At 40.5% G+C, this 72,089-nt stretch overlaps 1 long non-coding RNA gene across 1 annotated transcript; it reads right to left on the minus strand.

The window, feature by feature from the left end:
* Window positions 1-5,992: 5,992 nt before the first annotated feature.
* Window positions 5,993-51,218, minus strand: LOC126249679 (uncharacterized). Its single transcript, XR_007545639.1, has 3 exons — window positions 50,870-51,218; window positions 45,849-45,908; window positions 5,993-6,129 (listed from the first exon to the last, which is right to left on the minus strand). It is a non-coding gene; the product is annotated as an uncharacterized LOC126249679 (long non-coding RNA).
* Between the last annotated feature and the right edge of the window lie 20,871 nt (window positions 51,219-72,089).

Raw genomic sequence — 72,089 nt, forward strand, 5'->3', positions numbered from 1 at the left:
TTTAAAAGAAAAAAAATACAGAACATCAAATCTTTAATTCTCCAATTAGATAAGGCTCTGCTACATATATGTGAAATGAAAACAAACTAAATTCTGCAAGTAACAGTTATACAGACTCGTTCAGCTTGTGTAACATGCAAAAACTAATCCTTAAGAAATTTTTTCTTTTCTTGAAAAACATGTTTGAAATAATGAAATCTTCAATAGTTAAGTTGGAACAGGTGCTAATTAACTTCCTTACAATATAATCTTAAATTAATTAACAGCTATTAATAGTTAATGACTTATCTTTATGAGCTCAATATTCCAGTCTCTGCCATTTGGGTCAGGGCTGCCCACCTTACATGAGCTACTGTCTAATCTTTAGCATTCTTCTGTAGCACCACATTTCAAAAGCTTGTATTCTCTTCCTGTCTGACCTGTTCACCATCTACATTTCACTTCTGTACAAGGCTGCACTCTAGACAAATACCTTCATAAAAGACTTCCTAAGACCTAAATCTTTATTTGATGTTAACAAATGTCTGTTATTTAGAAATGCTTTTCTTGCCATTATCAGCCTCCATTTTATTTTCTCCCTTTCTAAGCTATCATCATCAGTTAGTTTACTGCCCGAATAGTGAAAGTCATCTACTACTTCTAATGTCTCATTTCCTAATATATGGAGGCTGCCCAGAAAGTAATACAAAGCATTTTTTCCAACAGTTCTATATTGAACATAATGAGAATTACACACACAAAAGAATGGTGTTTTATCTACACACCCTATTTTTCTATGTAATCTCCACCCCATCATTTGGCCTTCCCCCAGTGCGAAACAAGGACATGTATGCCCTGTACGTACCAATCCTCGTCCTGGTAGTGAAGCCAGTGCTTCACAATCTGAATCACCACCTCATCGTCCTCAAAATGTCTTCCATGAATGGCATCCTTTAATGGCCCAAACAAGTGGAAGCCCGAAGTGGGTAGGTCAGGGCTGTCAAGTGTGACAGTCGTGGATGATCTCCCTGAGCACCGCAAATTGTGGAACTCTACCGAATCATCTTTTGATGACCTCACCCTCCCTGGTCAGGGACTAACTGCACTTCTGTCAACAGCAGATACTCCATAGACTTTGCACAAGCTTCTGTGAATATTCCCACAGTTTCTTTCTCTGCAGTGAGAAATTCAATGATGACAAGTTGTTTGTAATGTACATCACCTACACACACCATTTTGAAACTGTCCTGCAGCTACACTATCTGTCGGATGTGATGGAAACTTAGCACGCTCACTCAGATTTCAAATAATACATATGTAACATTTTGCATTTGTAGTATTGTTTTTTACTGAGAAAAAAAAAAGTGGTGAATTACTTTCAGGGCAACCCTTGTAATTCCCTCAATGTTCCCTAATTTAGCACACACCTATGTTCTATTATCCTTGTTCTGCTTTGTTGATGTTCATCTTATATCTTACTTTCAAGACTCTTACCAATTCTGTTCAATTGCTCTTTGAAGTCCTTTGCTGCTCTGGCACAATTACAATGTCATCCCTAACCTCCAAGTTTTTTGTTTCTTCTCCCTGAACTGTAATTCTTTCTGCAAATTTTTCTTTGGTTTCCTTTACTGCTTGCTCAATGCACACATTGAAAAACATTGTTGATAGGCTACAACCATGTCTCACTCACTTCTCAACCAGTGTCACCCTTTCATGCACCTCTACTCTTACAACTGCCATCTGGCTTCTGCAGAAGTTGTAAATAACCTGTTGCTTCCTGTATTTTACTCCTGCTACCTTTAGAATTTCAAAAAGAGTATTCCATTCATCTTATATCAAGTCAAAAGCTTTCTCTAAGTCTACAATTGCTATGAATGCAGGTTTGTCTTTCCTTAACCTATGTTATAAGACAGGGCCATTCATGGTACCATTTTACGGAGCAGCATGATTCTGTTCTTTGCTCTGGCTCTATCAGTACACTGCAAGTGGGAGCACAGAGGACTTGACTGTTCCTTTGGCAGTGGCAGCCAAGTGGCATTGTGCAAAGCTGGCTTATTATTCTTTTGTGGAGTACTGTGGTGTTGTAAACAGAAGACAGCATTTGGAATTATTTAGTCACAAGTAAATCAATACTCTGGTGAGCAATTGGGGATATGCTTACTAAAGGAACTGTAAAAAGATACAGCAATTCTGACTAAACATTTTGAACATTTAATGAAGACACTAATTACTATAGTCTTAATGCCAAACAGATTGCCAGTAAATAAAGAAGGGCAAAATGAATGTAATTACATACTAAGTACAACATTTAATGGATGGTGGCAAACTGTAAGGCAAAACTAGGAAACTGAATAGCAAAAGAAAATACAGAAAATTAATCCACCTCAGTTTTCTATTGCTGATTTCTGCATTTATTTAGGTTTTTTTGTGTATGAGCTTCAATGCTGGGACTGACTGATTCAGCACAGTTCAGCCTCAAAAGACATTTCAGATGATAATCTGATATGGAACAGCTCAGTCATGTTTTACACAGTTTCATTAGTGAAAAGAACTTTTCACAATTGTGCATTGATCTGAACAGACTAAGCAACTATGCTGTATGTCTATGAAGTTTCGGGTAATGCTTCTGTGACAAAGGTTTGTAAAAGTCACTTGAAGTCCACAAAGTATGGAGTATCAAAGGTTCCTAAATCTGTTTACAAGTCCGAAATACCAGTTAATCTTGTTTCAAATAAAGTACATAATTTTCTTAAAAGATCTGCATACTCTTCAAAATCTGCAGTAATGGTAACATTTGTTAATGCTGACCATTTCGGACAGTAACAGATGTTTCCTCCAGCTGCCAGCTGCCTTGCCCAGAATAGTAGTTTCATCTTGAATGCCTTTATTTCGGCACAGAAATGGACAATGAGAATATCCTTCCCTTGAAGCAACAAACACAAGTCACGAAGACGCACTTTCTCCCTTCTTTTCCATGAACAACAATATTTATTGGTGCCATTCCATGAAGCATTCCAGAACTTTAGCACGACTGTGCCAGCAAACCTAACAGTGATGGGGTAAATCTCCATATTCACAGTCAACATCATACAGAAATGCTTTGAACAAGAGATTATTGAATCCTTTTGCTTCAAGAGACTTAGTGATTTTCACAACCAAGCTCATTAGATTATTCAGTTTTATGCTTTTGCAATACAAATGTTGTTGATGAATCAAGCAATGTATAGGGATAACCAGAAGATCATGAATCCTGATTTTTCTCTGGAAGCAGCCTTCTAAACCACTGCTTTTGCCAGTCATAGCTGGAGCACCGTCTGTTGATACGGAAGTTAGTAATTCCCACAGCAGACCAAACTCCTACACAATCTTTTCAAGTGCATCGGACATGTCTTTATCTGTTGTTGTGTCCTTCAATGGGGTAAGATCTAACATCTCCTCATGACCTTCCTGCATTTTGTTTACGGTCCTGATGAAAATTACCACCTACGCTGTGTCTGACAAGTTAAGAGAGTCATAAGAAAGCAACACTGTCATTAATATTCATTTTCAGGTGAGCCTCCACATCATCTGCTAATTCTTCAATTTGGCCTGTATTAAAGTGCCTCACTATTACAAAGCATTCTTAATAAATTCACCTTCAGCAAATGGCTTCAAGTTCACAGCTATCTGATGAGAAATTCTGTAGCTTATTTTCACAGAAGAGCCTCTTCCAGGAAGATCAACACCCTACAAATAATATAAAATATTTTTATCAAATAATATCAGTAGCATGAGCTCTCCAAACTGGCATGGTGATTGTTGAAACAAAGCAATTTTGTTTTATTTCTTCCACTGTCACCATATTACAAAATAAAGTTATTAAGAGGTGACTTACTTTGTATGAAAAACTGGCTTTCAGTACAAGGATTATTGTGTTTCGTTTGTTGTTGATATATTTGTCATATCTGCCACATGATGTACTGCATAATGACATCAAACTGAATTTCCTGATGTGGTTTAATACTGTGTGACACACTATACATTTTACACAGCCATCATATCCAGTAAAAAGATATAGATCCTCTCATGCAAGATTAAAAGAAGGTGGTTCTGAGGGCCTGCTGTTTGGAGCTGCTTCCTGCTTCTGCCACATCTAATTGTGCTGACAGCTGGAACTGGCGGCCAACGTGGCTCACACTCTTTCAGTTGCTCTTGCCTGTTGCTCTGTTTATTTCCAGATGCTCCATGGTCCTGACCAGCACTGCTGAATGGTCTTGTTCTAAGCGATGTTTTAGGATCAGTATTGCCTCATGTGTTCCTACATTTCTCTGAAGTCCACACTCATCTCCCCAAGGTAGGCTTCTACCAATTTCTCCTTTTTCTGGAAATAATTCATGTCAATATTTTTCAATTACGACTTATTAGACTCATAGTTCAGTGATATCCACACCTGTCTGCAACTGCTTTCTTTGAAATTGGTATTATTACATTCTTCTTGAAGCATGAGATTATTTCACCTATCTCACACATCTTGCACACCAGATGGAAAAGTTTTGTCATGGCTGGCTCTCCCAATCAGTAGTTCTAACAGAATGTTGTCTACTCCAGGGGCCTTGTTTCCAGTCAGATCTTTGAGTGTTCTATCAAATTCTTCTTGCAGTGTCATGTTTCCCATCTTGCCTTCATGTACGTCATCTCCCCTATCAATAATAGTGCCTCCTAGTTCATTCCCCTTGCACAGCCTCTCTATACACTCCCACCCCTGAGCTTTCTCTTGTTTGAACTTTATAATTCATACAGCTGCTTCTATTCTCCCCAAAGAATGCTTTAATTTTTCTATAGGCTGTGTCTAACGTTCCACTACTTGTATATGCTTATATAGCCTTGCATCTGTCCTCTAAGCCATTTCTGCTTAACCATTCTGTACTTACAGTCAATCTCATTTCTGGGAAATCTATATTCCTTTTTGCCTGCTTCATATGCTCCACTTTTGTTTTTTTCTCCTTTCATCAATAAAATTCAGTATCATCTGTGATATCCAAGGATTACTGAAAGGCTTTGTTTGTTTACCTATTTCATCCTTTGCTGCCTTCACTATTTCATCTTTCAGGTTACCCATTCATTATCTTCTGTATTTTTGTGGTAAGTTCCTATGGGACCAAGCCTTCTGTATTCCTTTCTTGTTTCTATCCATTCATTATCTTCTGTATTCCTTTCTTGTTTCTACACATTCACTGTCTTCTGTATTCCAACTGTTGCCTAATGCTGCCTCCTGAACTCTCAAACAATTTCTGGTTTATTCAACTTACCTGGGTCCCATAGTCTTAATTTCCTACCTTTTTGCAATTTTTTCAGTTTTACTCTACAGTTTGTAACTCGTAAATTATGGTCAGAGTGAACATCTGCACCTGGAGGAGGAGGAGGAGGAGTAGATGATTAGTGTTTGATGTCCCTTTCGACAATGGTGTCATTAGAAATGGAGCACAAGTTCCAATTGTGGAAGAATGGGTATGAAAGTCAGCTGTGCCTTTTCAAAGGACCCATCCCAGCATTTGCCTGAAGTGATTTAGGGAAATCACAAAGGACCTAAATCAGGAGGGTTGTACGCGGATTTGAACCGTCGGCCTCCCAAAGATCTGTCCCTGGAAATGTCTTACAGATTAAAATCTGCTTCCTAAATCTGTATCTTACCACTATATAGCAATCAGAAACCATCCTGTGTCTCTGAGCATCTTCCATGTATACAACCTTCTTTCAGGATTCTTCAGCCAAGTGTTAGCAATGATTAAATTATGTTCCATGTAAAATTCAACCAGACAGCTTCCTCTTATTCCATTTCCCAAGTCCACATCCTACTATTTTTACTTCTCTTCCTTGTCCTACTATTTAATTCCAGTCCCTCATCACAATTACATTTTCCCCTTTCTTAACTACCTGAATATCTGTCCCTTACTATAAAATTTGAAGTTGGAATAACCACAGTGCAACAATACCATTACAATATTAGTAATATGACTTTATTCTTTTTACCTTCAAAACTGCATTAGAATTTTCAGGTAATTCTGCTGCTGGCATTTTTTTCCGTGGCTGTTGAGGATTTTTCACTCCCCTTGACTCCTGTTCCTTTTGTCGCCTTTCTGCTGCCTCAGCCATCTGTTTCCGTTTTGTTTCCTGAAATAAAAAAATAAAAAGAAAAGGTTCAATGGTTGCTATACATTATCACCAATGTACAAGGTGTGTTAAAAAAAATATTAGGATTGTTGTAATTTCATGAGCTGTATTAGTCCAGTTCACACAATTTTGATTTGTTGTGTTGGTAAACATGTCTGCACACTGGTAGCCACATTGGACGTTTGGTCTATTATCAGTTGTCATGAAGGTTACGTCTCTCTGCTTACAACTGAGGATTACTGATTTGTTTTAAAAATTCATCACAGAATTTACAATAATTTTGCTATAAATATGGAATAAAATTTAAGAGAGTTTTAGAAATGTTTACTACTGCTTTTGGTGAAACTTCTATGAGTAAAACTGGGATTTATGAGAGGTATAAGCATTTCCAGGATGTCCGTGAAGAGGCTGATGATGACCAACATTCTTGATGCCCCAGAACAATAACCACCAAAGGAAAGTTGGAAAAAGTTAGAGAAATGATTATGAACCATCACTGAATCACTATCAGAGAAGTTGCTGATGGTGTTGGTATATCAATCAGCTCCTGCCATGAAATTCTTTCAGAAGTTTTGGGTATGACACATGTAACAGTAAAATCTGTGCTGGAGGTGTCAAATTGCGAGCAAATCCAGCGGGGAATGGAAATTGCTAGGGAGTTACCAAATGATGTCAACAATGCAAAACTACTGAAACGTGTCTCAACAGGTAACGAAACATGAATGTATGGGTACGACATCAAACCTAAGGCTCAATGGTCTGAGTGGAGGCATTCTGGATCGCCAAGATAAAAAAAACCCTCAGCAAGTGTGGTTGAATGTCAAGACTATGCTCACCGTTTTCTTTCATTTTAACAGCATAGTGCTTCACAAGTTGTTGCCAAAAGGTTAAATCATCGCCAGCAAGTACTGTCTACAAGTTCAGTGCCATTTGTGGGAAGCAATCGGAAAAAAAGGAACCCTGATCTTTGGCAAAAAAAAATTTGTGGCTTTTGCACCACAATAATGCATTTGCTCACACTTCATTGCTTGTTCATGAATTTTGGGTGGAAACCGACACCATAATGATGCCCTAGCCTCCCTATTTGCCAGATATTTTTCTGTATCCAAAAACAAAGAAAACCTTCCAAGATTAGACAAGATTAAAAGATATCGCTGAACGAGCTAAGTGCTAACCCAAAGATCAAATTCCAAAAGTGTTTTGTGGATTGGAAGAAATGCTGGCACAAGTACATAATATCTAATTGAGTCTACTTTGGAGGAGATAGCATTAATATAAATAAATAAATATACTTATTTCTGGAAAATGAAAATTCCCAAGATTTTTTTAACATTCCTCGTATAAACTGAATTTTGCAGGAAAGTCTGCACAGTGCAACTTGCAAACCATAAAAAGGATTAATAGTCAATCAGCACGCTGTAGCTGTACACAAGAAAGAGGGGCGGGTGGGAGTGGGGGGTGGGGGGGGGGGCACTGGGGCAACCTTGGGGGGGGGGGGGGCGGCTGTAGGGCGAGAACTGGGTGGCGGGGGCTGTGGGGCAAAACCAGGTGGAGGGGGGGGGGGGGAAGTGGGTTAGGCTGGTGAGGGGGTGGGAGGGAGAGAGGGGGACAGAGAAGGGAGAAGAGAGGTGTTGGTTGGTTGGATTAAAAGAGGGGGAAAGGGACCAAACTATAAGGTCATCAGTCCATTGTTCCAAATAAAACAATGCAACAAGTGTGAGAATAAAACAAATGAGACTGACAACACAAAACGAAATGAAAGGAAAAATCCCAAGAATGATGAAGGGCAACAAACATGTAAGTGGACAAAATGGGACAAGAAAAACACAGGAACGCAAGAAATGGGATGAAGAGATTAAAATAACAAAGCAGATTACCATGGCTGGCTGACCATGAGAATAAAAAAGGAGAAGCCAGCCACTCTGCAACACATTAAAACATCCACCTTAGAAGCACTAGGTTTGCAGACAAAGAACACATGCTAAAACTTAGGTCAAATGACAAAACCCACCATCACAAATAAAACGTGAAACTAAATCAGCCAATGAGGCGTTGTCAGATAAAATCAGCGGCAATGAGTCCAGTAACCCAACATTTCGTCGCTGGGCTGCCAAAGTGGGACAGTGCACCAGAATACGGACCACTGTCAACCAGGCACTGTACCAACACTTAGGTGGGTCTTCACGGCACAGGAGGTAACAGTGGGTCACCCAAGCGTGGCCAATGCGGGGCCAGTAGAGGACAACTGATTCCCTGCGAGAGGCCCTCATGGAAGTCTTCCACACATTCCTAGTCTCTTTAATGACACGTAGTTTGTTGTGTGTACTGTTATGCCATTCCACCTCCCAAAGCCGAAAAACCCTGCAGCGTAAGACAGAATGCAGGTCAGGTTCAGAGATGCCCATCTCCAGAAGTGGTTTCCGCGTAGCCTGTTTGGCCAGCCTGTCGGCAAGTTCATTGCCTGGGATGCCGACGTTTCCTGGGGTCCACACAAACACCACTGAATGATGGGACCGATCCAGGACATAGATGGACTCTTGGAGGGACACTACCAAAGGATGGCAAGGGTAGCACTGGTCGATAGCTTGTACGCTGCTCAAGGCGTCAGTACACAGAAGACACAATTCCCCGGGGCATGAACAGAAATACTGAAGTGCATGAGAGAGGGTCACCAGCTCTGCAGTGAATACACTGCAGCCATCAGGCAAGGAATGTTGTCCAAAAAGTCCCCTGGGGATGCAGGTGAAGCCAACATGACCATCAGCCATTCAGCCGTCAGTATAAACCACTTCAGAGGCCCAGAACACGTCAAGAATCGAGAGGAAGTGACAGCAGAGAGCTGCAGGAGTAACCGAGTCCTTAGGGTTATGTGAAAGGTCCAGACGAATCTGTGGCCCAGGTGTACACCATGGAGGTGTATGCCGACAGACCCTTTAGGGGAGGATCCAGTTCAGACAGAAGGGATCACAAACGAACCACAATCGTTAGCCTTGACCTGGGACGCCGATGCGGGAGATGAACTGCCATGGTTGGGAAAAGAAGATGGTAATTCAGATGTGCAGGAGAACTATGAATGAATGCAACATATCTGGCAAGCAGTTGTGCACATCGGATCTGCAATTGAGGGACTCGGGCCTCCACCAGGACAATGGTCACCGGATTCGTTCTAAAAGCTCCTGTCACTAGGCGAACACCACAGTGGTGCACTGGGTCAAGTACATGCAACGCTAAGGGCACTGCCGAACCGTAAACCAGACTCCCATAGTCATGGCGGGATTGAACAAGGGCTTTGTAGAGCTGCAGCAGAGTAAAGCAATCAGCACTCCAGTTGGTGCTGCTCAGGCAGCGGAGGGCATTGAGGTGCTGCCAGCACTTCCACTCAAGCTGATGAAGGTGAGGTAGCCAATTCAATGGTGCATTGAATACCAGTCATAAGAATTGATATGTCTCCACTACAGTGAGTGGATCGTCATTAAGGTAAAGTTCTGGTTCTGGATGATTGGTACGGTGCCGACAGACATGCATGACACATGACTTTGCGGCTCAAAACTAGAAGCCGTGGGCTAGAGCCCATGACTGCACCTTGTGAATGGCTCCCTGTAGGTGCCACTCAGCAACACCACTACTGGAGGAGCAGTACGAAATGCGGAAGTCGTCTGCAGAGACTCAATACGGAGCCCTGCTGAATGACATTCTCATTAGTGGGGGGGTGGGGCGGGTGGGGGGGGGGGGGGACTATGGGAGGCACGGATTTGGCCACGGAAAGTATGGAGCAACATAAAGATTTGGATAAAAATCAGAAGCAGGCCTCGGAGACCCCACTCATACAATGTGGCAAGGATATGATGTCACCGGGTCATGTCATATGCTGTATGCAAGTCAAAAAAGACGGCAACCAGATGTTGGCGTCTGGAAAACACTATTTGGATGGCAGACTCGAGAGACACAAGATTATTAGTGGTAGAGCACCCCTGGCGGATGCTGCCCTGACATGGAGGCAGTAGACCACGTGACTCCAGGACTCAACCCAACCCCGGCCACATCATATATTCCAGCAGCTTACAAATAACATCGGCGAGGCTGATGGGCCGATAGCTATCCACATCAAGCGAGTTTTTACTGCGTTTGAGCACCAGAACGATTTTGCTCTCCTGCCATTGCGATCGAAAGACACCATTGCACCAGATCCAGTTGAAGATAACAAGGAGATGTCACTTGTAGACAGAGGAGAGATGTTTAATCATCTGGCTGTGGATCCGATCTGGCCCAGGAGCTGTGTTGCAGCAATGTGCAAGTGCACTGAGGAGCCTCCACTCCGTAAATGGGGTGATACTAGCTTCACTGTGGCGGGTAGTGAATGAGAGGACTTTGCTTTCCATCCGCCATTTGAGGGTGCGAAAGGCTGGGGGGTAGTCCTCCGATGCAGAGGATCAAGCATAGTGCTCAAGCCAAGTGCTCAGCAATCGTGTTTGCATCGGTACACAGCACGCCATTGATGGTAACGCCAGGGACACCTGTAGGGGTCTGGTACCCAAAAAGACATCTGATCATCTAAACATGGGAAGGTGACGTATGGCACCCATTGGTCGAGACTTATCTCGGTCAACACTCATGCTTCCGTCGATGATAAGTTGGCGAATGTGGGCACAGAGCAACTTAAAGGCTATCAGTTGCTCTAGGGAAGGGTGCTATTTATGTCACGGTAGAGATCAACACACTGTAATTGCTTCAGCGACTTCCAGCGACCACCAAGGGACTGTCTTTCGCCGGAGGCACCCTAAAGAGCAAGGTATCGCATTTTCTGCAGGAGAAACAATTGTGGTAGTGACCTGCTCAACCATCAAATCGATGTTGCCATGTGGGGGAGAGTCAAAGGTGACATCAGAGGTGGTAGTTTCCGAGTCCGCCTTGTTTAAAGCCCATCTGGGCAGGCGTCCGTGGGCCTGACTCCAAGGCAGTGACAGGAAGATGGAGAAGTGGTCACTACCACACAGGTCATCATGCGCTGTCCAGTGGATAGATGGGAGAAGTTCTGGGCTGCAAATTGACGAATCAACGGCTGAGTAACTCCCTCGAGCCACACTGAAATGTGTGGTGGCCCCAGTATTTAAGAGGCAGAAGTCGAACTGAGACAGTAAAGTTTTGATATCTCAGCCTCGGTCATTTAAGCATGGTGTCACCCCACAAGAGGTTATGCACGTTAAAATCTCCCCAAAGTAGGAACAGTTTAGGGAGTTGATCAATCAGTGCAGCTAATACATTCAGGGGTACTGCACCATCTGGAGGAAGATATACATTGCAGACAGTTATTTCCTGAGTTGTCCGTATTCGACAGCCACAGCTTCAAGAGGGGTTGAAAGGGCACAGTTTCACTACAGACTGAGTTGAGGACATAAACGCAAACTCCACCTGACACTCGATTATAGTCACTATGGTTCCTGTAATATCCCTTACAGCCATGGAGGGCAGGAGTCCACATTGCCGGGAACCAGGTTTCCTGGAGAGCAATGTAGAGAGCAGCTGTAAAGCTTAACAGTTGCTGCAGCTCAGCCAGGCAGTGGAAAAAAGCCGCCACAATTCCACTGGAGGATGACATCATGGTGAGACTGGGAAAGCATGGAGAATTCAATGAGGCAGTTTACGCCACAGGGTCACTTGCTGCCACCGACTTTTTGCCTGAGCAATCTATATCCATTGTGTCTGAGGCTCCGGCGAGATCCAGGTCCTCAGCGGACACCAGAATCTCCACCCCATCTTCAGACACAGAGCTTGTAGGTAGTGGCGGTGTGGGTGCCACCACAAGTTCCTTGTTCTTGGGGGTCTTGTTTTTCGATTTCTCACACTGTTCCTTGGGTTTCCCTGGCTGAGAGGACTTCACTGAATCAGTCTCCTGGACTGAAGATGAGCGTGAAGCCCTACAATCTGCTGCTTTTGGGCTATTCAGCCACTGGCTGGTGTCATCTTTCCCACTGGCAGAAATTTAGGAAGGGAATGACCCAAGGGATCCCTTCCTAGCGAGAGGGGCCGAAGAAGCCTCTCTGACTCAGAATTGGGGACTGAAATCCCCAATGGTTGGGAGGTGGGGGGGGGGGGGGGTTGCTCCCGAAGTAGGTGGTGCAGGAGCAACAGGGAACGAAGTGACCCCCACCATCAAGCCATCAAGGGGGCAGGTGTAGTCTCCCGGTTCTGAGAGGCGACATGAATTTGAGCCACTGATGGAGCGACAACTGTTCTCATAGCGGCGGCATGTGACGAAGTCATAGCCACAGGATGTAGGCACTCAAATTTCCTCTTAGCCTCAGTGTAGGTCAGTCGGTCCAGGGTCTTATATTCTATGATTTTCCTCTCTTTGTGTAAAGTCTGGCAAGCAAGGTGAGAGATGCTCTCCGCAGTTGACACAGATGGGAGGTGGGGCACATGGGGTATTGGGATGCGATGGATGTCCACAATCTCAAGAGGTGGGGCTTGAAGTACAGTGGGAAGACATATGGCCAAACTTCGAACACTTAAAGCACTGCAGGGGGAGGGATATATGGCTTGACATCACAGTGGTAGATCATCACCTTGACCACCTCAGGCAATGTGTCACCCTCGAAGGCCAAGATGTAGGCACTGGTGGCAACCTGGTTATCCCTCGGACCCCGATGGATGCACCGGACAAAATGAACACCTCACTGTTCTAAATTGGCATGCAGCACGTTGTCAGACTGCAAAGGAGGTCCATGTGGAATATAATACCCTGGACCATATTTAAGCTCTTGTAAGACATGATGGTAACAGCAATATCCCCCAACTTGCCCCTAGCGAGTAATGCTCATGACCAGGCAGAGGATGCTGTTTTTTATCAAAACTGATCCAGAGTGCATTTTGGACAAGCCCTCCACCTCCCCAAACTTTTCCTCCAAATGCTCCACAAAAAACTGAGGCTTGATGGACATGAAAGATTCCCTATCAACTCTCGTACAAATAAGGTACCGGGGCAAATAAGCTTCACTGCCATCCTTAGCCTGGTGTTCCTCCCATGGTGTGGTCAGGGAGGGGAATGACTTGCAGTCATACTTCTTAGCACTGAAATTAGATTTTGCCCGCTTAGAGACTGCTGGTGTTTGACCACCAGCACACTTCATGGCATGTCATCCGCCCTGATGCCACCCACTCCGAGCAGGGGCCCTCCCCACGGGCACCACCCAGCCGCAGAAAAGGCCACCTGGCAGGATGGCCATTGCTGGGAGTCCCGATGCCCCATGGTGACGGGCTTCTACTCCTTGGCATACATGGGGATTCAAAGGTGCAGGCATCAGCAGAGTTGTCAGGGGGCTACAACCAACAGGGTACATGGCGGCCCCGCCACAACACACTAGCTACCATACTGAATATGAGGTGCAAAGAAGTCCATGGTCATCATCAGCACAGAAAGTGACACTGCATAGTGCATGGCGGAAAATGCGTGCAGAAAGGTGTCTTCTCCCAAGAGATGGAGAACGAACGGGACTGCAATGCAACAACGAGAAAGTGGGCTTAAGGTCTCAATGCACAATGGACACGATTGCACCATGTAAGGTGCCCTTCCCCAATTGGCTCTGTCTTCAGGAAAATTTTGAAAAATTGACTTCAAACCCTACAGGGGACCATCAGATAAAGGCCAAAATGTGAGAGACTCCTTTTAGTCACCTCTTATGATAGGCAGGCATACCTCTGGCCTATTCTAACCCCTAAACCCGCAGGGGGGTGGTGGGGGGAACAAGCGAGCACAAAACTGTGCGAGCACAAGCGCACTTGTGTGAGTGTGCCCATGCACACACTAGTTCAAAAAAGTGTGTATTTACCTTCACTAAAACACATTCACTGTAGTTGCTGTTTAGGAGCCATTTACGTATCTTCATCTTCATACTGACTTTTTAAATTAATCCTCATCGCCGATGGATTTCAGCATGAAAATACAGGCACTCTTCCACACAACATAAAAGCAGCAATTTCTTAGTATTGTATCAATGACCATAAGGAACACATACTATGAAAGGGTGAGAGAAATCTAGAACCAGATGCGAAAAGAGAAGATTTAAAAATCTGAGAACTTAGAAGAGGCAGAGGGGGTGATCACTACCCAGAGATACGAGAAGCAATGAGAATGTATGCAGCACTGCAGTGAGAATGTTTAGCAATATATAAGATCGAAACAAGATACAAACAAAGAGCAAGACAGTAACTACCTGAGACCACAAAACAAATTCAAAAACCACAGCATCAGTGGAGAAGATAGAAGGAGTAAAAACCGATAGGGGCAATACAGGTGTAAGAGATGAGTGGTGGGACAAGAACACCTGTAGTTGAATGAGTTAACCTACTAAGTTCTGAACAGTAAATGTGATGAAGCCGTAACAGAGGTCAGGGTTACTTTGTCACAGACCATGCTCTACAGAAGGTATTGCATGACACCACAAACCTAATCCGTGTCCGCACATCTTCACTGACAGCTTTGTGCTCACATGTTGATATGAAAGGACAAATAACAGTTGTACATAATGTGATGTATACTACAGGTTGTGTTAAAAATGGGTGTCTTTATGATTGAGCAGTTCTTACCAGTGACACAGCAGAAGAAGATTTTAGTAAGAGAGTGCACTAGCCCCAGTCTCGTAACCGAAGTGGCCATGTGGAAATGAACCATTAAGATGTGAAGAGTGTGATCTAGATATTGCAGAGTTTGGAAAGGGTGGTGTGAGGTTGCCCAAAGTTACTCAGGGTTGTATGGAGAAAAAGAATGGCTAAGTTGGATTTAATTTCAGAATAAGATGTCCTACAATGGTGAACACTGGTTAAGACATTCCACTTGTATTTGGGAGAAGTAGATTCCAGATCTCTCTCTGGCCATTCAAATTTCCTTTGGAAAGGACATAAGCCGATTTCTTGCTCCTATCCTTGTCGATCCCTATTGACTTCACTGCAATCGGGTGTTCAACTTATCTTCCTTCCTTGCTGTAAGCAAGCTTGACATAGTTTAATGTACTCCAGCAGCACTGTTTTCTGAGGAGCAAGTAGTACTACAGTCACTGGTGGTGCAACATGCCTGAGGACCAGGCTGGTGAGAGAGTGAGCTTTCATGCAGCAAATCAGCATCTACACCAATATATTTGTCAAATTCCAAGGATGTAGGAGGAAAATTTCACATGAAGAGGATGACATTTAACATACTGCAAATACTACTATTTGTTAGTGGGTTAGATGTCTTTGTCGATAGATAATAATACAGAAGAGTCCATGGAATCTGCACAATTCGGGAGGACACTGTTCTGAGATGCCCTTCATCACCAACAGGCTGCTGCCAGCTGATCATGCAGCCTACTTCCCATAAAGGACACAACACAGACTGGCCACAGTGATGAGGCCTATAATATATTCAATGCTTTGCTGTTGGAACACTAAACAGTGGACCTCACCATCTGCATACTTTGTCTGGACTTACTCTTCAGAACACTACTAACCTTGCTCCGATGAAAAAACTTCTAAGCAGTCATTGTTGTGCATCAATCACTTCACTTCATGAATTTAACATGTTCTGTAATACTATTCATGATTGTTAAGAAAGCATATGTTGACGTAGATGTAAATCTGGTGAGGAGAATTCTTGTACTCTCGAGTGCAATACGAAGAAATGGATTCAGTGTTACCAAAAATTTTAGAATATCAGCAGCAACCACTGTTACAACATTAGCAATATGTGGAATAGCAGTACAGGCATCAGATATAATAAGAAGCATGTCATCAGGTATGTTTAAACAGCAGCTGCTCCTGCTGGACCGGTTGCTCCAGCAATTAAAAAAAAAAAAAAAAAAAAAAAAAAAAAAAAAAAAAAAATCACGAGCATCTGTTTCATCAGCATTACATCCTCTGTCTTCATTCCTCCCCACAACATCTGCACATTTCAGTAAGTCGAAGGAAGCTCTGTACTCATTGAACTAATCTGACAACACTTCCACACTTTCCATGTGACTGATCAACAGGTTCAAATATTTTTTTCTCTCTTACTGAATGCAGATTATCCTTTCCCTTGTACAGATATATGTGAACTTTCAAGTTATCAATTTGTAACCATTCCCAGCTTGTGATAACTTAAGTTGCATCAGAGTGAATCGTAGTGTTTTCATTACTGCTAGGTTTCATGCTTTCCTAGGTTAAGCTGCAATTGTTGTTATGCCTGGCACAAATGTTAGTCATATGCAAACTCCTTGGAACGTGATATAGTGTGAAGATCTACTAATGCAACAGGAGGCATTAAAACTGTAAGATCCCTCTGTTGACTAATTATCACAGCATTCAGTGTGCCACAAGCTATTGGCAAAGCAGTTGCAATAAAAGCTGGACATTTCCGAAGTATAATATTCACCTCATCACCACTTATCAGATCTTTCCAAGTAAATATTGTGTTGCACAGTTGTGCTTGGCCATAGAAAATCAAACAGGAAACAAAGAACTTTGCTGGCACAGTGTCACCCCAACCAGTTGTATACAATAAGAGGTGATTCTTGCCTGGAAATAAAATTCTCACCACAATGTAATTTATGGTTAAAATCAAAACCATCACAGCAATGTTATGCATATCCATCTTTTCTAATGTTTTGTTCTTCATGACTGATCAATGTGCCAAATGCAGCAGGAAACTTGCAGCTACTGTAACAAATGTGGATACGCATCTCACTGTGTCAAAATTGAACAACAGCAAAAAAAAAAAAAAAAATGGCTCTGAGCACTATGGGACTCAACTGCTGAGGTCATTAGTCCCCTAGAACTTAGAACTAGTTAAACCTAACTAACCTAAGGACATCACACACATCCATGCCCGAGGCAGGATTCGAACCTGCGACTGAAGCGGTCTCACGGTTCCAGACTGCAGCGCCAGAACTGCGCGGCCACTTCGGCCGGCGAACAACAGCAAAAACTGAACCCCTATTTCAAGTAAGTACCAATATCAACAGTACTACGCAGGCTCTGAAACATCACGTCAGCTTTCACTTTAACTCCATCCAAAGAATTGGAAAATTAATTTTCAAGGAGCTACAAGGTCATCTGCTACATTAATTAACAAGGCTACACGTTAACTTAAGTACTTGGTATAACCCTGTTGTTATCCTAACAAACAAACATCTTCAAATCGCTGTAGATCATCCAACCCTCTAACTGGGACCACTCTAAAAGAGAAAATGATAGAAGCAAGCCGAAAGGGGAAAACATGCACTAAAAGGGAAAAAAGAAGTAGAAGGTATTAAAATAATATAGCAGATGGCCTGGGCAGGCTGATCACAAGAATAAAAAAGGATGACCCAGCCACTCCGCAACACACTAAAATGTCCAGACTAAAAATACATGGCTAAAGATACACAGCTAGGGAAAAGACGAACACTAAGGCAAACAAACAGCAAAGAAAGAGCAAGGAAGAGTTGAAATGGAGGGAGGGTGAAGGTCTAGGAGAGAAGGCCAGACGCCCACCCTTAGATTGAGTGATAAAAACCTGGCTCACAAATGAAACATAAAAGTAGATCATCCATCGAAGCAGTCTCCCCTAACACTGTAGGGACGGTTAAAAGTCTGCCTCAGGGTGGCTAAAACTGGGCAGTCCAACAAGATGTGGACCACAGTCAAGTGGGAACATCAGCAACACTGAGGTGGGTCCTCACAACGGAGGAGATGACTGTGAGTCAGCCGAGTATGTTTGATGCAGAGCCGGCAAAGGAGTCCCTGCCACTGGCTCGTATGGATGACCTCCACACATTCGTTGTCTCCTTGATAACACTTAGTTTATTAGGTGTACTGAAGGTGCGTCATTCAGTATCCCAGATCCTGAAAACTTTACTGCGTAAGACTGATCGGAGATCAGTCTATGGAGTGCCGATCTCCAGGATCAGTTTACCAGTAGTCTGTTTGGCCAGACTGTCAGCAAGTTCATTTCCTGGGATCCTGACATATCCAGCAGTCCAGATGAAGGCCAGTGAACATCCACAGTTTACGAAGGCGTAAACAGACTTCTGGGTAGTTGTCACCAGAGGATGGTGGGGGAAGCAGTGGTCGAGAGCTTGTAGGCTGCTTACAGAGCCACTACACATGAGGAAGGAGTCACCTGTGCAGTAGCTGATGTGCTCCAGAGCACAAGAGATGGCTACCAACTCTGCAGTGAAAACATTGCAGCCATCTGGCAAGGAGCACTGTTCAGTATGCCCTGAATGTGCAGCAGTGACCTCCACATGAGCATCGAGCCATCAGTGTAAACTATTTCTGAGCCCTGGAACTCGCCGAGAAGGGAGAAAAATTGGCAGCGGAGGACCTCAGGAAAAAATGAGTCCTTTGGGCCTTGCACCAGGTTCAGATGAGGCTGGGGTTGAGGCATGGATGATGGAGGTGTATGCGAGTGAACCCAGTGGAAAGGTGGTAGAAGGGAAGACTCGAGTTCAGTGAGAAGGGACCGGACACGGACAGCAATTGTAATCCCTGATCTGGGCCATCATTGCTGGAGATGGATCACTGTGTTAGGAAAAAGGAGATTAATTGGGATGTTGAGGCTAACTATGAATGTATATGGCATAAGTGGCAAGCAGTTGCTGTCACCTGATCCACAAAGGTATGGGGGGGGGGGGGGGGGGGGGGGGATAGGGAGACTGGAAAGTAGTCACTACCACACAAGTCATCATGAGCTCTCCATTGGACAGACAAGAGAAGGCCAAGAATATGCCATGTGCAACACTGAAATGAGTGGGGCCACCTACATTTAGGAGGCAAAGGTCTAGTTGAGTTAGTAGATCCTCGACATCTTTACCATGGCCAGTAATCTTTATTCCACCCTACAAATGGTTATGGGTGTTAAAATCACCCAGAAGTAGAAGAGTTGGGCGGGGGGAGGAGTTAGGAAATAAGGGCAGCCAACACTTGGTGTAGCACTTCACCATCTGAAGGAAGGTAGATGTTACAGATGGTAATTTCCTGCTTTGTCCTCACTGATGACCACAACTTCTAAATGTATTTGAAGGGGCACAGGTAAGGACATAGGTACAGACTCCACCTGACATCCTGTTACAGTTATTACAGATTTTGTAGTACCTCCAAATAGCCACAAAGGGCGGGGATTCTCATTGCAGGAAACCAGATTTCTTGAAAGGCAACGCAAAAAGGAGGTGTAACGAAACTTTCTGGCAGGTTAGAACTATGTGCCTTCGAACTTGGGACCTTTGCCTTTCGTGGGCATGTGCTCCACCCACCGAGCTAACCAAGCATGACACACAACCCATCCTCACAGCTCCAATTCTGACAGTACCTCATCTCCTACCTTCCAGGCTCTCCTGCGAAACTAGCACTCCTGGAAGAAAGTATATAGCAGGGACATGGCTTAGCCGCAGCCTGGGGCATGTTTCCAGAATGAAATTTCCACTCTGCAGGCAAGTATGCACTGATATGAAACTTCCTGGCAGATTAAAACTGTGTGCCAGACCGAGACTCAAACTCAGAACCTTTGCCTTTCACGGATAAGTGTCCTACCACCATTCTTGAAGCAGGTGTACTGCTAAAGAGTTGTCTTAATTCAGCCAGGTGGGAGAAAAAACCGCCCAATTCCACTGGAGGATGACACTGTCTGTAGTCTGGGATGGCACAAAGGGACCAAGGAGGCAGTTTATGCCTTAGGGCCACCTGCTGCCACAGGTTGAGTGCTGGTATCCAGTATCATTGTGTCTGAAGTGTTGGTGAGACCCAGGTCCTCAGGGGATGCTAGAATCTCCACTTCATCCTCAAATGCGGAACTGTTAAGGAGTGATGGGCACTGGAGTGTCATGTTTCTTAGCCAATTTCTTCTTCATCGGTTTGTCCTCTCGCTGCTCTTTAGGGGCTTGCTGTGAGGGCTCAACTGAAGTAGCGACAGTAGAAAAGCATGAAGCCCTTTGATCAGCAGCACATGACTCCTTCAGCCACTGGCTAGTGTCCACTTTTGCACTTGTGGAGACTTTGTAAGGGAGAGTCCTGAGGGCCTGTTTCCGTGCGAGAGGAGCCAGATAAGCCTGTTGCTTCTTCGGCTGGGATGGGGGGACCGATGTCCTCGGCATTTGGGGAGACATTGCCCCCAAAGTAGAAGCTCTGGGAGCAATGGAAGAAGTGCCCCAACCAGCAAGGAGCAGGTGGGGGAGGAGGGTGGGGTTTAATCGGGAGGCCCTGATGGCCCACTGTACGAGGCAAAGACGAGGAGACTACCATCGCCAGTGAGAGTCATGTCAACACAGCTGCAGCATACAAAGATGTCAAGTGAATGGGGTACAACCATTCATATTTCCATTTAACCTCTCAGTAAGTCAGCCGATTCAGGATCTTGTATTGGATGCAGTGGACGTCAACAGTCTCGACATGTGGCACTGCAATTGCACCGGGAGGATATGTGCCCAAATTTCCAGCACATAAAGCACCACATAGGGGGAGGAATGTACCGTTTTATGTCACATTGGTATACCATCACGTTGACCTTTTCAGGTAAAGAGTCACCCTCAAAGGCTGAGATGAAGGCACCAGTAGCGACCCTATTCCCTTTTGGATCTCTATAGGTGCACCGGATGAACTGAACATCCCACCATTCTAAACTGTTCATTGTCACCAGAGCCACTGAAATTTTCTAAGTCAGTTATCGGTGCAGCATTGCAACTGAGTGAGTTACCATTTGACTGACCATTCTCAAGCAGCGCTGTTGCGTTCATGATGCCGTTTCATCGTTACTATAGGCATCTTAGGCATGAGCCTCCTGTTTATAAAGTTATTGATAGTGTGTTAGTGACCGCATCATCCAAAGTTGGAGCACAAGTTACTTTGCAGGGACCATCATCGTTTGTCGGCTGTGTGTTTAATTTTACTGTGACAAGACAGGCAACATGGTAATGGTTAGATAACTGCTGCTATAGTGCACTGCTCTGATGCTAATACGGTTCCTGGTCTTGAGTGTTTCAACAATCATGATGTAATAGCTTATTGGACATTTAGGACTGGAGAGGTATACAACAGACATAGGTCATACTTATTTTGTTTCTAGAATGCCTTTGGTTTTGAGGACTAGGAATTGTCATAAGCTAAACGAATCTGAGGGAATTTCCATTTGGTTTAAAGTCAATTTACAGTGTAAAAGTATTAAGATTATTAGTGAGGTAACATTTTATTGCTGTAATTGAATAATAAAGGTTAATAAAATTACACATTGATCTTGCCAAAAGCCAAGAAGCTATTTGTTTTCTTTTGTAGCATCTCTGGGCCCCTGGGTTCTCTGGGTCATAGGTTCTCAATACAGTATCCTGATGAGAGTATCCTTGTCATCGGACTGCAAGAGAAGGTTGTGATGGAGAATAATCCCCTGAACCATGTTGGGGCTTTTATGGGGGGTGACAGAAACGGAATATTACCCAGCTGGTCACAGGTGATCAACGCCCAGGACTGGTCTGGGGATGCTGTCTGAATCAGGACTGCCCCATTTCTCATTTTGGACAGTGCAGCCACTCCCACAAACATATCCTCGAGGTTTTCAACAAAAAAATAGAGGCTTTGTAGTCAGAAAGAAGTCCCCATCTGTTCTGCACACTGACCACTGAGACGTATAAGGCTCTTTTTTCCACAATCCTATGTTCCTCCCATAGTGTAACTAGCAAGTGGAACCATTTGGGATCATACATCGCTGCATTATAGTCCATCTTGCTCTTCTTAGAGACTGCTGGGGACAGTCAGTCACCAACAATCGATGACTTGGTACACTTCAACTGTCCTGGTGCCACCCACTCTGACCGGGGCACTCCCTATGGGCGCCACCCAGCCACAGGAAAGATTGCCTGGCACGATGGCCATTACCGGGAGTCCTGACACCCAAAGATGATTGGTATCTACTCTTCAGCAGACATTGGAGTTAGCTGCTCAGGCATCAGCAATGCGATTCCTGTGTTGTCAGAGACTACGACCAAGAGGGTACATGACAGCTCCACCACGTCGGACTGGCTACTGTGCTGGATATTGGGTGAAGAGAAATCCAATATTGTCATGGGGGCAAAAGAGCACAGTGGACAATGGAAGTAGATGATGTACCCCATAAGGTGTCCTCACCCAAGTAGCTTGATTGCTGGTAGAGTTGCAGAGCCATGACCATAAGAGGTGCAGAAGGTCTAATTGTTTGATGGAAATATGGTGCACCACATAAGGCATCCTTCCCCAAATGGCCTGCACTTCGGAAAATTTGGAAAGATGGAGGTCAAACCCTGAAAGGGGACCATAACTCAGTAAACCGAAAGGTTGGACACTCCTTATAGTTGCCTCTTACGACAGGCAGGAATACCTTGAGCCTAGTCTAACCCCTGAACCCGATGAGTTATTGAGACTAGTGCTAGAATGTTGCCATTACATAGCAACACACATTTTAAACTTCTCTTACTTAAGTCAGTGAAGACCATTACAGGAGAAGCTTTGTAGATCACCAAATTCTGCTACCACCTTTGCAAATTAAATTGGGAGTAACAAAACACTTTACAAAGGCACTGAATAAAAACTGCAATTGTTTTAAACAGCTAATGAACATGTTTTCTGTGCTCTCAGAGGCAAAAGCCAAAGAGGATATATTTGTAGGACCACTTACAAGGGAACTAAGTAAAAATATAAGTTTTGAAGCAAGGAAGCATAGATTGGTTTCAAAGAACTGGTTCAGAAGTTTTTGGGAAATGAGAAAGATTCAAATTATGTGGAATAAGTGAAAAACATGCTGGAAAAATATAGAGTATTAGGTACACTTCCTTCATTCACATTTAGACATGTTTCCAGAAAAAGTTTGGGCAGTAACTGAATATGTAAAAAGTTTCACCAAGACATTAAACAATTGGAAAGGAGGTATCACGAGCAATCGACTGCATCCATGATGGCTGGCTATTGTTGATTGTTGCAACATGATAGTCCTGCACAACAGAAGAGAAAATGTGGCACAAGAAGTTTTTCAGCCAAACAATATTTGTACTATTAACTTGTTTGTGTCAGTGAACAAAAGGAATGAATTTGATGTTTTTCCTTTGAATCTGATATGTTACAGTAAGTCTTAAATTAGTGTGTTCTTACTTTTGTGTACTAAATTTTCTCTTCTATGAAAACAGTGCAACACAATATGAATTTAAATCATGCTTAGGCTAGTACATTATATTGGTCTGACAGCTCATAAGAAATGCTGAATTGCTCCTTTAAAACATGTTGTAAGCCTTTGTATTGAGTACAGTTTTTGACTCCTGATGCGATACATGAAAACTGATTATGTAAATTGTTCGTCTTCAACATATGAAGTAAGTACTTAGATTTCAAAAAGGTCACAAAATTTTTTTGTTGGTTTGTGTTCTTGGCAAGCCAATGCAGGTGCAGCTATTGCCAATGGGCTCTGGATCATGGCTGTAATAAGCTGGACATAATTTTGTTGTCAATATGGAAAGGATTTACAAATGGTAATAGTGTGGGTTCCATTTAAAATACAAATTATCACAGTAGTCATGGAACACAACCCACAGCTGGAAAGAGACATTACAGATTCAATGGCCTGAGAACATACCAAATGAACACTTAATATGCACCTTTCTCCCTCCATTGCAAATATTATCAAGTCATTACAGTAAGTACTCTGATGAACGAACACTGAATATTAGTTCCAAATCTGCCACCACAAGCACTGCACAGACACACGAGACAAAGAGACATAGGAGAATAACAATGATGAAAAAGCTACCTCGTCACCATGCATAATAGTCACACTTATATGGCAATACTGAAAAGTTAAATACCCTCACCAGTTTTGAGCTGAAAACCATTCGGGTACACAGTCAATCTTCCTCATACAGCTAACAGCACATTGTTTAGACTATGTCAACACAGCCCTGAAGTATTATTTCATCACTTTTGACACATCATTCCATTTTCTTTATGTTATCAATATGATATGAAGCACTACTACAGAAGCACGCATGACAATATTCTCCACAGGAATACTACAGTTGTTTCAGGTAATGGACCCTTATTTACCTCTAGCTACATTTGAACATTTTATAAAGAGAAACGAATCTCTCACCTTAAACCTTAAAGGGACGAAGGGTATTTGCTTCGCTATCAAGATGTCAGAATGGTCCACTCAGACAACTGTAGACATGAGGGTACTTGCCGCCCCACTTGAAATTGTCAGTGTCAGTCCATTTTAGTACACCTTGGACTCTGCCATGCTGACTGCAAACACTTTTGAACCAGGCTCCTACAAATCTGTGCCTTGTATGATGATACATAGTCACTAATCGCCAAGGAATTGTGACTGTAATTGTCATTATCATTGTTCCATTAACAAGCTAGTTATTATGCACAACTATAAAAGTGACAACTCTTCTATAATTAATAAATTTACCACACAATTCATTGTTTTTGGGGAGGTAGTAGCTTAAGTATAACATTATACCTTGTACTTCAATTAATAAACACCTATTTTTGAGAAACACTCAATTTCTAAAATTGAAATTTATTCTGCTGATGCCTGATAACACATGCACTTCATCATTGGAATTTAAAAACATCTATTTTGACTTTACAAAAATAAAATGAAGGGTCCATTACACAAAAGAAGTGCACTCAACACTAAATGTTGCAGCATATTCATATTCATAGTGATTCCTTAGGAAAAAATCACCAACTTTAAACATATTACATATTCAGGAAACAAGTTACCTGTTTAACCTTTGAAAATCTTTAAATACATCACAGAAAACTCTGACTGGTGATACATCACTTAAATATTTTCTTATTTAATTATAAGTACTGTGTTCTGTTCAGAATCTCCTGGAATCAAAATTGTGATTTACTCGTAATTTTATTTTTGCTGGAATGCTGAGCCATTAAAGTGTTGTTAATGTTGTGTTAAAGGAAAGTATCAGTAAATAAGTTTGTCAATAAAATGGCTCTGCAAATAGGAGTTAATAATCTCATTGCACTTTATTCACTCCACCTCATGAATGGCTACATCTACACATGGTAGTACAACCAAGCCAATGATACACTAATAGAAGAATTGCTAAATGAAATATTTAACAAAAATTTTTATTAGCATTTTTAATCTGACTTAATTCATGAGAAAATATTCTATTCAAGGCAGCATGTAACTTTGCAAACATCAAAGAAAACACAAAACTTAATATTCAGGTGACCAGAGTCTGCACAGTTTTAAAAGTTCGCAGATAACCTGAAATTTATTTTATGATCCAACATATTTTTATCGTATTCACATTACAATTGCTTTACATCCTACATGTTCTATGCATAGTTTGTTTAAAGTATAACTTTAGCAATGAGTTAAAAGCTAAAACAGGCTTACAATTAATATTAATACTTATTTACACTTTGACAAAAAGTTTATAGTCCTGGTTGAATCATGGTTTCTTAATGGCTCTGGAATACATCATAAACAAAATGATTAAATGCTCATCAACATTAACAGTTTTGTGAGTGAGTAGGACTATAGATATTTACTATTAAAGTCAATGTTTGCTTATTTTGGATAGTAACATTCAATGATGTTGATGTAACAACATTCTGGAGCAACATACATGACACACCGGTTTAAGCAATTGGACACATTACTAACAGCTTCATAATAAATTTATTGCCCAATACACAACATTTTTCAAACAATAAAAAGCTGCTGAACCTACTGACAGCAGACATCAACTCTGACCCATGATGGTGTATGTGATCTTACATGCACAGAGATAGAACAGAACACTGAACATATTTATTTTGGTTCTATATTATTTTTAGGAGGCCACAAAGTGGTAGCCCCACTATCCAACTATACCATGGCACCCCTCTTCCAGTGGCCAGGAATTTTTCCAATTACTTCTAAGAATAAATGGATTGCTAATACATTTAAGGTAGCAACATAGAATGGCTGAGAATCAGCAAACAAAGAAGAGTTGTCAGAAACTTTAAAGAAGGCCAAGATAGATATGGCTTCCATAACAGAAAGAAAGAAAAAGCTACAGGGTAATAAGCGTGCAAGTGGATATATCATTATATACTGGAACACAGAACCAGTAGAGAGCAAGCAAAAGGGTTGCCATTTAAACACATAAGAAATGGGAAAAGAATTATAGGGTACAGTTCTATAAATGAAACGAATATAGTTTCAATTGTCGAAGAGGAGAGAGAAAATTTGGCTGTCATCACAGTTTACACACCTGAGGAAAGAAGGAAAAAGACAGGAGTCTATAGATCAAATTGCAATCAGTTTTGGACAAGTATAACACAATGGATCAAATAATATTGACAGGAGATTTAAATGCAAAGATAGGTAATAAACCTATCCCAATGTCTGCAGGAATGATGGAAGAAAACAACATAAATAACAAAGGAAGATTGCTTAGGGATTTCATTTCTTCTAACTGAAGATAAGCAAAACTTTCTTTTGCAAAAAAAGTAACTAGATACACATGGTCAGCCCAAGGATTTAAGTCTCTTATTGACTACATTATATTAATGAAAAATTATAAGAGAAAGTAAGAGACAAGAGTGTACAGGGGACAAACAGTTTGTGACTATTCCTTGGTAATATCTCAAATAGGTATGTACATCAAATGGAGAAAGGACAAAGTTTACAGAATAAAAGGAAGGAAGAAATCTACACAATATATCTACCTAACGAACATAGCATGACTTGATCAAGAACTACAGCAGAAAGAAATGGAACTAACAGAGAATGAATGAATGATATAGAAATGGTAATTAAGAAAACAGCTGAAGAAACAGAGGAAGAAAGAAAAATAAGGAAGAAAGGGTTAAAAATTTGGACCCTAGATTTAGATAAGGCTATAAAGAAAAAACAAGACACTTCTCTTAAGTACCTCAATGAATCAAAATATGAGAATCATCAAATCCACTATCCACAATACCTAATGTTTTAAAAAACCTGTACAAACACAAGACTGTAACTTTAGGTGTACATAACACTGTCTAGAGCCACAACAGAAGGAGTTCGACAAGGGTGTAGCATTTCACACACACTTTAACATTTATTTATATGACGCAATCCAGAAATGAAAGGAAAAATTTAACAGGGGAATTAAGATTAACAGAAATGCCCAGTTGAATTGCTTTTTATATGCAGACACTGCCACATTACTGGTGTAAGATGAAGAGCACCATTTGATGATGGCAGAAAAAAGAAGACAAAATCAATTGTTTTTAGAGGAAAACATCCTATTCATACAAAAACTGTTGATAACAAGAGAACAGGCAAAATATTTTAACTATTTAGGTACATAGCGTGATTGGAAACAGAGGTTGTGGGGTTGAATCCTGTCTGGGTCAGTTTTTTCATTCTGCCTTTTAACCTATCATTCACCTCTCACCAATATGGAGATTTGCCTGGGGGGGGGGGGGGGGGGGGCGGCGGCAAAAGACATTGCTCGGATTCCATGTTACCTTTCTGTAATTGGATCACTAGTTGGGACATGCAAGAAACCTAAGTGATATCCAATTAATTGAAATCATTTTAGAAAACCGCACAGCGAAGATACATCTAAATTCAAAACTGGTGATTTTCTATTCTTTATGAGTAAAATAAAACTTTTTCCGAAAATCTACTTCAGCATGGGTTACAGCTTTGCTTCATTTATTTGAAGAAAGTTTTGCAGCAGCACGACAAATGACCCAACTTCAAGCTTTCTGCTTTCCTTGAGTCAAACACAGATGTGAACTTATCTTGTGGTGTTGCAGTTTTTGTTGTGTCCATGCTTGCTACGAAATAGGAAGAGAAATTCCGCCTTACGCAAGACACCTTTTTTCTGTTTTCTTTCACCCAGACATGTTTCAGTACTTTTTGTGCTATCTTCAGTGGCTTACTTCTTTATTTTCTAACTGTAAAATTGTTGTTACATATTAATATTTTGCAAAACTTTTGGTACATAATATTGACAACTATGAATGAATAATTGTTGTAAAATATTATACATCATATGTTAACAGCTGAGATGTGTGTTAACGAACTGATGCACTGTATGTTGTTTATAACATTATGTCAAAGTTCTTAATTGGCAAAAAGAGTGGATGTATGCGTTAGGTAACATACCTTACATGATACTATTGGACATTTATTTTGGTAACTATTACGCTATGCAATCTACTATTTGTAAAGGATTATTTGTTGCTAAGAGGTCAAGTATGCTTTTGCAAACATTTATGCTTCAAGTGGGCTCTTTAAGTAATTGTTCAAAATAATTTTCTGATAAAGCATTCAGTGCAGTTTCAGATGACGTTTTGTGCCTGCTGCCGGCTTTAAATGTATAATTTTCCTAGCATATTGAGGGTAGATTGAAGTCGCCACTGACTATAAATGTATGAGTGGGGTACCTATTTGAAATGAGACTCCCGTTTTCTTTGAACTGTTCAGCAACCATATTTTCGGAGTTGGGGGATAGATAAAATGATCCAATTAATAGTTTAGTCTGATTTGCAGGTATAACCTCTACCCGTACTATTTCACAGGAACTACCTAATTCAATTTCACTACAAGGTAAACTACTTCTGACAGCAATAAATACTCCACCACCAATTGTATTTAATCAATCATTTCTGTACACTGTTAAGTCATTTGAAAAAATGTCAGTTGAACTTATTTCCGGCTTTAGCCAGCTTTCCATACCTGTAACTACTTGAGCTTCAGTGCTTTCTATCAGGGCTTGGAGCTCTGGTTTTCCCCAACACAGCTACCACAATTTACAACTACAATACCGATCGTTTCTACAATACCCATCGTTTCTACAACTACCTCTAGTGTTTGGGATCCACACCAGGTCAGATTAAAGGAAGAAATCTAAGGAGTTCAGATGCAGGCTGCTAGATTTGTTACCAGAAGGTGTTATGGAGAAGCTTCAGAAACACAAATGGGAATTTGTGGAAGAAAGGCAATGTTCTCAACAAACGCTAATGAGAATATTTAGAGAACCTGCATTTGAAGCAGACTGGAGAACAATTCTACTGCCACCAACATACATTTTGCATAAACACCACAAAAATAAGACAAGACATTAGGGGTCATATGAAGGCATATAGACAAGCCATTTTTCCCCTCACTATTTGCAAGTGGAACAGAAAAGAAAATGAGTAGTAGTGGTACAGGGTACCCTCTGCCAAGCACTGTACGGTGGCTTGTGGAATGTTGTATGTAGATGCACACCATGAAAGCATATATTAATGGTAAAGTGCCATAAACACATATGCAAGATTTCCAGTCAATAATAACTGATGTCAGATCACCACAGATGTCACATTGTCTACAGTGGATCCTGCACCAGCAGCAGAGTACAAGGCAGAGTACCACCCAGAGACCGAGAATATCTCATACTCAAAGATTTTTGGTATCCATCCTCAGAAAAGGATCAGATGCAATACAGCAAAGTGTGAGTAAAACTGTTACTAGTCTCTATTCTAAACATTCATATTTTAAGCTATAATAGCCAGAGTTTGAGAAATAAATCATTTGAATTTAAAGTCACAGTAAACACTGCTTATACCACTCGTACGTGTATTATGGAGTACTGGTGCAAGGAGTTTGAATTAGGTATTGTTAATATTAATCATCATAGTTTGACTAGTCACTTCTGTAGGAAGGCCACCAAATACATGGAGGAGTTTGTTTTTATCTAATGTCGAATATAAAAGGACGTGAGGGGCAGAAGCAATCATGTTGGAAGACATTTTGCAGTTGCTGCTGTTCAATTTCATGGGGATCTGGGTAACCCTACCCCCCCCCCCCACACACACACACACATTTTGTATAATAAAAGAACCCCCCATGAACCATGGACCTTGCCGTTGGTGGGGAGGCTTGCTCGCCTCAACGATACAGATAGCCGTACCGTAGGTGCAGCCACAACGGAGTGGTATCTGTTGAGAGGCCAGACGAACATGTGGTTCCTGAAGAGGGGCAGCAGCCTTTTCAGTAGCTGCAGGGGAAACAGTCTGGATGATTGACTGATCTGGCCTTGTAACACTAACCAAAACGGCCTTCCTGTTGGGGTACTGCGAACGGCTGAAAGCAAGGGGAAACTACAGCCGTAATTTTTCCCGAGGGCATGCAGCTTTACTGTATGGCTAAATGATGATGGCGTCCTCTTGGGTAAAATATTCCGGAGGTAAAATAGTCCCCCATTCAGATCTCCGGGCGGGGACTACTCAGGAGGACAGCGTTATCAGGAGAAAGAAAACTGGCGTTCTGCGGATCAGAGCGTGGAATGTCAGTTCCCTTAATCGGGCAGGTAGGTTAGTAAATTTAAAAAAGGAAATGGATAGGTTAAAGTTATATATAGTGGGAATTAGTGAAGTTCGGTGGCAGGAGGAACAAGACTTCTGGTCAGGTGAATACAGGGTTATAAATACAAAATCAAATAGGGATAATGCAGGGGTAGGTTTAATAATGAATAAAAAAATAGAAGTGCGGGTAAGCTACTACAAACAGCATAGTGAACATATTATAGTGGCCAAGATAGACACGAAGATCATGCCTACTACATTAGTACAAGTTTATATGCCAACTAGCTCTGCAGATGACGAAGAAATTGAAGAAATGTATGGTGAGATAAAAGAAATTATTCAGGTAGTGAAGGGAGACGAAAATTTAACAGTCATGGGTGACTGAAATTCGGTAGTAGGAAAAGGGAGAGAACGAAAAGTAGTAGCTGAATATGGATTGGGACTAAGAAATGAAAGAGGAAGCCGCCTGATAGAATTTTGCACAGAGCACAACTTAATCATAGCTAACACTTGGTTCAAGAATCATAAAAGAAGGTTGTATACATGGAAGAATACTGGAGATACTATAAGGTATCAGATAGATTTAGGAACCAGGTTTTAAATTGTAGAACATTTCCAGGTGCAGATGTGGACTCTGACCACAATCTATTGGTTATGAACTGTAGATTAAAACTGAAGAAATTGCAAAAAGGTGGGAACTTAAGGAGATGGTACTTGGATCAACTGACTAAACCAGAGGTTGTACAGAGTTTCAGGGACAGCATAAGGGAACAATTGACAGGAATGGGGGAAAGAAATACAGTAGAAGACGAATGGGTAGCTCTGAGGGATGAAGTAATGAAGGCAGCAGAGGATCAAGTAGGTAAAAAGACGAGGGCTAGTAGAAATCCTTCGGTAACAGACGAAATATTGAATTTAATTGATGAAAGGAGAAAATATAAAAATGCAGTAAATGAAGCAGGCAAAAAGGAATACAAACGTCTCAAAAATGAGATCGACAGGAAGTGCAAAATGGCTAAGCAGGCATGGCTAGAGGACAAATGTAAGGATGTAGTGGCTTATCTCACTAGGGGTAAGATAGATACAGCCTACAGGAAAATTAAAGAGACCTTTGGAGAAAAGAGAGCCACTTGCATGAATATCAAGAGCTCAGATGGAAACCCAGTTCTAAGCAAAGAGGGGAAAACAAAGGTGGAAGGAGTATATAGAGGGTCTATACAAGGGCGATGTACTTGAGGACAATATTATGGAAATGGAAGAGGATGTAGATGAAGATGAAATGGGAGATACAATACTGCGTGAAGAGTTTGACAGAGCACTGAAAGACCTGAGTTGAAACAAGACCCCGGGAGTAGACAACATTCCATTAGAACTGCTGACAGCCTTGGGAGAGCCAGTCCTGACAAAACTCTACCATGTGGTGAGCAAGATGTATGAGACAGGCGAAATACCCTCAGACTTCAAGAAGAATATAATAATTCCAATCCCAAAGAAAGGATGTGTTGACAGGTGTGAAAAATACCGAACTATCAGTTTAATAAGTCACAGCTGCAAAATACTAACGCGAATTATTTACAGACAAATGGAAAAACTGTTAGAAGCCGACCTCGGGGAAGATCAGTTTGGATTCCGTAGAAATATTGGAACACGTGAGGCAATACTGACCTTACGACGTATCTTAGAAGGAAGATTAACGAAAGGCAAACCTACGTTTCTAGCATTTGTAGACTTAGAGAAAGTTTTCGACAATGCTGATTGGAATACTCTCTTTCAAATTCTAAAGGTGGCAGGGGTAAAATACAGGGAGCGAAAGGCTATTTACAATTTATACAGAAACCAGGTGGCAGTTGTAAGACTCGTGGGGCATGAAAGGGAAGCAGTGGTTGGGAAGAGAGTGAGACAGGGTTGTAGCCTCTCCCCGATGTTATTCAATCTGTATATTGAGCAAGCAGTAAAGCAAACAAAAGAAAAATTTGGAGTAGGTATTAAAATCCAGGGAGAAGAAATAAAAACTTTGAAGTTCGCCGATGACATTGTAATTCTGTCAGAGACAGCAAAGGACTTGAAAGAGCAGTTGTACGGAATGGACAGTGTCTTGAAAGGAGGGTATGAGATGAACATCAACAAAAGCAAAACGAGGATAATGGAATGTAGTCGAATTAAATCGGGTGATGCTGAGGGAATTAGATTACGAAATGAGACACTTAAAGTAGTAAAGGAGTTTTGCTATTTGGGGAGCAAAATAACTGATGATGGTCGAAGTAGAGAGGATATCAAATGTAGACTGGCAATGGCAAGGAAAGCGTTTCTGAAGAAGAGAAATTTTTTTAACATTGAGTATAGATTTAAGTGTCAGGAAGTCGTTTCTGAAAGTATTTGTATGGAGTGTAGCCATGTATGGGAGTGAAACGTGGCCAATAAATAGTTTGGACAAGAAGAGAATAGAAGCTTTCGAAATGTGGTGCTACAGAAGAATGTTGAAGATTAGATGGGTAAATCACATAACTAATGAGGAGGTATTTAATAGGATTGGGGAGAAGATAAGTTTGTGGCACTACTTGACTAGAAGAAGGGATCGGTTGGTAGGACATGTCCTGAGGCATCAAGGGATCACAAATTTAGCATTGGAGGGCAGTGTGGAGGGTAAAAATCGTAGAGGGAGACCAAGAGATGAATACACTAAGCAGATTCAGAAGGATGTAGGTTGCAGTAGGTACTGGGAGATGAAGGAGCTTGCACAGGATAGATTAGCAAGGAGAGCTGCATCAAACCAGTCTCAGGACTGAAGACCGCAAGAACAACATTAATGTCTGTGAGAACTTTAAGCCTTGTGAATGTTTCTGCATCAAGGACACTACTTCTTAGTGTATTATACAGCTTCAGTATGTTTCCTCTTACAAACAGTCCCCCAACAGTAAGAAATAGAACAGAAGGTCTGACTGGCAACATATTTTCAAATGTGGACACTGCTGAAATAGAAATTATTAATAACGATTTAGGGATATCTGATCATAATGCTGTCATCTGCAGAAATCCAATTATGCCTCTGAAAGGAGATGTACTTCTTTCTAACACAAGCAATTTCTCTGGAGACAAATACATTTATTTTGTAAATAGTCTAAGTAATGAATCTTGGTTAGGAGTGCTTTCACTGTCAGTTACTAACAAAACTTTATCTTCAGTATTCATGACTAATTCTGAAATGTGTTTTCCAAAGAACTGACACAGTCCACTCATGTGGAACCACTAAATCTAGTTGCTGGATTATGTCATGCATTAAGATTAATTGTATGACTCTAAAAAGGGTCAGTTCTTAATTGGAAAGGTCCACAGATGCTTCTAAGATAATGCTTCTAAGATAATATACTGACAGATAAATGGGACAACTACAAAGGAATGATAGTTTAACACAAATGTCGGGCAATAAATCAAAATCAACTCTCTACAGGAAATTGTATGAAGTGAAACATGGAAAAGATGTTAAGAGCAGGAAATTACGCTTACAAACACTGATGACATTAATATCGGCAAAAAAGATTTGCCAAATTACATAATGATTACTTTATAAATGCCTACCAAACAATAAACTTAAATTTCACAAACCAGGATAAACTGAAGTATCTTACTTCTACATACAGCCTGAAGTTCGTTCCAACTAGTGAACATGAAGTAATGAAGGTGATTCAAAGCCTCAAATCCAAAGTTTTAGCGGGTTTAGATGAAATATCAGTGTGACTTACAATCCCTACTGATCCATAAATTAAAAACCCTTGGCTTACATTGCTAATTTATCATTCACTGAGGGTGTGTTCCCCCAGATTAAACCTAGAAAACAACAGTGTTGCAAGGAGTTAATTTAGATCTTTTAAAACCTTTTGGTACTATTAGTTATGAAATTCTTTTAGATACATTAGAAGCAACCGGAAAAAAGTGATAGAAAACAAATGGTTCCAATCAAATTTGCAAAATAAATCATAGGTTGTGCAACTCACATTAGCTCAATCCAAGCATAAAATCAGATTAGCATCTGAATCAAAGTCTAAACAGGTGTACCTCAGGATGGTATGTTAGGCACCCTCCTGTTTCTTATTTATATAAATTACAGACAGGCTTCAAACAGCAACTAAGAACATGTTATTTTAAGATGGCACTAGCATAATAGTGAGCAACATTATGAAATCTCCTCCTACAACAATAAATGAAGTCCTCAAGTCCTTGTATTGCCTGTTCAATGCTAATAGTCTGACCTTTAATGTGACCATAACAAATTACATTTCCTTTGGAAAAATGAATTGAAGTCACATCTCCAATTGGTACTGGGTGGTAACGAGTTAGGAAGTATGATGCACAAAACATTTAGGAACATATAAAAATTAAGACAAACTGGGAAGGCTACGTAACAAAACTCTCCCCCTACCTCAGTTCGGCATGTTTTGCCCTTGTGACGAAGCAAGCTGGGATATTTTTATTTCCCCTCTTGTTTTGCCATCTGCCTCCTTAGAATTCATTTTTTCACTTTTAACTAATTACCATGAACATACACGAGCATACTCTGAATTTTCATGAAAGAGAAAGGTTGGCCCTCAGTTTCAAAGAACAGAACACCAGATCTAATTTTGTGCTTAGATTTATGTATGTAACTGATTTCCTAATTTATTTAGACTATTTCTAGTTCTTATCTTTTGTTACAGGTGAAATCAGTAACTGTTTTGTAACGTAAATTCTATTGTTGACATATAAACAAATATAAATTCTGTACCTATAATAGACATTTGGAGGAACAGCTAATAGTATTCTTTAAGGATCTATTTGGTTCTATTTGAAAACATGTTAGCAAAGCCGGCTCTTAATTAATTCCAAAGTAATTAACAGTTTGGTCAAAAGTATTGTTTGTGTAACAATATTTGTTAATTTCATGATTTAAACAAATAATTCGACCTAACTCTTGTATTAAAGAACCAACTTTTCGATGTATTCAGTCAATTTAATGAGTTAAGTTTTAACTGTAATTTCTGTAAATTAAACTTCGAACAATGTGTACTTTCAGTACCTATTATTGTGATAATATGTAAGGGCCCAAATTCTGGTCCCGAGACAGTCAGTCCACAGCCGAGTTTCAGATGAGAAACCAGTGTTCGTTAGAACAACAACAACAACAACAACAACAATGCTTCAACTTAACTGTGAAATAAGTGTTACACAATTAGGCCCTGTGTTAAAACAATGACAATGTCTGATCAATTTGTACCTGATTATTCTGAAATAACAGTGAATTATGTGGTTATGTTTTTACTGCTCATAGATATTCAACAGTAAACTATTCTAGCAGTAGGTGGATGTTCGCCTGAAAACTATTACTGAGGCTTATCGAAAGTAAAACAACAGTGCACTTTCCATATTAAATGTGTATATAGGAGGGGGGGGGGGGGGGGAGGGGGGGTGAACAGTGAAAGTAATGTACTGTGAAACACACATATGCACTTGTCAGCTACATCATTTACAGTAGTCAGTGCTGTACTTCCACAACCATTTTTCAGCCAGTGTAACAACGCAATACACTGACACCAAGGACAATCAACGAAGAAACCGAAAGTGCACTGTCACACCATGAGAATCATTTCTAAGGTATTCTCCTCAGAATATGCTAGAATGCCTTATTTTGGTAACGTCAAGTCCATTCTAACTTCGGAATAGTTTCTCTAACATACAGAATAGTTCTTTAGGGTACAAATATAGTCAATTAAAAGGGGTTTTTTACACTGCAGGAAAGGGATATTTTAATCTTGTTACATAGCTCTACAAGAGCTCTTGCGAGCCCCTATTTAAAAAAATTGTGTATTCACCGTACCCTCTCTATAATATACAAATGTGGGTTGATGAGCTAATCCTGCACATCTAAAAACTAATAGTTATTACCATAGCTATTAACACAACTGTAGGTCTCTCTATGTAGAGTTAAACATAACTCATACACAAATATATGTGAGCCACTTTAGTGTCATTATTTATAGTATACTGCCACCTTACATAAAGAAAATGAAGAAGGAAGCAGCTTTCAGAGCAGAGTTGAACTCATTTCTTGTTGAAAAGCATCTCTATACTGTAAATTAATGTGTTAGCTTACACATATACTAGACCCTTCTCTATTGCTGAGTGCTTTTTAATCTATTAACAGAGATACCACCATATCTGTATAAGAATGTTTCTGCAATTTATTCTTGTTTTCACTGTTTCAGATATAATGAAACAGATCCCCTCAGAGAAGTGATCAGTTGCAAGAATTGCTGTGATGGATACAGTGTTGACAGGTGTTCCCATGTTTTACTTTTTAAGAAGTGTTATGTACTGCAGTCCTGTTTTACATTTCTTGCATATGTAATATAACAAAATGCTGGGTCCTAGTTATATCACTGAGTATATTTCTTGGTCATGTTGTAACATCATTTAAAAATAGGTATATTGATTTCTCTCCAAATCATACCATGAGAGGTGCTAGACATGTTAATGTACTTAGTCAGGAGGAGTGCAGATCATACAGCATTCTTCTATCCTGATTTAGGAATAAGGCAGACCATTCACCGAACAGCACAAGCATTGGGTCATGCGTGCTTGCAAGTGCACACACCCCTTTAAGGCCCTACATTATGCCATCTAGCACAATGCCACAAATGCAGTTTGGCAGGTGAATTACAGTGGAGTGGGGGTTGTGTCGGGTGAATTGGAAAGAGGAAGAAAGAGGCAGGAAGAGTGGTTGGGTATGGGTATGGGTATGTAGCAGCTTGGAGGGAGGCAGCAAGTGCACTGGCTAGGAATGTGAGGGGGAGAAGTGGCAGGTGCATGGGCTAAACATGTGACACACAAGTGCTGGAACCGGTGAGGTGTGGCGTACAATGAAGTGACATGGATGCATGGGTTGGGACAGGGGTGAAAAGAGAGGAAGGGTGAAAAAGAGAGGAAGGGTGAAAAAGAGAGGAAGGGTGAAAAAGAGAGGAAGGGTGAAAAAGAGAGGAAGGGTGAAAAAGAGAGGAAGGGTGAAAAAGAGAGGAAGGGTGAAAAAGAGAGGAAGGGTGAAAAAGAGAGGAAGGGTGAAAAAGAGAGGAAGGGTGAAAAAGAGAGGAAGGGTGAAAAAGAGAGGAAGGGTGAAAAAGAGAGGAAGGGTGAAAAAGAGAGGAAGGGTGAAAAGGGAGGAAGGGTGAAAAAGGGAGGAAGGGTGAAAAAGAGAGGAAGGGTGAAAAAGAGAGGAAGGGTGAAAAAGAGAGGAAGGGTGAAACTTCGCGTAGAGTGTGAGAGACAGTGGGTTACTGGAGAGTGAGGCCAGAAGTATTACGGGAACAAAGAATGTGTTGAGAGAATAACACCCATATTTATCTCCCATGTGGCTGATACAATAGGCTAATTAATTATTTTGTTTGTTTAATATATTTTCTTTGGTAAGAATAAGGGAAAGGGAAGATTTTATTTAATTTCTATAATAATGGGTGAGGTCACCAACAAGTTTAATTTTCTTACAGTTCTCAACACCTTTAACCCACACTGACACAGATTCAGATTCATTTATTTTACGATGATTCTTGGTCCTGAGAACAAAAGGCATGGTCGACAGGTAACATGATTTACCCATATATCTATTGAAGACCTCTGCAATGTGAAATGTTCGACAAGCGATGACGTCCTGGCTGTGTATTAGAAAGCTTTCTATCCAACCTCATATATCATCGGATAGACCGTAAGAGTGCACTTTTTGGAGCAAGCGACATTGTGGAACTGAGTCGAATGCCTTTTGAAAGTCGAGGAATATGGCATCAACCTGAGAGCCAGTATCTAGAGCCTATTGTTTATCATGTACAAAGAGGGCTAGCTGTGTCTCGCATGACTGCTGTATCCTAAAACTGTGCTGGTTTCTGCAGATGAGCTTCTCAAAATCTAGAAAGGTCATTATGTCTGAACAAAAAATATGTTCCATGATTCTACAACAAATCAATGTCAGTGAAATTGGCCAGTATTTAGGTGCATCTGATTTTCTACCATTTTAATAGACTGCTATGACCTGGGCCTACTTCCAGTCCTGTGGAACTTCCCGCTGTCCCAATGAATCTCTGATAGATGATGGATAAGAATGGTACTATATTTGTAGCATAGTCAACATAAAATCTTATGGGGATAGCGTCTGGGCCAGATGCCTTCCTGGCGTCTAAGGATCTTAACTATTACAATCCCTAATACAGTAACCACTATGTCAGCCATCCTTGAGTTTGTTCAATAATTGAAAGGGGAAATGGTGCTGCAGTCCTCTACCGTAAATGAGTTTTTGAAAGCTAGGTTTAGAATTTCGGCCTTCTGTTTATCGTCATCAGTTACATTACCCGTACTGCTAGCAAGGGAAGGTATTGAATTTTTTGTAGCGTTCATAGTTTTTACGTATGACCGAAATTTTTTGCTTTTTTCTTAAATCTGCAGATACAATATTGCTTTCAAGTTCGTGAAAAGAATCTCTCTCTGATCTTTTGACAGCTGCTTTCGTTTTGCATAATTTCTGTTTGTCAGCGGGGCAGTGACTACGTTTAAAACAACTGTGCAAAATTCTCTGCTTTCTCAGCAACTTCCTAATATGTTTGTTGAACCAAGCTGGATCCTTTCACTCTCCTATATTTTTGCTAGGCATATATTTCTCTAACATGTGGTGGACAATACCTTTAAATTCCGGCCAAAGATGATCAGTATCTTTGTATCCCGTGGTGAATGTTTGGAGCTGACTATGAAGATATTCCTTAATGACACTTATTTGTTTTCCCAAACAAGAAAACTCTATGCTATTTCTTTGGTATTTTTGCAACTTCCACTGCCATAGAAGCCACAACGACGTTGTTGTTGTTGTTGTTGTTGTGGTCTTCAGTCCAGAGGCTGGTTTGATGCAGCTCTCCATGCTACACTATCTGCGCAAGCTTCATCTCCCAGTACCTACTGCAACCTACATCCTTCTGAATCTGTTTAGTGTACATTATGGTCACTAATACCTTCTTCTAGGTTAACTTCCTCAAAAAGATCAGTTCTGCTTGTCACCAAGCTATCTAACATGTTCCCAACTCGTGTTGTTTTTCTAACCAATTACTCAAGGTTGTATGTTGAGAGTGCTCCTAGAATAACTTCACACGAGTCTTTGCTTCTGCCCCCTGTGATAAACGTGTCATTCTCCCAGTCAATGGATGTCAGATTAAAGTCTCCACCTATAACTAATGGATAATATGGATATTTATTTCGTATACACTCAAGACTTTCCGTGAAACATTCTGCGACGTTTGTTGCTGATGCTAGTGGTCTATAAAAACATCCTAATACAATGATCACTCCTTGGCCGATTGACAGCTTTGTCCAGACTATTTCACAGTCTGATCCAGTATCAATCTCAACTGTGTTTAAACAGCTTTTAACTGCAATGAACACACCACCTACCATAGCATCAGTCCTATCCTTCCTAAACATTGTCCAATCTGAGTTCAAAATTTCACTGCTATTTGTATCTGGTTTCTACCAGCATTTAGTACCTGATACAATATTGGCATTACTATTGTTTATTTTGGAGAGTAACTCAGGGATCTTGCTACAGACACTTCGACAATTTACTAACATGAGATTTAACGCATTTAAATCCATTGGAATGATCTGTTTAGACAAACTAACAATTTTTGCAGTTGGGGCACCCACATCAGTGTCATGAACTGGTAATTTTTCAGGACAATAGTTTGTTTCCCATGGGCAGGAACCTGATCTAAAAAACCCCCATGTGCATGCAACAAGTACTGTGCTACCCATGTAGCTGCTTCCTGTGTGTAGTGCACCCCTGATCTATCGAGGGGCGTCCTACAACCTTCCATCCCATAGCGTAGGTTGAGGAATCTACAACCATTTTCATCACATAGTCGACGTAGCCGCTGGTTTAGATTCTCCACTCGACTCCAAACCAGAAGACCCCAGTCCACCCTGGATACGATGCTGCAAATCGTCAGCTTGGCTTCCACTCCTCGAGAGATGGAGGCCGCCTTCACCAATTTAACCAGCCGTCGAAAGGACCAAAGGATTTCCTCGGAACCCTGACGAGTGGCATCACTGGTGCTGACATGTGCAACAATCTGCAGCTGGCTGCATGCCGCATGCTCGATAGCCGCCAGAAGAGCCTCTTCCACATCCCGGACAAGGCCCCCCTGCAAGCACACCGAGTGAACATTCGACTTCTTCCCCGTACTAGCTGTTATGATCCTGAGGGGCTCCATGACCCGCCTAACATTGGAGCTCACAATAACTAACAAAACCCTATCCCCAAGTGCCTGTCTGGACCTTGCTGATGGAGCAGCCACTATCCTTGCAGGAGGTGCATTCTGATCCGGCTCATCCTCCCTCCCCCCTCCCCCCAGAATCAGATAGCACACTGAATCTATTAGCAAAGGGTGTGGGATTTGGCAGTAGCCTGCATCCCCCATGCAACGATCACCTTGAGGTTCGAGACCTCGACACAGTCCGCTACCCACACTGAGGTTAGAGTGGGCCAGCCAGCTCAGTCACACCTGAGGTCGGCTCAGTGACAGAGAGCTGTGACATCCCCCCCTGCACATCTAGTACAGCAGAGGCTGCCCCAGGCACCCCATCCCCACCGCACCACAAGGTGGCACTCTGGGGCCTGTTGAATGTGGCCAATAAAGCTTCCAGTTGCGTTTGGACTGTGGCCAACTCCTCTTGCATCCACACACAAAAGACAAAGTCCCTATCTATTTAGGTAATATCTACATCTACATCTACACTCCGCAAGCCACCCAACGGTGTGTGGCGGAGGGCACTTTACGTGCCACTGGCATTATCTCCCTTTCCTGTTCCAGTCGCGTATGGTTCGCAGGAAGAACGACTGTCTGAAAGCCTCTGTGCGCACTCTAATCTCTCTAATTTTACATTCATGATCTCCTCGAGAGGTATAAGTAGGGGGAAGCAATATATTCGATACCTCATCCAGAAACACACCCTCTCGAAACCTGGGAGGAATGAGGATATGGTGCCTTGGCCCTGGTGCATATCATGAGGACATCATCAATGAACCTGAACCAGACAAAAGGTTTGGTGCAGTGGGAGGCTAGGAAGTTTTCCTCCATATCAGCCATAAAAACTTTGGCAGAGGATCATTTCCATGGGTGCCCCTGGCTGGGCAGTGCTGTGGATAGTAGTAAGCCAAAAACAAAGAGGAAGTTGAAATGAAATGAGAAACTTGGGTGCGAAGAACAGTATAAGGGAAAAAACATAAATCTGAGATAGTATGGGCTTCTCTTGATATAAGATATGGGATAGTTCGCGTATGGTTCGCGGGAAGAACGACTGTGAAAGCCTCCGTGCGTGCTCTAATCTCTCTAATTTTACATTCGTGATCTCCTCGGGAGGTATAAGTAGGGGGAAGCAATATATTCAATACCGCATCCAGAAACGCACCCTCTCGAAACCTGGCGAGCTAGGTTAATAATTGGCTCCTTTTACCGACCTCCCGACTCAGCAGCATTAGTGGCAGAACAACTGAGAGAAAATTTGGAATACATTTCACATAAATTTTCTCAGCATGTTATAGTCTTAGGTGGAGATTTCAATTTACCAGATATAGACTGGAACACTCAGATGTTTAGGACGGGTGGTAGGGACAGAGCATCGAGTGACATTATGTGTGATTTAATGTAAGAAATTAAGGAAACCTACTGCCTCACAAGGTTAACAGCTACACTCAACAATGAAAAACAATAAAAATGTATGGTGGAAGCTAGTTCTGTTGCTCATTTTCCTGCTAGGGGCTATCTAGTGAATATTATTAAAGAATTCAACAGTAACCTACGATAAGCTACACCTGCTGATTATCCCTCGTATTTACAATTTAAACAAATGTTTATTTACATGCTTAAATTACCTAATACAACTATAAAAACTGCTACCTTCAATGTATCGAGTCTAAATGACATTAATAAACATAAATACTGAGTACTGTACACTGACAGATGCAGGTACAAAACAAAACCTTAGGCTAAGAATAAGAATTCAGAATATAAAGCACAAATACGAACTCTACTTTATAGGAGCTGATGGGCTTACAGTTAATGATGTGGGCCGGGTACATTCCCAGTGGGAGGGAACTTATAAAACGGGAATATTGTCGGGAATATTTCTTTGGCCCAGGAAGATTCCCAAAAATTGGGAATTAATGAAAATTTTTAGATTTTGAATGTTGTAACACTTATTAACAGTTAAAGAACCTTAAAACTAGGGTAACTAAGTAAATTCATACATTTTAATCAAAGATTTATCATTCCATGCACTAATTTCCGTGCTTATTCCAGGCAAAACATCATTTACCATAAGTCTGGCAGAAAAAAATAATTAAAATATTCACTAGGCCTACTGTTTTTAGGCAAGTTGAAACCCCACATTTCTCTGAATGAAACCTTAACTTACAAAATATTTCTCTGAGGGCGTAATTCTCAACTGGCCGTTATCTGTAGTAATTTTTTTTCTTTAATTTTTCCAATCACTGATTTACTCAGATAGTGTAGTGTAACACTAATTTACCACGTATTTTACATTTGCTTAACTGTTAACGCTCACAGGTTGCGGTAGTCAAACGTATACAAGTGAGGTTTGAATTCACTGTCAGTATCACTTTTCCTAATAAAACGTATAAAAACTGCTACCTCAATGTATCAAATCTAAATGACACTAATAAACGTAAATACCGAATATTGTACACTGTGGAAGGGGTTATAGGCCTAGTTGCAAAAATTCACACTGTTCGTGGTTTTGAGGGTTTAATACAGACATAGCTGCAAATGGAGCCATCAGAGAGGTGAAGTTCAATGTCAAAGATGGTGGCACTTTGGGATAGGAGGATTAAGTGAAGCAGATGGGAGAGAAGTTATTTGTGGAGGAATGAGGATATGGTGCCTTGGCCCTGGTGCATATCATGAGGACATCATCAATGAACCTGAACCAGACAAAAGGTTTGGTGCAGTGGGAGGCTAGGAAGTTTTCCTCCATATCAGCCATAAAAACTTTGGCAGAGGATCATTTCCATGGGTGCCCCTGGCTGGGCAGTGCTGTGGATAGTAGTAAGCCAAAAACAAAGAGGAAGTTGAAATAAAATGAGAAACTTGGGTGCGAAGAACAGTATAAGGGAAAAAACATAAATCTGAGATAGTATGGGCTTCTCTTGATATAAGATATGGGATAGTTCCAATGAGAAATACCCAGTTGACTAACAACACGTAAATGTGGTTCAGGAAAGACGGTATTGCACCCTAACCTCACACAACCCTCTATAGAAGAACTGTTAAAATCAAACTCATTTTTAATCAGAAACATAAATAATGGTTTTTCCATAACAATAATGTCAACTGCTCAAGTATAAAATTTAAGAAATATGGAACTGTTGCCACGGACAAATCAGTGGGTAGGTTCAAGCAAACGTCTGGGTAGCTTTTCTTTCTCTCAACAAACTGAGCACCATTCATTTATTATTTATGATATTGTAACTGTATCTACACTGAAGAGCCATAGAAACTGGTACACCTGCCTGATAGTGTGTAGGGGCCCCCGCGAGCACGCAGACGTGCCGCAACACGACGTGGCATGGACTCTACTAATTTCTGAAACAGTGCTGGAGGGAAATGACACCATGAATCCTGCAGGGCTCTTCACACATCCATAAGAGTACCAGGGGGTGGAGATCTCTTCTGAAGTGCACATTGCAAGGCATCCCAGATATGCTCAACAGTGTTCATATCTGTTGAGTTTGGTGGGCAGCGAAAGTGTTTAAACTTGGAGGAGTGTTCCTGGAGCCACTCTGTAGCAATTCTGTGTGTGGGGGGTGTGAATGGATGCAGGTGATCAGACACGATACTTACATACGTGTCACCTGTCAGAGTCGTATCTAGACGTATCCAGGATCCCATATTACTTCAACTCCACATGCCGCACACCATTATAAAGCCTTCACCAGCTTGAACAGTCCCCTGCTGACATGCAGCGTCCATGGATTCATATCCATACACGTCCATTCGCTCTATACAATTTGAAATGAGACTTGTCCAACCAGGCCACATGTTTCCTGTCAACAGTCCAATGTTGGTGTTGACGGGCCCAGGCAAAGCGTACAGCTTTGTGTCACGCAGTCATCAATGGTACATGAGTGGGCCTTCGGCTCCAAAAGCCCATATCGATAATGTTTTGTAGAATGGTTCACAGGCTGACACTTGCTGATGGCCCAGTATTGAAATCCACTACTATTTGTGGAACGGTTGCACTTCTGTCACGTTGAATGATTATCTTCAGTTGTAGTTGGTTCTACTCTTGCAGGACCTTTTTCCGGCCACAGAAATGTTGGAGATTTGGTGTTTTACCGGATTCCTGATATTCACAGTACTCATGAAACGGTCGTATGGCGAAATCCCCACCTCATCAATACCGCAGAGATGCTGTGTACCATCGCTTGTGCGCCGACTAACACCACATTCAAACTCACTCAAATCTTCATGATCTGCCATTGTGCCAGCTGTAGCTGATCTAACAACTGTGGCAGACATTTCTTGTCTTACATAGGCATTGCCGACTGCAGCGCCATATTCTGCCTGTTTACATCTTTCTGTATTTGAATATTCATGCCTCTACCAGTTTCTTTGGCACTTCAGTGTATTTCATATAACGGACTGGTGAATACATACAGACCATCAGACACATTCAAATCCTTGCACGTAACAGGTGCCCACAGTCTGGTGATTATAAATGGTATGCAATCACAATTCCTGTATTTATGCCAAATCATGGTGATTAAAACTTCTTCCACAGCCAAGAATAAATTTTGTTAACTGTTAGTGCTAGGCAACCACCTAGTCATTAGTTATTTTCATTACATATTAATTGTTATGCCATAGTTTAGATATCACTAAAACTGTATGTCTGTCTGTAACCAGTTAGGTCAAAGAAAACCCAAGGCTTACAACCTCCAACAGAATAATGTTAGTAAACCTCTTCAGTAACAAAACAAATACTCGCGTTAATCAAGGCAGTGAAGCACATTTTCCTCTTTCTCCTCTATGAGATACTCATGCAAACTGCTAACATACAGCCATACAACAATGGGCAACTGTTACTTCAGAGAATCAGTTTTCACACTGCACATTTCAAAATGTAATGTGTTATCATGCACATGATTAAGAGAAATCATAATGAAATAACTACTTTTCCATATGCTTTCATATGACTAGCTTTTGGTAGCTACCTCAGTATCACACAGCAAAAACATGAGAAACAAATTTTGTCTTCATCATTGGGGACAAGAATTAAATTCTATAACTGCAGGTGTTAAAAAAGGTTACTACGGGTCTCCAGAAAGACAAACTCACCAGGCAACAAAATTTTCAATAATTCTTCAAAGACTGACAGTCTATGTTGCAGGATACATTCTGTAACAAGCAGTGAGTAAAAACAAGACTACAGTTAGTACTAAAGTTCTCAGATGTAACACTTAAAGACAGATCCCTCTGTAATTAAAGCCTTCCAAATGACACCCATAAGGGCACTATTTTTACTGAGGAGCTACACCCACTGGATTCTTATTTAGCAACATACAATTAATGCTGATAGCAGGGAAGGAAAGAAAAAGTTGAAATACCACATCTAAAAACATAAAGGCAAAGTAGGAGCACACAGTTTATGGACTGAAAGATTCACCAATTTCCACCTAATGTGAGGCAAAGATTTAGCATGAACTAATATGTTTTGTAATTTGCGTTCATTAATTATATGTTTGTAAGTGACCTGTGTACAACATATTTTAACATAAAATACATTACCAAAACAGAAAGGATGGTGTATGAGAAGTGGGTGGAGAGAATCAAAATTCTTTGGAGTTCATGAGAAATACACACTTATACAGTTCAAATCAGAATATATAAAAAAGGAGAAATTTTAATGGCTCTTCTAAGATCCAAGTATCTTCAAAATACTGAACTACCAACTGCCTCAAAATTTAGTAAAATTATATCGTAGTACGCATAAATATAGACATGGAAGGTCCACAGCACTACAGACTGAATATATCAATGAAATAGTGTCAGAGGAAGGGATATAAAGCCATTCTAGCGAAGAACTTTAATAAAAGAAATAATCCACAGAGAACTACCGGTATCTACAGATACATGGAAATAAAGGAACTGTAGGCTGAATGCTTCCCATCAGTATGGCCTGCACAGCAACAAGCAGGATGATGATGATTTTTTTTTTTTTTTTTTTTTTAATGAGGGTGCTGGTACCCACCTATAAAATTATTCAATCACCATTTTTCCGATCTTTTCCCATTATGCTGTGTGGATTATAACAAGTTCCCTGTTTTATTATGACAAGTATGCATTGCAAATCAGTAAACCACAAATCATAGAGTGGTCCAGTGTCATCGATTCATGATCCTTCAAGAAAATGCTCTTTCACAGCTACACTTTACTACTTTGTTTACTCAGAACTAGAATCAAGGTTCAAGCCTCTATATAAAGTGCTCCTACACATAAAAATCTCAGTTTAGTATAAATATAGAAAGTAATCCAAAAATAATTAAATTAATGGATTTATATCATCATATAGGACTAACAACTGCAAAGAGCCCATAAAACACAAATAAGTTTAAAGTTTTGTCAACAACACGGGAAATTCTATTTGCCAGACATACAATTATATAATGTTTTGGCATCATATGCACTTCAAGTTGTTTAGTTAGCTAGTTCATTACATGTTCCATGGATCAGTTGCATGATGAAGTGTAATAATGTGGAGCATGTCACTTTAAATTCATATCTCTAATTTGTAAATATGGCTACATGCTGAACATTTGTAAGTTATTTTTATTATTCTTATTGATATACAGATGTGAGTTAGTAATTCCTACCCACCACCTTTTACACATTACAATAACATTTTTCTACAGAACAGCAGGAAATACAGAGTAGGAGGAAACATCAGAGCTTCAGTATTTCTTTTGAATGTATTTTGGTCAATGAGATTTAATGTTTTCTGTTTTTTTTATTAGTATCAGTTTCAATTATCTTAATGTACAGAAAGTTCTGATTGAGAATAATGAATTATTTAGGAATAAAGGAGACAACTCACCTACAGGCAGAAGCACTGTGTCATCAACATCTACACATACAGAAGGTATGGAGCTTTACTTTGCCAGCTTTCAGAATGGAGCTGTAAGAGATCTATCTCTCTCTCTCTCTCTCTGTCACACACACACACACACACACACACACACACACACACACACACACACACACACACACCCTACAGTGTAGGAGAAACGTGTATGCACACATGCCTGTCCGAAAGCTAGCAAAGTAAAGGTCTGTACCTTTTGTGTGTGTATCTGTTGACGATGCGGCGCTTCTGCCTTTACACCTAAACAAGTCATTATTTCTCTTAAATATTAGACATGGTGAGGGATCAGTGGATATTTAATGTGGTTCTATGTCACTTGTTAATTAGCTGATTGCCACTTGGTACCTCTCATTGGGAGACTAATTCACGTAAATCAACATTTCCATGTTGCACCTTTTATTCTTTGTATATTCCCTTGACTTAGTATTACTCTATGGGTAAGGGATACCTCATTCCTTCGATTACTTTTCAAATTTTTAACAAGCATTTAATGCTATGTGTACTCTACTGGGAGTTGGTTCCTATTTTTCCTATTGTCAATTTTGTGCATTCAAAGTGTAATTGCAACTTTAATTTTATATTTTCTGGGCTGTTTGTGTCTGATAAGGTACTATTACGTCCCAAGTGCTTTCATTTAATCACTTTTTCACAACTTTGTATCGTTATGCTAAATTGGGGTTAATTCTATGTCTTCAGTATCAGTATTTTATTCATCTAAGGATCATTTTTACAACGATATACAATCTGTCAGCTTAATACACGGAGAACATAAATCATACAAAGAAACATAGAAATCTACATGTGTTTTCAATGAAGGAAGAACAGGACAAGTGGTTGGTCCTAACTTCGTTAAAGGAACCACACAAGAATTTGCCTGAAGCGATTTAGCAAAACCAAAGGAAACCTAAATCACAATGGCTGGACTGAGCATGAGCTTCCATCCTCCCAAATCAGAAGCCAGTGTCTTAACCAATGCACCACCTGATTCTGTGGTACATAATGTACACTTAGGTATACATTGTTCACTGTCTCTTCAAGCTTCAGCCCATAACAAGAGCACTTGTCGGTTAGGCTATGGCCTTGAAACTAGTTCAGACTATAGTATCCATGTAGAGAAGTTATTCCTGAAATATGACCAGTTAAAGGCAAAAATTTTCTTTGAAAAAAATTGACAAGATTATGAAAGATTCATGATCTAATATCAATGTTCCTGTGTCTACATAAATGAATCTGTTGTCATACCAGATTGAGGAGCATGAACATACTACAAGTCATCTGGCAGCGTAGAGACTGCCTGTGTGCAGCTGCCAAAGTGTGTTTGTGTTAATGTGTTGGGCTGTTACTGTGAGCTCTGATGTAACTTACTGTGGAGTTATCCTCAGATTCTGTGTTGCTGTTATAAACAGTGGTACAACTGTGGGGAGAAACAGAAGGATAACATGTCACAAAAAAGTCATTAAATTTTTTTGGGCACAATGTTCAGGAAGCTACCAAGCATGGCCGAATTCCTGAGACCATGTCTAATCACCTTCCACTCCAGAACTCTGCAATTCAGAAAATCACAAGAGCACATCAAATCAGTGATACTGCCAAGTTTGAAGTTTACCTTTGGAAGCCATGAACCACTTTCAGGGCAAATGGATATAATTAGTTACAAAGAAAGCTACATCAACAAGAGAACAAGTAAATAACAACCAGGAGGAACTTAAACAGCAAACTGCCTGCTTACTGTAGCCTACATATGAGGTGTTAATGACAGTCAGCTAGATTCTCCACTGAGGGGTAATCAATAATTCTATTATATCAGCAAACTAAGAGACTTCCTGGGTTCCCCTAAACACATAAACAAGCATCACGCACCAGAAGTGTACAAGCTGAGCTGTAATTGTTGACTGCTCTATACTGACAGGACAGGATGTAGTGTCAATAAACATACTGTGAAGCATGAGTGCAGTAGTATCCGGGACATCAGTAGTTTTATCATATGAGGCAGGCATACTCCCCTTGCCCATACAAAGCATTATCGGGTGAGATCAAGCTGATATTCAACAAGAAAGTTGGATGAAACTGACTACATTCCTTTCAAAGGAACCATACAGTTTCCAGAATGAATTCTCTCTCTATAGTAAAGAGTGCACCAATATGAAACTTTCTAGCAGATTAAAACTGTGTGCTAGAGTGGAACTTTAACTTGGAATCTTTTCCTTTCACAGAACTGTTCTACAAACTGAGCTATCCAAGCATCATTCACGATGCACCCTCGCAGCCTCTGTGCCAGTAGCTAATCTCCTACCTTTGAAACTACACAGAAGTTTTTAGCACACTTCTTTCGCACTGTCAGTCCATAGAAAAAGATGGAATTTTAATAGCTCGCAAGGCATGACTTGGATTAAACGCACTAAGCTCTAGCAATGTCAGGATTATGTAGCAACTCGGCAATGCTATTGGCAGAAAAATAATACTGGCATTCACATGTACTGATGAACATATTGGGCTCTCAATCCCACTTTCCCAGCATGAGAATGTAGTATCTTACCGTCATCACCACTTGTCCACGAGATCAATCAGTGGCATTGTCACAACAAACATTTGTAATGCCTCTGTTGTCCTACTGCGTATGTATACTTTCAGAGACGCCATAGTATCATATATTAAAGCCACATAACAAAAACATTTGAAATAAAAGGAACGGTGGTTTCGGGCTGCACTACGGGTCAATTTACCATCACAAAAAATTTCTAGAGTGAGGCAGTATTACAAAACCTTTTTTATTAACAGTAAAAGCAGACCAGGCCACGGCAGGAAGTATGCATCCGTTTCTAGAAGCCAGTCATAATACAGCTGACCAACACCTAACATCATAAATTGCAGGACAAAAGTCATAGTTTTCTTTCGAAAGAAATGTTATTGCATGGTACAGTTATGAAGACACAGTGAGATTTTAGAACTAAGACACCATTACGAAATGTTTATCTCGTTTACACATTTCAAAGGAAGATACTTCGAAGTGCCTTTAAGACCTTCTTTGAATAGACTTATTACACGAGTGGAGTATCATTTCTCAAATGGATAATGGTTCAATATGGTTCCAGAAACGTCACTGCGCAGGTATATTATTATCAAATGTCCTCTTACGAAATGACATTAATGAACCACGAAATTTTTCTAGACTAAGGACCCAACCACCTGTTTAGTTAAATCATTTCTACATAATTACCATATCAGGAGTCTCATAGTCCGACGCAGAACCTTTAAAACACGAATAGCAGACGCCCATCTTCCTTCACTACAGCTACCACACAATATACAACAATAACCAAATATTGAAGCTATTCAAAGATCTTCATACATGAAGTTCTGTGGGTCAAGATTACATTAAGTCAACTCCTAGCGGCACTAAAAACTTGCACCACATCCACCCTTTCCAGTTGTACAAGCCAACTTAACTGTGAAAGTATCCTACAGGTAGAAAGAACGGCCGACAGGCAGTACGAAATGTTTAAAGCCATCTACATTTATAACTTCATGTTCTTTCCGACACCACCACCCCAGGAGTATCTACAACTGCCGACGGATAGTACTAGCGAGAAAAAAAAACCTCTTTGGTTGTCGAGTGGTGTGCATTAAGAGCTGTCGTAGAGATAAGTGTTTAATTGAGTAATAACAATTGATTAAGGAAATATTATATCAGAAATAAGTACATTAATACCTATTATTGGCTATCAATTGTAGGTTTCACAATTTTGCGTATTTTCCGGAGAAAGAAAACATTTCATAGGCGCGAATTTTTTACTAGGATTTGTTTATGTTATCGTATACTCTAAATTACGTAATTATTTCAATAAAGTACAATTTGTGTTGTTAGTGTATTCTTGCAAGCTATCCATTTGGTTCTCTAGTAAGTAGCCGAAGTGAAAAGTTCCGAAATATGTGAAAAGTTCGTAGAACGTAGAGTCAGCTCTTTGTTTAGTTTCGTCACATTAACGATGCAGGTTTAATCATTTTTATTTCTCTAGAAGTTTTGAATTAGTATCGGAACTTAAGGCCTTAGCTTTCTAAGAAATTTAATATATTAACTGAGTAGTCTAGGAAGTTATTCTTGTGAGACTAAATCTAAATTTGTTTACCATAAGTGAGAAGTGCATGACTTACCATAGGACTGTTAGTTCCGGGGTGTGGTGTGAGAGCTGTAGCAGTTTCTTTCATGTGGGCGACTGTAGCGGTGTGGTAATTGTGGAAATAAACAAGGCTTATTGGTTGTGTGGGAATTTCTGTAGAGAGAGGAAGATAATAGAACAGCAGGAGAAGATTGCTGCCCTTCAGGAGTAACTAGATAAAGCAAAACAATATCTGTAAAGGTTAAGAAGAGAAATGTGGGAAGTGATGACACGTTATAGAAGAAATAGGAATAGGGCTTCCTCAGACAGTGTTACTGTGAATGTGGAAAACAGGTTTGATATGTTGTCACATTTGGAAACGGATGAGCCATGAGTACATGTAGGAACAGACAAGACACAACAAATTTTCAAAAAGTGTTCGAAGAGTAAGAAGCCAGAAAAAGTTGTGAAGAAGAAGAATGTTTGTTGTTAGGTAGTTCACATGGTAGAGGTGTTGGCCATTTGTTGCAGGATGAACTAGGGTCATATTATCAGGTCGCAAGTTTTTTTAAACCTAGTGCAAGTCTGGGTTTGGTAGTAGAGGATAGAGGTTCACTTTGCCAACATTTCACAGAGTAAGAAACCGCGGTAATAGTGGGTGAGACAGGCAACACGTAGACAGGGACCCTAATTATTCAATTGAGGGTGACCAGGTAAAGATAACTTCAGCAACAAGACATACTGGTGTTACGCCTGTAACTGTCTGAGGTGTCATGACCTGCCTCATTTAAACTCTTCTGTTAGGAGAGTTGATTTAGAGGTGGAAAGGCTGCTTGGATTCGGTTTGGGGCCTCATAATGGTGTGGCTCCTGTGGACTCTATCAGTAAGTGGGACTATACTAGGCATGGCCTTCATCTCAACAGGAAAGGGAAAACTGCCTGGGCTAACAGCAAACAACTTAAGGTAGGGCACTAGCACGAGTCACAAAGTATCTGTGGTTACAAGAGACAGTTCTTCTAGCGTAAGGAGGGCAGAAACAAAATATGTTCATAGACAGGTTGAAAATGACATTCCTATTGATAAAACACGCAGCCAGAAAGCAAATTTTAATGTACACAATTCATGCAGACAGCCTCTGGTTGAAACTAGAGATATTCGTAAATTGACAGAAAAATTACGTTCATCCAGCTGTAATTCAGCCAGTGCACAAAAATCAGTTATCCTTATTGCACCAGAATATCCGAGGACTAATGGGTACACTTAATGAGTTGTTTATTTATGTTGAATAATTAGAGTTGGGCAAAACAGCTGATATAATCTGCCTCTCTGATCATTATGTGCCCACTGTTATAGATATGTTGCCCGCATCTTGTGGTTGTGCGGTAGCGTTCTCGCTTCCCACGCCCGTGTTCCCGGGTTCGATTCCCGGCGGGGTCAGGGATTTTCTCCGCCTCGTGATGGCTGGGTGTTGTGTGAGGTCCTTAGGTTAGTTAGGTTTAAGTAGTTCTAAGTTCTAGGGGACTGATGACCATAGATGTTAAGTCCCATAGTGCTCAGAGCCATTTGAACCATTTATAGATATGTTAAATTTAACAGGATTCGAGTTAGCTGGTTATTTCAATAGAGAAAATATGGAGAAAGGAGGAGTTGCCACATTCGTCAGAAACTGTTTTGATTTCAATAGACTCTTGTACAGCAGAAGTAGTATTTTATAATAGGTCCTTTGTAATAGTAAGTATACACAGAGTACCTTCAGGAAACTGTAACCTCTTCATACAAAAATCGGAAGCTCTGTTGTCCCACCTCACACTAAAAAACAAGGAAATAGTGCTTGATGGTGATTTTAATGTGGATTTATTGAAAAGTTGTGCCACTGGACAGTTATTGCAGTCAGTAAAACTGTCATCCAATTTAATTACTACTGTGAGCTTCACAATTAAAATGCTCTGAGACTGCTATTAATAATATCTTTGTAGACAAACCTAAGAAAAAGGCATATCACAAAACCAATAGCAATTGGTCTATCTGTCCATGACATGCATCATCTTGTGTTACAGGATGAAACATTTCAGGATAAAAAATGTATTAAATCTGAGTACAGGAGGGTAATAAGTCAGTCAAAAATTGAGAATTTTAGGAGACTGCTCAAAGACATGAATTGAATAGATGTTTACAATACTTCTGACACAAATGAAAAATCGAAACATTCGTTAATAAAGTTACTTCCTCTTTTGAACACTGTTTTCCCCTAAAGATAATCCAAATCAAACAGAAGTCTAAAAATAAACTATGGATTACACAAGGAATAAAGATATGATGTGGGGCAAAATGGAGACTGTATCTATTATCTAGGAACAGCTCTGATGTTAGCATTGTAGTGCATTACAAAGAATACTGCAAAATATTGAAGCAAGTAATCCAGAAATCAAGGCAGCTTCATTATGAGAAAAAGATAATTACGTCAGGCAACAAAACAAAAACTGTATGGGATATAGCAAAGACAGAGACAGGTGGGGCCAGATAGCTCTAAAAATAAATGAGACATCGGTAACAAGTTGATGTAGTGTTGCAAACTTCTTAAACAAATACTTTGTTTCCATTACTGATAGTTTGGGGTTATTAGGTTCAGTGAACAGTGCAATGAAATATCTGAGACTAGTCTTCAAAAATAACTTCAGTAAAATGAAAATGACACTCATGTCTCCGAAACAAGTAGCATCCATCACAAAATCCTTAAAATCTAAATATTCTGGTGAGTATGATAACATATCAGCAAAGTTAATAAAAGAGTGCTCATGTGAGTTGAGTTCTATCTTTATTTACTTGTGTGATCAACCTCTTATCAGTAGAACATTTCCAGACCGGTTAAAATATGCTGAAGTTAAGCCTCTTTACAAGAAAGAGGATAAAGAGATACCATCAAACTATTGAACAATTTCACTTTTGCCAGCTTTTTTTAAAAATATTTGAAAAGTTGAACTCAAGTGTCTCCTTAAGCATATTACTAAAAATAATATATTGTTCAAGTAACAGTTTGGGTCTTTTAAGGGTTCTGATATAGAGAAAGCTATTTACACATGCAGTGAGAATGTGCTTAATTCATTAGATAACAAATTTTGGGCTACTGGCATTCTCTTAGACCTGTCAAAATCCTTTGACTGTGTGAATCTCAGCACTCTCTTAAGTAAATTCGAATATTATGGTGTCACTGGCAGTGCTGCAAAATGGACTGAGTCTTATCTAACAGGAAACAAAGGGTGTCATTGCGAAATACCAGTGCAGTAAGCAGTCTTCATCTGATTGGGAATTAATTATATGTGGTGTTCCTCAAGATTCCATCTTGGATCCGTTGCTTTTTCTTGTATACATTAATTACCTCTTGTCTGTTACACTGCTAGCTGCTAAGTTTGTTTTCTTTGTCGATGATATGAACATTGCAACAAGTAGCAAGTCAAGTACAGATTTAGAAATGATTGCTAATCAAATTTTCACTGATGTTAATAAATAGTTAGGAGCTAATTCACTTTCATTAAACTTTGGGGGAGGAGGACATAAGTGTTTAACGTTCCATCGACAGTGAGGTCATTAGAGATGGAGCACAAACTCGGATTAGGGAAGGGCGGGGAAGGAAACCGACTGTTCCCTTAAAAAGGAACCATCCAGGCATTTTCCTGAAACGATTTAGGTAAATCATGGAAAACCTGAATCAGGATGGCCGGAGACGGGTTTGACATAACATTGAAAAGAACCACTGTATGCAGTTCAGAACCTGTAAGAAATTTCCTTCCAGCATGTGTATAACATTTGAAGACATGCAGATGGAAGAGGTTGACATCGTTAAATTTCTGTGATTACAATTCGGCAATAAATTCAGCTGGGAAGGGCATACCAAAGAATTGTTGAAGTGCCTAAACAAGTCCCTACTTGCAACGAGAATGATTTCAGATAAAAAAACTCACATACATTGCTTACTTTCACTCTGTTATGTCATACAGGATCATATTCTGGAGTAACTCATCAAACTGAGCAAAAGTTTTAAGTGTGAAAATGTGTGTAATAAGAATCACCGTGTTGAAACCTGTTCAAGGAACTTTGTATTCTAAGCACTGGTTCTCAGTATATTTATTCCTTAATGAAATTTGTTACAAGTAATATATTTTTATTTCCAACCAATAGCTCAATACATAGTATCAGTACTAGGAATAAGAACAATCTACATAAAAACCTAAAATAACGTACCTTGGTCCCAAAAGTTTCAATAAATTTCCAGCAACCATTAAAAACTAGGTTTCAGATAAAGCATGATTTAAACATAGTTTGAAATACTTTTTGAGAGGAAACTCCTACTCTATAGATGAATATCTTAACAACGAATATTAGACCAGCTTAAGTAAAAACATCTGTTACTTGTAGATTTCACTTTTGACAGCACTTGGTCACAACAGTGAAGATTAGGTATTTTGTGAATGTTAAATTTATTAAAAGTGCATAACTATGTTTCATGCAGATAGTGTATTAATTATGTAAATATTAGCCCTTCCAGTTTACTGTAATGTATTCATCTATTTTGACAATCTCCTGACAAATGATCAGGGTAGTGAGTATTGTATTCAAATGTTTTATGTTCTACTTTTTGACATGTTCCACACCTACGAGATCATCTCATTTTTGGATCCATGGAACGAAAACATAATCTAATCTAGTGAATCTCGAAGTATTTCCTTGAAATGTTTCTAACACAGAGTAGGAATCTTGATCTTCCGTTACCAACTGAATAAGCAGTTTTGTTCTAGTTGCGTTTCCAAGTGGGAAAACTCTTGTAAGCTACCCGTAACTCGGGCGAATGTAATCTGCGTACCTATATCGAAAGATTAAATAATCTACATAGCTTGTAGGCACTAAATATAGTCAATGGACCTTTCTGTGAGGAGGAGGTCCCTTCCCAATGGTGAGTTGCATGCTCTTGGACTAAAGGGTGCTTAGGCTCTTCTGAGCATGAGATTGAGTGTCAACCAAAGAACAAGAATGGCTAAAACAGTATCCTGGCGCTGAGGAAAAAATACACAGAAGTAACTAAACAGTCACTCCTCAGTGCAGGCATTTCTGATGCTTAGGCCTATTCTTTAAACAAAAATCTAAATCTACTCATTCGTATGGGGAATTTAGAGCCATCATGGGATGTTGATTTAATTAGTGATTAACATTTGCAAGAATCAGAAACTGTACAGAGCCAACTTGTCAAATGTGAACTCAGCCTATAAACAAAACACGACCAATAGGTATCATACTGATACAGTTCACCTATTTTATTCTTTTGTAGAGGTAATTGATGGCAACTTGGTAAGTAACATTCAATTGAGAAATTAGTGTTCTTCACATACTCACATTATAAACTTAAGATCATAAACCTCAAGATTGCTGAAAAAAATAGAACTCAAATTGACCATTGAGTAAATGAGCCAGCTAATGAATTTGTGGAAGAAAACCCACTGAGATACAAACAGATGGTAGCAAATAATACGAAGCTACAGGAACCACACTAAGGAAGTTATAAGAAATATAGACAGTGATCTGACAGAACTAGAACGAAATGGAGCTACTTTAGACAGTAATCGCAGTTATGTAAGTACGAAAGATGACCAAATGAATACAAGATGCTGGTACAACGAGCAATGTCCCTCAACGAACATGTGTAATCACCTTCTAAGTCAGTTACTGCCAAACTTTGTTACAATATATGGTATGTGACATGCAGTTAAGCCATACATTCCGCTAAAGTGGCTGTCTCATAAATAAAGCAATTTCAAGGTCACACCCGCTGTGTAACGTCTTCAGTCGCAAAGTGCTGTGATTTGTCCACTTGACAGCTTTGCTGCCATAGACTTGTACAATGTAGTACTAGATCTGTTCAAAAAATTCCGGACTCTGTCCACAAAAACCTTCTACACTTACCTTTTACTAACTGTGCATGGTCTCCTTCGAAATACTCTCCTCCACAATTGATACACCACTCCCAACGCCGTTTCCACTTCCATAAGCAGTCTTTGTATGACTGTTGGTGCAGCACGCAATGTACTGTCTGAGAATTTTATTTTATCTTGTCTATTGTTGCAAATCTTCGGTCTTTCAATGGGCTTCTGAGCTTTGGAAACAAAAAAAGGCCTGCAGGGGTCAGTTCTGGAGAGTACGGAGGGTGAGGTAGCACAGTGATTTCGTATTTTGTGCAACAGTCACGCAGCAGCAGGGATGAATGTGTGGGTGCATTATCATGACACAAGAGCCATGCATTGTCTCGCCTCATTTCAGGCCGTTTCCTTCTCACATTTTCTAGCAGGCATATCCCGACAGTACCATATATTAAGTTTGTCCCTGTGGCACAAATTCATGACGTCAAAATCCTTCAAAGTCAAAGAAAAATATCAGCATGGCTTTGACATTTGTTCTGACCTGACGAGCTTTGTTTTGTCTTTCCCGACCCATTGTCAAGACTGAACCTCCATTCCATCATCATAACCGTAGACCCACACCTCATCACCAGTTCTGGTCCTCTTAAGGGACATCTCAATCTCGTTTGCGCGATCCAAAAGCTCTTTACAGATTGCGAGGCGAAGGTCTTTCTGGTCTTGACTCATGAACTGCGGGACGAACGTGGCGGCAAGACGATGCTGCCCAAGATGCTGTGACAGGATTTCATGACAGGGTCCAACTGAAATGTTACATTCTTCTGCAATCTCTCGGACAATCAATCTTCTATTGCCATGCACAGTTTCGTTGACATTCCTGACATGAGAGTCTTGGTAAACATGGAAGGGTGTCCTGAATGAGGGTCATCTTTAACTTCTGTCCTGCCATTTTCAAACCGTGTGAACCATTCATAATATCCAGTATGGCTTAAGCACCATTTGGTGTGTCTCTGTAATGGTTTTCCTTAGTTCCATGAAAAATGTATTGCAGATGCATTCCTCCTCTAACTCTATCATCTCGAAATTCACTAACTGCGTGACACAACATTCTACTCAATACAGGACTGAACAATAACTAACAGACATACAACAAGAAGCTTCTGGCAATAACACATTAGACACTGGCATGTGCAGAGATGCCAATCGCGTTTAGGCCTATTCACACTGTCCATCACTGCACCATCACGTCACAGAACCATCATGTCAAGATGTATTCACACTGTCTGTCACGTCATGGCACGTCAAGTCATTTCAAGTTACGTAATCTCAACTCGCATGGCTCTCCTCAGTTGTCTTTTTCGCGGGAATTGCGATCTTCACAAGATGATTTTCACCTGTTTTTGAGTGAGAAGTGCACCTACACAATGTGGTAGCTTATATACGTGGATGCTGGAGTGTACATTTATATGAAAATTATATTTGTTAAACTCAAATGGTTTTCAGCTTGCAGGGACAGGTTGTATGCTATAGAAGGAGGACAGAAGTGCAAAATAACACAAAAAAGGAATGTGTGTCCAAAAAATGTCATTATGTTGTACAGAAGAGGAATTTCACACATTATACAAGTAGCTATAGGAAGATGAATCTGCATTTTATCTTTTAGAAAGTCGTAGCATCAGTCTTTTTTCATTTGTTACACCAAAGTGCATTCAGAATAACTAAGAGGAACACAGTGTCATGAGCTGCCATCACATTCCATGAAAAATTGGTTTGTTAATGGGTAAGTTTAGTTGCTAACCCAGTGAAACTTTTTGTGCAATTGGCTTATCCTGCAATACTTTTCCCTTCAAGATTTATGGTTTTTTTTTACATTTACTATTTGGATTTTAATAGGTCAAGTGCCTTCCTTGTACATACTGCAGTTAGCTAGTGAAACCACAAATATTGATCACTGATGCTTGCAAAACTATTTCACACAAAAACTCGAAAGCTGCTTAACAATAAATAAGCCTGCCACAAACATGTATATAAAAAAAAATAAGTTGCAGTGTTTGAAGGTTGCTGTCTAGTTCTTTATGAAACACTACAAATGCCTGAAAACATTAAAATAAAGTCCACATAGTAATCCATCTGAGTCTACCCACAGTGCTTTTTTTTTTTCACTTGACGCTGCAGCCATATTTCAATCCTTCTCATTGTAAACTATTATATACGGTAATGGTATGTATAAAAATCTACTTTATAAATATAGTAAAAGGCACGTAATTTAGTATGCGCATGTCGTACAATTCAGACTGCTACCTCACTGCTTCAATTAACCTTTCGTTATTTATTACAAATTTTAGCAAGAGAAAGAACTAAACAAACAAATTTATAACAGATAACGAATAACATACAGCTGATATCAACCACGAAAACCAGACAAAACGGAATATGGAGATTTGCATGGTCACACATCATGAGGAAGTGAGTTCAGAGGCACGTGATTAACAATGGATGGACGACGTCAACCGTAAAAAAAAATTCCTGGGAAACCTTGACGATGCCATGGAGTGATGTGACGGGACAGGGTGGCCAATGTGGATGCCGACATTTGAAATAGATTGCAGAATGTTTCGACCAGACAGGACGTGGCGCGACAGCTATTGTGCATTGGCCTTTCTGCTCCAACACACGATTGGCGCCAAATTACGAATGTTGCGGAATTTTCTGAACAGACTGATGGTGAAGCGGTTAGCGCCAGCTGTAACACTCAGTATTACCTAGTGGTATCGTGTGTTCACTCGTAATTTCAGTCTTCTGTGAAAAGGTGGACTGACTTGTATTTACAGTAAGCATAATGTAGAAGCAAGGGCCAATGTGTGGGGCTAGACTGCGGTGCGCATAAAGCACGACAAGACATTCGAGAACAGGACGTGGCGCGACAGCTAGTGTGAATTGGCCTTTCTGCTCCAACACACGATTGGCGCCAAATTACGAATGTTGCGGAATTTTCTGAACAGACTGATGGTGAAGCGGTTAGCGCCAGCTGTAACACTCAGTATTACCTTGTGGTATCGTGTGTTCACTCGTAATTTCAGTCTTCTGTGAAAAGGTGGACTGACTTGTATTTACAGTAAGCATAATTTAGAAGCAAGGGCCAATGTGTGGGGCTAGACTGCGGTGTGCATAAAGCACGACAAGACATTCGAGAACAGACTAAAATTGTTGTGTTGAACGTACTGAAGCTGGCGAACACAGTAACTAGGAGTAATATTATTTTTGCGCAAATTCTTAAGCTGACAGCAAAAGCTTGTGGTATTTCAGAATCGACTAATGCAGTATTAACAGTGTTATAACATTCGTAGAGACTCCAGATATGAGCACGTGTTTTGAGTCTCCAAAAAAGGAGTATAACCAAGAACAGAAATCTACTGAATTTGACAGTTTTAACAAAAAGTTAGTGCGCAGAACTATACTTCGTTATTAGCACAGAGGAGAGTATCCAAATCTAAAAAAATACAGAATGACCTCGTTAAAAAAAATTATTATTATGCTGTTGAAACCTCTGTTCTTCATCTTCTTTGCTCACTTGATTTTCAGTTCAGAAAGTGTAATGATGGAGGAAAATTTCTAATGGAATAAAGAGGCATTGCATCAGCTAGAGTGAAGTTTTTGGGTATAATGCACTTATTGGGTGCTGAGGAGAATAGGCTTTAGATAAAACTTGGGTTTCATGGAAAAATGCGAACAAATATATTTTATTCGACTTCAGTGGACGTCGTACTTTGTAACAGTACCTATACTTATTTTTGTACAGCTTATATCAGCAGTCTGTGTGATATGTGTAGTGACGGAAGGTCTGCAACAGATGCAAATAACAAAATTTTGGGTGTTATGGAATGTTCTCTGTTCTGTTATCAAAGCCGTTGGAATAAAGCTCAAATGTTCAAATGTGTGTGAAATCTTATGAGACTTAACTGCTAAGGTCATCAGTCCCTAAGCTTACACACTATTTAACCTAAAATATCCTAAGGACAAACACACACACCCATGCCCGAGGGAGGACTTGAACCTCTGCCGGGACCGAACAAAGCTCCTAACGGCGACATATAAGCATTCGAGTGCTGCTGTACATGAAGTCTCTAGCAAATAAGTCTACTTTCATAGGTGACAAGATACAATAATGATGTCTTAGATGTTATCAAAATTAATTGTATAGTTTCCTTAACAACTTTCTCGCTGGAAGTTTCTGAGAGGTCCAACGGAACACAAATTCATCAGCGATGACATTATTCATTACACAGGAGAGACAATTTCATGACTCTTACGGTATTTTAGTTTTTTTAAGAATACTTTTATGTTTTCACAGTGAAATATGTATGATATGCATCTATAAACTTTGTGAATGTTCATATATTTTGTTCGGTTCAATTATGCCTGTGCTTCTGTTTTTTTCCACAAGGTGAAGTAAAAAATTATTGTTCTCGAAAATTTCTTGCTACCTTCGAGTTTTCTTTTTTTCATTAAAGCTATTAAGGAATTTCTTTTGGTAAGTATTCCATCATGTTCTAGACTAATAATAGAGATTTCTAACATTTGAAACTATCACTATTAACAATGCTGTAAGATAGTGTGCAAGACTCTAATGTACCTATTTTCGTGACACCCACTATACTGCTGGTCATAGGTTTGTTATAATACATATGGAGCTAATCATGAGGTGACAGATGTCTAACATGTGTGAAAAATGATATCGAAATAATGGTAAAGGTAGACTAGCTTTATAGATTAGTGGTACACTTAATTTCAATCCCACTGCCCAACATCAATTTACAAACAATAGCTGCAGAAATAATTAGTGGCAACTATCAATTTAGCGTCCTCCAAATTGCTGTAATTTTAAAAAATTTCTGCACACAGTGCTACAACACTTAATAAAACCATTTCTAATTGGTGGCGACTTCAGTGGTCCTCATATAGCAGATGGTGTCACGTGAATTATGAAGCAGGGGAGGTCATAATGTCTTGTATAGACAAGTACAACATGATTGAATACCATGTTGGATCTGCAGCCTTAAACCAAGGTCAATGTATGAGACGAACAGCAGTAGATATAACATTAATCTTTAACAAGATTACATCATGGTCTCTTCAGCAGAACACAGTGGGGTTAGACCACTTCCCTAGAATCATGGCTGTTCATAACTTGAATAATAAACAAACCTATTTTTCTAATAAATCGATTTGAAATATGAAAAAGCAGATCGACAAAGTTATAGCCAAATTTTTGATTCAGGAGTACAGTCATGAATAAAAGTCAACCACTACACTAAGTTTGTTCACAGATAATGTTCTTCTATATCACGTAGCAAATAATTTCATCCTAACAAGACCATTAAAAGTAAATACAAGAAGGCTAGTAAATCTGTGGTGAAATGAAGAGTGCAACAAAGCAATACAAGACAGAAGAAAGGCGTTAAGAGAACGTCTTATGTAACTGACATGAATAACATCTTTATTTAAAAACGAACTGCAGCTACATACAGTCAAGAAGGTAATTGGCAGAACCAAGAGGAACAGCTGGATTAAATATTTAACATCCTACCAAAGGACACTAACTCAGCAGAGATATGCTACAAGGTTAACAACTTCAGAATAATCGTCCCCGCATCCTATAGCACATAACACTGACCAACAAGGAAAATGTTTTGGGCTCGAAGATAGCTAATTCTCATGTATTTCCACCTGCTAAATTAAAAAATCACCATAAAAGTGACAGATTAGCTCTTGGTTTGGATATAAAGTGACATTTCATTTTATATAGTCAAAATTTTGTTTTTGGAGGTGGCACACCAGTCCAATAACAAAACACAAATGGTCTTAAGCTGTTTCTTAGTCTTAAACATCGACACTGTTGCTGTGACTGTCAGTTTCAATATATTCAAATAACTTATGGGTTTGCTGCCGGGTAACATCGTCGAACACCGCCGATATTTCGACAGGAGCACACCCTGTCATTCTCAAAGCACGAATGTAAGGAAGAAAAAATGTGCTAGCAAATTTAATACCTCGGTTCACAGAGGAGAAACAAGGAAGATACCACACACAGAACAAGTGTCAACACAAACAAAGATAACCAACATCAGAAATATCGATAGTTACTATTAATCAACAGGTGAGGTAGCACTAATTCTATCCCTCTTTTTTTTTATGACAGACAGAGCCGGATTCCAAGCAGCATTTAAACAAAATCCACCATCTCTGTTAATAAGGTTGCTTGATAGTCTGATTTCAACAACTTCCTTAATAACACTATCCCAATAGCTGGACGTGCAAGCCAGAATCTCCGTGTTGTTGTATTCCATAGGATGACCAGTGTCAAGGCAATGTTCTGCAATAGCGGATTTGCTCGGCTGTTGTAAGCGTGTGTGACGCTTATGTTCAATACTCCGGTCTTCCACAGTCCTAATTGTCTGACCAATATATGACACGCCACAACTGCAAGGACCCCAGCCTTACACAAACCAAGATCATCTTTTACGGACGCCAACAGGGCCTTAATCTTGGAAGGTGGTCGAAAAACACATTTCACATCATATTTACGTAAAATACGGCCAATCCTGTTGGAAATGCTTCCTGCGTAAGACAAAAAGGCCGTAGACTTAGGTGCCACTTCGTTGCTATCGTCACTCACCCGTTGCACAGAAGGCTGATGGCGCAACGCATGTTTGATCTGCCTCTCACTATAACCATTCTGACGAAAGGTGACTTCGAGATGTGCTAGCTCAGCTGCCAAACTTTCAGGGTCTGAGATAACGTGGGCCCTGTGAACCAATGTGCGAAGTACTCCTTCACGCTGAGCTGGATGGTGACAACTATCAGCTCGCAGATACAAGTCAGTGTTGGTAGGCTTCCTATAAACAGAATGTCCCAACGTACCATCAGTCTTCCTTTTGACCAACACATCAAGGAAGGGAAGACATCCATTCTTTTTCACCTCCATAATGAACTGAATATTCAGGTGGATTGAATTCAGATGTTCCAAAAACCGGTTTAAATTCTCACTACCATGAGGCCAAACAACAAAAGTATCGTCTACATATCTGAAAAAAAACACACAGGTTTCAAGGTCGCTGACTCCAATGCACGTTCCTCAAAGTCCTCCATAAACAAATTGGCCACAATAGGTGACAACGGGCTTCCCATTGCAACTCCATCAGTCCGTTCGTAGTACTGACCATTGAATAAAAAGTAAGTGGAAGACAGTCATCAAAGACTGCCCAAATTCAGCCCCAGGACTCGATAAGATCTCTTACCCTATGATACAATTTATGCCTTGGAACACTATAGAACTGCTGCTCCAGATACATGGTCCAGTCACAATAATATGCCCACCACCTGTGTCTGAGGACAACGTGCAGCAACCACTCACAGACAGCAGGTGGCAGTACTAGCAGTGGATGGTACATAAAGCATGTTAGGGGATATAAAAAATGTGGTGATTTATCTGACATTGAAAAGTGCATTATTTTCAGCTTTCGGGCTCAGGGCTGAAGCATTTCTGAAATGACTATGTTTGTAAGTTGTTTGTGTGCTGTTGTGGTTAAAGTATACCATGTATGGCAAAATAGCGATATCCAAAACAGGCGACGAGGCAACTGTGGTCCACCCCAGATGATAGATGACAGGGGTGAGCAGCGGCTTTGGAAATGTCTACAGGCGAGTAGATGTGCAACTGTTGAGCAATTGACTGCTCACATGAACCAAGGGCTACCCATAGTGTATCCTAAACGAGCGTTCAGCAAATGTTGCTGCTTATGGGCCTCCAAAGTGGACGGACACATGGTTCATGTACACATGCTAACTGCCAACATTTGTGATGAAGGCTGAAATTTGCAAGTCAGTACGGAACTGGACTTCCACTGAGTGGCGACTTGTGAACCACGTTTTATGCTCCGTCATAAACGCCCTGCAACAATCGTCAGGAGGGTCAAGGCCAGAGGAGGGAGTGTTATGGTCTGGGAAATATTTTCATGGTATTGCTTTGGCGACCTCTCCAATATGGAAAGCATAATGGTTTAACACAAGTATGCATATATCCTTGGGGACCATGTCTACCTCTACATGCAGTTTCTTTCTCCTTGGCACAATGGCATCTACCAGCAGCACAATGCAATGTGTCACACAGTTAGCAGTGTACATGTGTAGTTTGAAGAGCACCAGGATGAGTTTACCGTTCTACCCTGGCCACCAAAGTTCCTGGATTTAAACCCAATTGAGAATCTGTGGGACGACCTCAATTAGGCTGTTTGTGCCATGTGTCCTCAACAAACCTAGCGTAGATGCCCGCGGCACTGCAGTCAGTATGGCCCCACATCCTTGTTGGTATCTTGCAGAACCTGGCTGACCATTTTCTTGCACATCTCGCAGCCGTCCACTTTGCTGAAGGTGATTATTGAGGCTTTTCACAGGTGATAACATTAATATGCCTGGACATTGTATTTAGCAGAATATAGATGCAACAAAAACTGGCTCAAGACTGGAAGAGACAGATTATAATTCCTATCTACAAAAACAGAAAAATCCATTTTTGTCTTCATTCTACAGATTAATCGCATTATTGTGATACACTGACAAACCACAGGAAACATTAATAAAAAAGTGTTTGAATTGGTAGCTAGAATTCTTGTTCTCACTAGCTTACTCTCAATTTGAATTTTGGAGAGGTACATGTTGTTTGAACAATATCTTTAATTTAGTCTCTTCAGTGTTAATCGGCTTTGGTGAACAGAAATATACAGTTGGCTCATCTTCACATATTTTGAAGTCCTACGATAATGTACAAATATACATCCTGTTTGCTGAGTTACAACAATAAGGAGCACCACCACAAGGATCTGTGCTGAGTCCAGTCTTATATGCAGTTTACACTCATGACATCGGAAGAGTTTTAACTCAGTCAGTTAGAATCATTCAGTCTGCTGATGACATATGACTTTTCTCTTCCCACAAATCTATAGGCTGCTGTAAACAACTCACACCATAGATAACTAATTTAAGCCAATGGTTCTTCAGCAATGGTCTGATGATCACACCAGAGAAATCTCCAGTAGCAATATTTACTAAGAATGGCGGCATATCAAGATACAGTATAATACAAGTGGGAGATAGGGTTCTAAAGGTGAAGATGCAAATTAGGTTCCTAGGAATGATATTGGACAGCAAACTTACCTGGTGGCGCATATCAGCACCATACTTGAAACTACAATATGCTTAATGTAACTTGATTTCCCACTATCACGTAGTGGTGCCCGCCCTATCCATGTGTGTGCTACTGCTTTACCATTCTAATATCGCTGCATATACACCTGCTTACAAGCGACGAAGTTTGTAGCATTCAAAGCATTAGTCATTGAAGTACATGAGCTGCCCATTTGTATAAGAAGTAAAATGCAGATGGTAGAGAAACAACTCTTTACCAGCCCTCTAATACATAATATCCTGTGGTTTTGCCATAAAGACCCAAGAAAATGAGGCAAGAGATACTACAATTTCATTCTGGCATGCAGTGAACTTGCAGATATGTGCAGTGAAATTGCCTGAGGCACAAAGTGGCCTTTTTTTATATTACTGCTTTATTCCCAGGAATTATATCTCGTTCCACCCGATAAATGGAAAGACCGCCTTTTTTGAGATAAGCAAACCTTTGTAAACGGACTGATGGAACACAGGAACCATATAATCTACACATATACAGATGACTCCTCCCTCGCCCCCATGAACCAAGGACCTTGCCCTCGGTGGGGTGGCTTGTGTGCCTCAGTGGTACAGATAGCCATACTGTAGGTGCAACCACAACAGACGGGTATTTGTTGAGAGGCCAGACAAATGCGTAGATCCTGAAGAAGGGCAAAAGCCTTTTCAGTAGGTAAACAAAACTGACATTCTACGGATTGGAGTGTGGAATGTTAGATCCCTTAATCGGATAGGTAGGTTAGAAATGGGAAATGGATAGGTTGCAGGTTGCTATATTGGGAATCAGTGAAATTCGGTGGCAGGAGGAACAAGACTTCTCGTCAAGTGAATACATGGAGGTAAATACAAATTCAAATAGGAGTAATGTATGAGTGGGTTTAATAATGAACAAGAAAATAGGAGTGCAGACAAGCTACTATGAGCAGCATACTGAATGCATTATTGGAGCCAAGACAGACACAAAGCCCACGTATACCACAGTAGCACAAGTTCATGTGCCAACTAGCTCCACAGAGGATGAAGAGAGTGAAGAAATGTATGATGAGATGAAATAAATTATTGAGGTAGTGAAAGGAGACGAAAATTTCATTGTGATGAGTGACTGAAATTCGACAGCAGGAAACGGAAGAGAAGGAAAAATAACAGTTGAATATGGACTGGTGGAAAGAAATGAAAGAGGAAGCTGCCTGGTAGAATTTCACACACAGCATACTTCAATCACTGCAATCACTCGGTTTACGAATCATGAAAGATGGTTGTATACTTGGAAGAGACCTGGAGACACTGAAAGGTTTCAGACTGATGACATAATGGTTAGACAGAAAGTTAAGAACCAGATTTTAAACTGGGAGACATTTCCAGGGGCAGATGTGGACTATGACATCAATTTGTAGGTTATGAGCTGTATATCAAAATTAAAGAAATTGGAAAAAGATAGGAAGATGGGACCTCGATAAATTTAAAGAACCAGAGGCCGTCGAGACTTTCAGAGGGAGAATTAGGGAACGATTAACTAAAGCAGGGGAAAGGAATACGGTAGCAGACGAGTGGGTAATTTTAAGAGATGAAATAGTGAAAGCAGCAGAGGATCAAATAGGAAAAAGACGGCCTAGAAGAAACCCTTGGATAATACAAGAGGTATTGAATTTAACTGATGAGAGGAGAAAATTTAAAAATGCAGCAAATGAAGTAGGCGAAAAGGAATACAAATGTTTAAAAAATAAAACTGACAGGAAGTGCAAAACTGATAAGCAGGGGTGGTTAGAGGACAAATGTAAGGCTATAGAAGCATATTTCACTAGGGGAAAGATAGGAAAATTAAAGAGGCCTTTGGAGAAAAGAGAATCAGCTGTATTAATGTCAAGAGCTCACATGAAAAACCAGTCCTATACGAAAAAGGAAAAGCTGGAAGGTGGAAGGAGTGTATAGAGGGTCTATACAAGGGAGATGAATTCCAGTTGTGAAAATTACCGAACTATCAGTTTAATAAGTCATGGCTGCAAAATACTAACAACAAGATTCTGAAGAAATGTAGGAACACGCGAGGCAATACTGACCCTACGACTTACCTTGGAAGATAGGTTAAGGAAAGACAAACCTACGATTATAGCATTTGTAGACTTTTGACGATGTTGACTGTTGATTGGCGACTCCATAGAGTGCTGTGTGCACAACGACTATATGATAAATAAAATTAGAAGGAAGGTTAGCGTTGGCCGTAATTTTGGTGATTTATTGATGATTTATTAATAAATCATCAAAATTACGGCCAACGCTGACCTGCCTTCTAATGTTGACTGTAATACTCTCTTTGAAAATCTGAAGGTGGCAGGGGTTAAAATACAGGGAAAGAGAGACTATTTACAACTTCTATAGAAACCAGACGGCAGTTGTGTGAGTCGAGAGGCATAAATGGGAAGCAGTGGTTGAGAAGGGAGTGAGACAGGGTTGTAGTCTAGGACTCACCACGGCTGTCGGCGGCTCCACAGCTAGGTGAAGTACCGCGCTAATGCCTGAACAAAAGCGTCAAGTGGCGGCACCCCTTTGATACTGATACCTGAGAAATTCCTGTCGCCGTCCACCGCCTTCTCAAGTGGTCTGTATGCATGAACTAACCAGTCGGATACCAGCGCACGCGAGAGACGCCTTCCTTCCAAAGCAAATACCTGACGGGGAATCGATCCAGAAACACTTCTGAAGTTAATAAATAATTAATTTCCGGTCACATGATCGGGATGTAGGGGATAAAAGGCAGATTCAGTAGCTATTTCACACTCGCAAATTGATGATGTCACAAAACTACTAGCAGGCTGATTCTAAATACACTTTAAAAAAGATCGTTGCTTACAAAGAGAGAGAACTATAGTTTGCTTTGCAGATGACATAGGAATTGCCGGCCGCGGTGGTCTAGCGGTTCTGGCGCTGCAGTCCGGAACCGCGGGACTGCTACGGTCGCAGGTTCGAATCCTGCCTCGGGCATGGGTGTGTGTGATGTCCTTAGGTTAGTTAGGTTTAAGTAGTTCTAAGTTCTAGGGGACTTATGACCTAAGATGTTGAGTCCCATAGTGCTCAGAGCCATTTGAACCATTTTTTGAACATAGGAATTAGCATGGTATATTTCATTCCGCCATGGGTTCTAAATTGCTCCAACCTTCCTGGGGCACTTCCTTGTGGTGCATTTCAGGAACTGCTTCAGGTGTTATTAAATCTGGTGCGGAATATCACATCTTGAAGATGTTGCTTCAGAATATGTACCACAAGAAATATTGATTAGATCGTTAATATAGCGTCTAAACAATTTGCTTCACACAGTTTAAAAATACTCTAAATAAAAAATAGCGTGGGTGCATAAATAACAGTGTTACGTTTTTGACGAGAAATTTTATTAAATAATCAAAACCTGTTATTATTTGATGTAATGATTGGAAGCTGTGATATATGGAATGATAGCTGGAATTTCAAATTTCGACGTGAATTTATTATGTCACAGTTACAGAGTTCCCGACCACTACATGTCTCCTAAGTGTATTTTCTTTTTCAAAGCGCTATAGAATTCCTAACATGACTGGTTATTTCCATTACACCAGGATGGGACAGTGATGGGCTAGTAGCAGCAGCAACAACAAATATCTATGCAAGCCAAAGTCCACTGTGATGTACTGACAACACAACACACTTAAACCACGATCCAGTCCATAGTTATAAGTTGTCACGGCTTGATGTCAGAGATCGCTATAAACCCGGAATTCGGCGTTGCGGCCAGGTTTTTAAATCATTAACGAAGATTATTTACATCATAACGGAAATGTATGAAGACTATGAATGTCAAGCACTACATAATGGAGAACTAACAGAGCCTTTCCAAGTTAACCTGGAAGTACGACAAGGTTTTATTCTTTCGCCAACACTTTTTCTTTTGGTGTTGGACCATGTGATGAAGAGAGTGATGGGGGGACGGAAGAAAGGTGTGCAATGGGGGATGCGGGATAGTCTCGAAGATCTAGATTTCGCAGACAAGATGTGCTTAATGGCATAACGATACCGAGACATCGAAGATAAACTGGTCAGGTAACAGAGAGAGGCAGCAGTTGCAGGCCTCAAGATAAATGTTCGCAAAACCAAAGAAATGCGGATAAATTCGACGATCACGAATAGGCTGGCCATGAATGGAGAGAACGTAGAACAGGTACAATCTTTCCTCTATCTCGGAAGTATAGTCATGACTACAGGAGGGGTTGAGGAGGACGTCTGTAGACGCATCCGCAAAGCAAATGGTGCGTTTGTACAAATGTACCCTGTTTGGAGAAATAGGAACATCTCAAAGAAGACCAAACTCCGACTTTTCAATAGCAATGTGAAGGCTGTTCTGTTGTATGGTTGTGAAACTTGGAAGGTGACTAACCACATCAAAAACCAGCTGCAAGTTTTTATCAGCCACTGTCTCCGGCGTACTTTAAATTTGAGATGGTCACATATAACGACAAATGAAGATGTTTGGAGGGGGACAAATCAGCAACTAATCAATATACAAATCAAGAAAAGAAAATGGAACTGAATTGGGCATACATTGAGGAAACAAAGATGAAGTTGTTGAAAGGGTGCCATTGGATTGGAACCCACAAGGAATTAGAAAACGTGGTCGTCCCAAACAGACCTGGAAAAGGACGATCGAGAGAGAAGCTGCAGAGGATGGGAAAACCTGGAGTGAAGTGAAGAGCCTTGCTGGAAATCGTACCACGTGGAGGAATTTCATCCCGGCCCTATGTTCCAGAGGGACCAACAGGAACTAAGTCATGTAACTCATAGAATACCTAAATTTGTTCTCTCCACTACATTCGGAACAAGGAAAGCTCTACTGTGTGATAGGATAAAGACAACAGCAAATACCACTGCAAGACAGAGTCCACTGGCATGTATTGAGAAGTACTGAACACGACATACTTAAACCATGATCCAGTCTGTAGTAGTAGTTACCATGGGTAGATGTCAGAGATTGCTAAAAACACTCGCACATCCTGTGCACTCTTGTCCCGAGTTACATACGCAGTGCGCCCGTCCCCTCGTACACAGCCAGCACCGACGTTCAGAGGTCGGTGAAGATTACCACTGCGATCACAGCCGCTGTCGTGGACGCCTGTCTATGACACAGTACACCACCCCCCGCCAGGGAGGGCGTCTGGTGTTCATTGGAGTGGTACG

This window comes from Schistocerca nitens, chromosome 3 (genome assembly GCF_023898315.1).
Source record: "Schistocerca nitens isolate TAMUIC-IGC-003100 chromosome 3, iqSchNite1.1, whole genome shotgun sequence".
Taxonomy (NCBI): Eukaryota; Metazoa; Arthropoda; class Insecta; order Orthoptera; family Acrididae; genus Schistocerca; species Schistocerca nitens.